A 72089-nucleotide genomic window follows, 5' to 3' on the forward strand; every position below is an offset into this window, starting at 1 on the left:
AAAACTCCAAAAGAAGATCAGCCACGCGTCCAAGCCTCAGCGCTGCTGCGATCCAACGTCACCTGCACGCAACGGTCGTGCATAAGCTTATAGAAAGCTTAGAGGGTGGTGAAAGTGTATGCTCAAGGTGATAATGTAGTCATGTATCAGAGTAATGCGGAACATGCTGATGAATGCTAAGAATCCCATTAGCCGTACCAAGGCCATGCGGTGCAAGGAATGATGTCGGCCATACCAAGGCCATGCAATGCAAAATGCAAGTCAAGCATACAAATCCTCATCTAAGTCCACATGTCAATACGGCTCAAATCTGGAATATCACCGGGGTCTAGTACACTCCAAGCCAGATTGCCGCCCCATCGCGCGCAATAAGGTGAGTGGAAAAGACCTCACTATCCGCCTGCCAATATCGGGCTCGGCTCGTCAATAGCGGACCCACTCCTCGAGCTGGTCAGACTCAAGCATTGCCCCTACTCTCGGGCGGGTAAGGCCGCACCCCTGCCAACCGACCACGACACAGTGGAAAGCGCAACCGTCTGGTAATCGGCACCCAGCGCTCATGCACCCACTCGGTCTAGACGTTGGAGCAACCTCCTGGTACCATAAGGGTTTAGGGACTTTCACTCAGGGATATCTATCGCACCCCATGTAGAACAGTATTTCCGGTATCCAATCCTGCCAACCACGTTAAGTCTGTGGGGCCACGGCCCGATGTCGCTAGGGCGTACAAGAACTATACCACACAATGCGAATGCATGAATCACACTATTCGGTCATGCAGAATCTCGCGCATATCGTGCGCTCATGTAGGGCAACACCCCCTGCACGAGCTCCTAAACAATCGCCCGAAGGCCATGCTATGATCATCATTTCTCATATCAAGCATACGTATGATGCATATGATCATGAATCATGGAATTAAATATGTTATATGGGGTGGATGATGTTCATAATGAAGATGGGCCTAGACGGCCTACACACTACACATATGGGAAGATGGGCCTAGACGGCCTATACACTACACATATGGGCCTAACAGTGGACCCAAGGGAAAGTCATAATGCGGACATTTAACCACACTACACTTACAATGTGGACGTCAAACCAACATTGCTCCCAAGGCACGACCGTCGAAAAATATCCTTTCATAAGCTATTTTGGGATCACACATTGCAATGGACCTTAGGTACATCCATTGGGCCCTTAAATACATCAAATTAGCCAAGTCATATGGGCCTTATATTCATTAAGTGAGCCACACCAATGGGCCTTATGTACATTGCAATGGGCTATAACCCGGGGGCTTCAGAACCTATCAAATAGGCCTAAGCTTATGGGCCTTACACGTGTCAAATGGGCCTCGACAGTTGGGCTCCATATGTACATCAAATGGGTCTACTCACCTGGGCCTTATATGTATCAAATGGGCCTCACCAATTGGGCCCCATGTGCACATCAAATGGGCCTCAACTCATTGGCCCCATTACATCAAATGGGCCTCGACCCATGGGCCCCTAATACATTGAATGGGCCTCGACCCATGGGCCTTTTATATACATCAAAGTGGGCCTCAACCATGGGTCACAAGTACTGAGGTGGGCCTCAATCACGGGCCTCAACATTAGTAAAAAAAATATATACATATAATGTAGTATATAATATGTATATAGTATATAATATATATACATAATACATGTATATAATATTATATGAAATATAATATTATATATATATATATATATATATATATATCTATATATATATACACACACACGCACACATCACAGTGGGCCCACACACTCATCACAGTGGGCCCACACACATCACAGTGGCTGTGGCTCCACGTCCACCGTCCAGGCGGACGGTGGGAGTGAAACACATACATCAATGTGGGCTCCATGTGGGGCCCACCATAGTGTTTATATCCCATCCGGACCGTTGATAAGGTCCAGCAGACCTAGATGAAGGGTGAAAATAATTTTCACCCTGATCCAAAACTTCTGTGGGCCCCAAAAGGATTTCAAAGGTAGGGGTTAAATCCCGCTGTTTCATACGGTGTGGGCCACCTGAGCCTTGGATCGAGCTGATTTTTGGGGTGGGCCCACGTCAGGTAGGGGCCCACCATATGAACGGTTTAGATAGCCTATAAACATCAAGGTGGGGCCCAGCTGGCCCGTCTTGGTGGTCAGCGCGCACCCGCCCTGCATGCGCAGGCGCCTTTCTTGACGCCAGAAAGCGGCTCGTGTTCTTTTGTTTTTTTTTTTTTTGATTTTTGTTTTTCCATGGATTTTGCAGGTGGGGTCCACCTCTTGCAGATCTGCTCCGTCCAAAGACTCCCCATGCTTCGCGACAGTCAAAACAAGCCCAATATTGGGCCTGTTTCAGCGTATAGAAGTGTTAGGAAAGGTTTCAATGGTGCAAACCCCCTTTTGCCACGGTATGGCCCGCCTGGAAGTCTGATCGGTCCTATCTTAGGCCTCAACGCCTAAAAAGAGCTTGGGAAGGGAATGGATGGTGTGGATCTAATACATACATCAAGGTGGGGCCTACACAAGTGGACCACCCCAAGGCTTGGGACAAAAGATGATATTTGTGTTTTCCCATTTAAACATCCAGCGTCCAGGGACGCTGGACGGTCTTGCAATTTGAGGTGGGCCTGTTCAGGTGGGCCACCACTGATGAATGGTGTGGGTAGTACACATATAAGGTGGGCCCCACTTAAATAAAATACCTACTACATGGTGGGGTCCATTCGAGCGGGCCACACAACCTTACCATCATACAATAAAATAAAATAAATAAAAAGACATAAAATAAAAAGGGAGAGATAGAGAGTGAGACCGTGTGATGGAGGGACCCCGACACTATGGGCCCTCCCTTGCACTAAATCATACATCAAGCGGGTCCCATTACATGTGGATCCATAGAATTGAAATCCTACGGTGGAGATCCTTTCTCCACTAAAATAAATGGTCTAGATGACCCTAAATGTGCAAGAAAGTAAACATCATGATGGGGTCCATGGAGAATGGCCCCATCATGGAACGATCATGATGATCAAAGTGGGCCATCGGCCACATCTTAGGATCCAAAGTGAGATCCAAACCATTGATCGGTTGGCCTCACTTGGTCCATCTTAAAAACATCAAAAACTATCCTATCCAAACACCCACCGCTTGATCTTCTTGCTCCCTTGGCTTCCTTAGCTCCTTGTACTACCCTTTGATGGAGGAAGATGGGAAATGGATGGTTGAGATGAGAGATGAAGGGGTGGGAAAGGTGGACCTCACAAAGGAAGTTTTCTCACCATGGGAGACTCATGGTGCTCTCTCTTGGATTTGGATTTTTTTTTGAAAAAAAAGAATAAGAGAGATAGTTGTAAAGGGAGGGAGAGAGAGAGAAAGAGATGGGTGATGGAGTGATGGGGGATGGTTTGGGTTGAAAATTGTGAAAAGGTGTATGGTTGTTGTTGAAATTTGGAAAAGAGGAGTGGTGAGGTGGAAAGAATGGTGGACTTTTGAAAAAGGTGGGGATGGGTTGATGTACTTAGGGTATGGGATGCTTTAATGGTTGATTGATGGGACTAATAGTAGAGATTCCCTCGAAATCCGCAACGCGCGGTGTTTCTTCGGAATAAACGCTGATCGGCATCTTCTAGCCTGGGTATCGGTTCGGTGCGCAAGTCACGGCGTTGGAACCGCGGCGACGACGCGGTCGCTATGATATAACTTTCAGACCAAGCCGACGTCGGTGCGCAGGACCTGGCTTATGATCGTGCGCAAACACCGAATACGGTGCGAAGGTTGCCGGAATTTGACCGGAAGGACCGCGGAAGCTAATGAAATGGTACGGATTCGTTGACTTGGGTGGGCCACACCACATACAACAGTTGGGAGGGGTTACCCTCCCATTAAAACATTCATAATCATTTATTGGGCCCACCGAGATGTGGTTCGCAAATCCAGCCCATCTATTGTTTGTGTCCCACTTAGATGAGGGGTTAGACCAAGTTTTAGGCTCATCCAAGACTTAGGTGGACCCTGCTAAGTGATTTTATATCTTTTAGGCATGCCTTCACATGGTTTTGATGGTATGACCCACCTGAGTTCCATATACGGCTAAAATTTGGCATATCCCATAACTTAAAGGGGACCCATTGCACGATGTTGATGTTCGACACACATCACAGTGGGGCCCACACAGCTCGACTGCATGGGAAGTTCTCATGAAGTCAACTTTACATTATCATTTTCCATGTGTGTGTGTGTGGTGATAGATATATAACTAGAATTTATTCGGATTTCTAATGTGACAGGATTCGAATACCTGATAAGTCATATAGCATACGTCTTTCGTAAACCCAGATTATAGCATGTGAAGGCCTATATCCAAAGTTTATCCAGATCCAATAAAACCCATAACTAGGACTTTCATACTCGAACCTTGCGAAGAGGTTGAAAAGAGAGGTTAATGATTTTAGGTACTTGATTGATATGGGCAATAGCGTCTGAAGGCCCAGATTCGAAGTCTATCCAAATCCAGTAAAACTCATAACTAAGACCTCCACACTCGAATCTCATGGAGAGGTTTAAAAGAAAAGCTAATAATTATGTTTTTACCATTCATAACCCTTCATGCAACATACTCGTATCCTCGGACACTAAGCCCTAGGGGGTATATACTTGGTTTGCAATAACCAGGTATGGTTTTGGGTTGTATACTAACTTTCACAAGATTGATAAAATGGTTCGATTGAGCACTATTTTATATTCATCACTAGTTAAAATAAAGGCTCCATAATTCATGTTAGGCTAGAATCCATAGAATTGCCTTGAGATTGAAAAAATTGAAGAATTCTTAACTCGACTAACTCCTGACTTGATTTATACTATGAATTCTGTGTAAGAGCGTCGGTTACAAAAAAGGAAGAGGTTAGACACCTTTTTAACACCCGTGTGAAACGTGGTATTTAAGGAATTTTCAGTAAAATACTAAGATTTAAATATCCAAACTATAAAAGATAAACTAAAAATGAAATTGGAATGGTAGAAAATTGGTTTTCTGATAAAAGTACGGAAAAGAAAAAAAAACATAGTTTTCGATTACTCCTTTATGTTAAGTATTCTAATACACAAGATCCTTAAGAGAGGCAACTGTAGAGTATACTTTATGTGAAGTCAAATAGAGTCTATTACCTTAGGTGTTCAAAGAAGTGAAGTTAGAATATACAGACTGGAAACGGATATATCGAGAATACAACGTTGGCTTTGAAGTTAAAATATAATATAAGAGATTGAAAGACTAAAAGCAATCGAGAGAACATGGAGTTAGAGTTTCTGTCTCCATTTAAAAATCACAGACAAGCACCCCCTCTGTCCTCTTGGCTCTCTTTGTCCTCAAGTTGTGAGGGTGAAACCCTCTTTTATAGGCATTTGAGATGAGGACATGTAAGGCTGAATGGATAAGATCGAGCAAGCTCGAGACTTCAGCATCAATGTTAGACTCGAGCAAACTGAACCACTGCTGTAGAGATATGAGCAAGCAAGCCTTAGATGGAGCCTGTGCGAACCTACTGAAGAGATAAGAACAATCGAGCTTGAGACGGAGTGCCCATCACATGAAATAGTGTTCAAATCCACAAAAAGCCCATAGCCGGCGCTGACAGCACTGGTTTTATGCAAAAATCTAGCACTCAACAAAGCCGACACCCATCCTCATGTGTTGGGCCAATTCTGTCTCAATTGGTACCGTTGGTTGCCTTCTTATGGCAATTTTAGCCATGTGTACCCTCTTAGATCGAGGACCACCAAAATTAGAAAGTCATGTAGTTGTGTTTTGATTAGTGGGGTGTCTACAGATGCCCTTCCTCAGTAGAGGTTGGGATACAATTGAATGTTAAAGCAAGCGGACACCCCATCTGACATAGATGAAGAGGCATTGGTTCCTCTACTTTCCAGTGTTGTGATCGAGGAGCTTTCCTAGTTAAAAGCTTAACTCAAACAATTTATAAGGGTGGAAAAAATGTTGCAATATCTGATTGCAACCCTTTCACATCATTGATCGGTGTGTGCATCAAAGAAATCTAATGGGTTGGATGTTTGAGTGGTTAAAGTGTCTGCTCGTGTGGCCTAACGAGGATAACACACACTGGATTCGGAAATAGTAGTTTTTTACGCTGCACGATCCCCTAGGATCGCTTACAAACATATTATTTATAATGTGTAGTTGCTTGGGCGTTTTGTAGTTTTACGGATCTCCTATATTACAATGCAATAATTTTGCATATGTTTTGGACCAGAGTTGTCTGGATTATATTTTTAGCAACTTGAGTTTTATATTTTATCACTATGGTTTGTAAAAGATTCTTTTCACAGGTTAGAGTGTGATTACGCTAACCCAGGTATCAAAACAAAGTATTCTGGATTTATCAATTTCTTGTGATGATCGGCCTGATGTTGTGAGGTCAGGTAGATCATCTTTTTTTTTTTTTTAATTATTATTTTAGAATTTTTTGTTGAGCAAGCATGCCTGCCTTCTAGTGTTCACATGGATGTTGCGCTTCCAAGGTTTCGTCTTGTGGTATGGATTGGGATAGATTTGATCCATCATACGACATTCAATAGGTTTCGATCAGAACTTTGGGCGGTTAAGATATGAGGTGATCGATATGTGTTGATCTGATCCGTCATACTGCGTCTAATGGCCTCGATTAGACTATTAGACGGTCTAGATAAAAAATATGATAAAATGGAATGAACTTGATTTATCACTCTGCATCAAAAAGTTCTTTTAAAAAAAAAATTATACAGTAGGAATCCGAGCTCGATCAATGTGGATGATGCATACCCAATATGTCATACAACTTTCAATGACCTCGATTAAAGCTCTAAATGGTTGAGATTAGATAATGTGTATGCAATGGAGTGGGGCCGATTTGCCAACCGATGTACAAAGGGTTTTCGATTGGAGTTTTGGACATTAGAATCAGGGTTCCTCTTAATTAATTGTGCAAATTAAAATGGAATAGATGCAAATAGAATGCAATGGAATGTATCTAATTCATAATCCAACGTTCAAAGGGCTCCAAGTGGATGCATGACGGTCAAGACCAAGAATCCATCAGGAAATGGAAAAATGGATGAAATGAAATGCATGATATGTGTGAATGCATGATGTGTAATTGATATGCAAATCCGATAAGTCGCATAACATCATAATGCCTCGGTTAAAGCATTTGAGGGTCAATATCATAAGTTTTGTTGATCGATGTGTGGATTAGATCCGTCATACAATGTCAAAATGCCTCGATCAAAGTATTTGACGGCCAAAATTGGATATTTTTGTTGATCGATGTGCAGATTCAATCCATTATATAGTGTTAGAATGCCTCGATTAGAGCATTTGACGATCAAGATCAAATATGTGTTATTTCGTCTATGTGAATGGAAACAAAATGTGGTTATTAGTGCGTAAGTTCATGTACAAGTGTGCTGTGCGGTAGACTCGTAAGTATTTTTTTCACAGCAGTTACAAAACAATTTACGCTCTATGAGATTGGTTTATTGCATGCTCTCTTCTTGTGTTTTTCTATTTTTGATTTTTTTAAAAATATATATATAATTACAACAAAGCGAAGTGTAATATGTACAACTAGAAATGTAAATGAGACTAATATATACTGAAACGAAGGATGCTCGTAAGAAAGTAAAGAGACCGGTTTACACTAGAATGCAGGATGTAATCAAGAAAGTAAAAGTATTAGTATTCACTAGAGAGCTGGAAAGTAAATGGACCAGTATGGAACTGAAATGTTGGATGATTGCTAGAAAGTAAATGGACCAGTATAGAACTGGAGTGCAATAATGTTAGTAAATACTGGAAGTTAAAAGAATCTCCTAAAAGTTTACAGCCTAGTGTTTTTAAGTCGGGACATGGCTAATAGTCTGGTCCTCGGCAAAGTCGTCATTATGTGAAAACCCCCCCAGGTTGCCCACTAGGTGTCTGGGTTGAACCGTCTGATGGCTGCATGAGTCAAACAATGAATATAATATATGTGTGTGTCTGTGTGTGCAGTGATAGATATGAGACTATAATTTATTCATATTTCTAATGTGTTAGGATCCAGATACCCGGCAAGTCACAGAGCATACGTATTTCATAAACTTAAAATGTTGTATGCTCAGTTGATACGACCAATAGCATGTGAAGGCCCTGATTCGAAGTCTATCCAAATCTAATGAAACTCATAGCTAAGACCTCCATACCCGAATCTTGCGGTGGGGTTAAGAAGAGATGTTCATGATTTTAGGTGCATGGTTGATATGGGCAGTAGCATATGAAGGACCAAATTCGAAGTCTATCCAAATCCAGTAAAACACATAGCTAAGACCTTGATACCTGAACCTCGTGAAGGGGTTAAGAAGAGCACCAGATCCGCCTTTCCTGTCTTTTAATCCAAGTTATGATTAGAGTCCATCTTGAGACCATCAGCCAGTGATACTCCACCTTCCCCATCTTTCAATCCAAGTTACAATCAAAGTATATCTAAGGACTACTAGTTCCTTAGTTTTGTCAATGACATGAGATAGGGTGTCTTGAGTCAGTTGAGCCTCCATAGGAAAACATTAAAGATCGAATACTCCAAGACTTAAACTATCATGGCCAAAGACAATAGATAAAGTATGAGATGCCTTAGTAAACATATCCTTAGACCACTTTAAGAACCAAAACAACTCACCTCTAAATGAATCATCATATAAGTAAACATTTGACTCATTTAAACCAAGCATTAGACACTTAATGAACATGATAAGTTAGGCTTCTAAGAGGTGTAGAGCTGCTGTAAAATAGATTGTCCAAACAATAATCTTTTAGTGAATCTCAATTCCATCGACAAGCTGTCGATGTGATGGGCTTCGAGCGGACATCGATTGATTGAGGACGACACAAAACGTCCAACAACAACCATCTAAAAAGTTGGAGTTTATTGATCATATCGAAGGACCTTCAATCCCATCCGAGAGTCATTTGATCGATTGAAGGCATCATTTAATTGTCGAATGTGCTATTTTTCTGCAAGCTTTTTGACAGTTATAACTTGTTTCCTTTATATAGGACACTCAGACCTTGGGCATTTGGATGCATTTTTTGTGTAATTAGAGTTTAGGTAACTCCCCACTCATATCCCTTATCCCATGACTCTATACCTATGAGATCTAAGTAATCTCCATTGACACTATCACTCTAATGAGGATTGTAACCTCCATTATAAAGATGCATTTGATCTCCACCATTTTCTAAATATTAGACATAAATTAATGGGTATATTCTTATCTATATCCTATAAAACACCTATGTAAGTGAATTCTCTTTATAAATAAATTATCTATTAGTTGTAGGACATTTCATCATCCTCCCATCACTTTGGTTACCTCATCGGAGCATCAAATACACAATGATTGATTGTAGGAGCTGAAACATTTGCATTAATGATCGGGGAAAAATTAAGAACCTGATTCAAGCACGAGAGAGTAATGAAAAAGTATATCAAGCAAGATGCTATAACGGGGCTCAATTTAACAATTACGGTAATTATTTAAAGTCCACAAACTCTTTTTTTGTGTATAATTGAGTGTAGAGTTTGTGACCCAAACTCAAATAAATTATTGTGTAGGACTTATGCTCTTGTATATGGCCGAATTCACCAAACACGGGTGTATACGTGTAAGTCTCCATGGGGAGCCTCCAGCAGGAGTGTACGTGGGCCTTAGATTAGGACCACATTTACTGGACATGGGTGCATATGTGTTAGTCTTCATGGGCAGCCTCCGATGGAATTTTCTATGTAGGGTCTTGGATTAGGACTGTTAGTGGTTGTTGGTTAGCCAGTATAAAACTAAGTCTCTTGCATGAGCCATCGATACCAGTGGAAACAAGTGCATCCGACACATGAGTTTACGTGCATTAAGTCATTATGTAAGCCTCCAGCGGGAGTGCACACTTGTAAAGTTTAAAGGTAAATATGATTTAAAACTTCCAATAGCAAAATTTCAGTACACTCAAGGCATGTTTGGTCCTTGGAATTGAATAGTTTTAAATTATATTATATGAGATTAACATCATTATTACACAATAATTGCATGTTTGGAAATACCATAGTATTGTAGCTATCCAATCTCATGTTTGGGATAAAAAATTTGCTACAGAAAAACACTGGATTAAGTAAAAAATCATGTTTGGTGGACCATGGAATTGTAATCAAAATGTCACAACGGACTAAATTTACAATAGATGTCGTTCACTTGTACATATATATAACCAAAATGTCACGTGTAAACAGTGTATATGGATGGATGACATGGATAAATGCATGCATTAATGTGGGGCCTACATGTGCAGTGGATTTTAAAACCCATTGAAATCATGCATAGGACCAAATACAGTTCCATGGGACTAAATGCAATTCCATCCCACTTAATCCCAACCTTTTTCATACTCTCCAAATGTTGGATGGAATTGCACGGGACCAAATGCAATTTTATTCCATCTAATCCCATCTAATACCTTGCGACAAACGCCCCCTCAAGGATAGTGCACCCATGACGAGTGGAGTAGGCAAATAGTTGAACCACTATACATGCTTATATTTTGTTTGTTATTTATGCACATTTTCATTTATATTTGTAAGCTTGATTCATTGAATTATATGAATGCATAATTAAATGTATGCTAGATGTTGAATAGCTAACACATCTTACACACAAGATCACTATCTTATAAACTAGTTGCTTATCGTTACATCTTTTGTAATCTATGTTGTTGGACCCACTTTGGCTTGGAAGCTTAAGTGTTAATTGTCTTATTAATTCAAGTTAGTAAATTGATTTAATTAGATAATTAGTTTTTAATTGGTAAAATTTTAAGTGGTCCTATTCACCCCTCCCCTCTAGGACTTAGCTATAATTTTAAGTTCCACCGAGCTTCCGCGTGTGCCATGGTAGACAATCTTTGCAATTTCAATTAGTATCAGAGCGAGTTATTCTTCAAGGATTTAATTGTCCAAAATAAGATTTGGAAAAGCTTTAGAATTATATTTACTCATGATGAAAGTAAGTCTTTAAGGGATATGAGAGACATTAAACTTAATAGGAATAATATTGTTACAATCTCTATCCTCTTAGTAATCCAAAAGAACTCGTTTGCTTCATGAAGTAGATCGAGTGTCTCTCTTGTGTGCTATGTTTGTGCAGATGTTAGACACCTAAAATTTGAATGTTTGATCTAAAAAAGGGCCCAATCCGCATCACTCATAAACCGAAATGGCAAATATGTAATGACTAAGAAATGACACACTAATGGAGAAGCATCCTTAGAGGATTATTGAAAAATGAGTATCCAACCCCTCCTAAAATGACAAATCCCATAAGGGAGTTATTAAAATTAGTTGTCATTCTAAATGGAAAAAAAAAAACTAGTAAAATACTTAGTTAGGGGGACAACAACCAAGATAGGAACAGCATATGAAAATCTTTTACTGAACATAAATTTCCAAATAAGATCTCACATAAGAGAGATACGTTCAAGTAAGAAACACTCTCTATCAATCATAGTCCAAGTCGTAGGAAATTCACACCCAAGTGGGTTGTGAAAAGGGATACGTGACCTTTGAAGGTCTATGTGGGCTTATAGCTAAATTTAAGAATTTTACCCTCATTAGTAAACTTCACAGGAAAATCTAATGATTCGGCCTAATTTATAAGCCTTATAGGTAAATCTAAGGATTTAAGCCTTATTTTGTACTTAATAGTTAAATATAATAACTAAGCCTATTTTTTTTATTGATAGTTTAGTTTTAAAGTTGCTTTGTTTTGTATTTTAGGTTATCGTTAGATTATCATTGGTCATTATTGCTTGATATGTAAATCTTTCAAATAATCATTTATGCATGTTTTATGTTTTTCATGTTTATATGTAACATACATTCCTTTGTCAGTATGCACTTATTCGTAAATATATGACTCATACAACTTTTGACATTATAAATTATTAGTATATCTATGGAATTAACTTTTTATGAATTTTGACAAAATAAAGGAGAAAGATCAAGTTCAACCAAAACAAGTTGAATTATGTTTTCTGAGTTATGTTTATTTAACATGGTTTTCCTCCTCGGTTCAGAGGAGAAGTAGTGCAGCTTATTGTAAAATGGATGTCTTAAATATTGTTTCATCGTGCTGCTTGACTCAAAGTCTAGCAAACTATATTTTTTGGTGTCGACCAGTCGAGGGTCAGGCTTGACCAGTCAAAGGGGTCCTTCGACCAGTCGAGGACCTGGCTCGACTAATCGAGGGTTACGCAGATTTTGCCGGACTGCGTTAATTTGAGGCAGTTTTGTAGAGGTGCAGAAGGGGAGTTTCCTAAACTATAAATAGGGGTCCTTAGGGATATTTTAAAAAGGCTAAGGCTTCATTAAGGCGTTTTCACTTCAAAGAGGAAGAGAGGGAGAGAGAAAAGAGAGAGAAGAAGCTTATGAAAGGGAGGATTCTGCTTATAGAGATGATCTACTGCGCAATCGACGTATTAGCACTTTTATGTCCTCGTGATCGGTGAGATCTCTCCGTTTTCATTATTCTCTTATTGTTCATTCACTCATACATGAGTGAAGGAGGTTTGATCCAAGCGATGTATGCTTGTGATTAGTTGTTAGGTTCTACTTCATAGTGAATTGTTGTTCTAGACTAAGTCCCGTGGTTATTACCTCTTCAAGGGTTTTCCACGTAAAATCTCTTATGTCGTGCAGTTTGTGCTTTAATTTATTGCTTTATTATATCTCATAATTCTAGTGTTTTGGGAGGCGAGATCCTAAAGTTTTTGTGCAACGCTCCTAATAAAGTGGTATCAAAGCGTTCAGGTTGGTTGAACGGAGTGGTATTAGTTCTGAATTATGGAAGGTGGCTTATCAAGGATGATCAGTCTCAATGGTTCTAACTAGATCATATGGAAGGCCAAGATCGAGGACTTGCTTTATTGCAAGGACTTATATGATCCAATTTTAGGCGTATCAGCAAGGACGAAGGATATGTCAAATAATGATTGGAAGAAGTTGGATCGGAAGGCGGTCGGATTTATTAGACAATGGTTGGATGATTTCGTATTCCACCACGTGTCTAGGGAGACCTCAGCCACTAGCCTATGACTGAAATTGCAAGGGTTGTACGAGAGGAAGACAGCCGACAAATAAGATTTTTTTGATAAGACGACTTGTGAATCTCAAGTTCAAATATGGTGGTTCTATATCTGATCACATGAATGAGGTCAGCAATATATTGAACCAACTCTCTGCTATAAAGATAGTCTTGAATGATGAACTATAGGCTTCGCTATTGCATAGCTCATTACCTGACAGTTGGGAGACATTGGTGATGTCTCTGAGTAACTCCGCGCCAGATGGAAAAGTGTCCATGAAACAGGTAACTAGTTGTCTCTTCAATAAGAAGACAATGGGGAAGTCTAAAAGGTCTACTTAATAAGAGGCTATTGTAACACAAGTTCGGGAGAGAGGAAAGAATAGAAAGGGTAAGAAGGCCCGAGATAAATCAAGAGGTAAGTTGGGTGTTAGGAAGGATGTTGAATGCTGGAATTGTGCTAAGAATGGTCACTGCAAGCATGAATGTCATAAGAAGAATAATGATAAGAAAGGAAAAATAAATGAGAAGGAAGATGAATCTGATTCCACTGCGGTTGCTTCAGATTGCGACGTTGTAGTTATTCTTTCGGTAAATCATGATGTTTGTCCCACGGCTACGAGTCAGGACACTGACTGAGTGATAGACTCGGGAGCCTTGTTTCATGTGACTCCACGCAGGGATTTCTTCACAAGTTACAAGTCAGGTGACTTTGGGACCGTGAAGATGAGAAATTTTGGCGTATTGAAGATCGTAGGGGTCGGTGATATTTGTGTGAAGACCGATGTGGGCTACACATTGGTTCTCAAGGATGTGAGACACATTTTAGACCTTTGCCTCAACTTGATATCAACGAGAAGGTTGGATGATGATGTCTATGAAAGCCGATTTGTTGGTGGGCGCTGGAAGCTCTTCAGAGGTTCGTTGATCGCTGCTAGGGGGAAGAAGTGTGCACCCTTTACAAGGCAAGTGTTAGTGTGTATAAGGGTGAGTTGAACGCAGCAGAAGATTCAACTGCTGACATGTGGCATAGGCGTCTATGCCACATGAGTGAAAAAGGATTTCAGCTACTAGCGAAGAAGCAGCTCCTTCCAGAAATGACAAGTATACCTCTCAAAATCTGTATTGACTGTTTATCAGGAAAGCAACATAGAATTTCATTCGTTAAATCTGTTTTCCATGTTAATAAAATACATACATTAAATTTAGTTTATTCTGATGTTTGTAGTCCTGTGAGGACAAAAACTTTGAGTGGGGCATTGTATTTTGTCACTTTTATAGATGATGCATCAAGGATGAAGTCTTTGATGTGTGATACGGCATGAACAGACGGTTCCCAAGGCCCTTAAGCATAATGGTGTGGTTGAGCGAATGAAGCGCACCATTGTAGAGAGAATCAGATGCATGTTATCTCATGCAAAGTTACCCAAGATGTTTTAGGGAGAGCAATGCACATGACAGTATATTTGATAAACAGATCTCCATTAGCCCTGTTGAATGCAAAAGTACCTAAGAAGGTATGGACTGGATAAGATCCATCATACAGTCATCTCAAGGTGTTTGGACGCGGGGCATCCATTCACATACTAAAGGACGAGAGGTCCAAGCTCGATACAAAGATCAGGCAATGTATGTTATTGGGATACGGTGATGAAAAGTTCAGCTACAAATTATGGGATCCGACCGAGAAGAAGCTCGTCAGGAGCAGAAATGTTGTCTTCTTTGAAGATCAATGTATAGAAGACATTTGTAAGTCAAAGAAGACCCAACCTAATTCCCACTTGATCTACCTGTTGAGCCACAAGTGAGGAGGACATTTAGAGATAGACACTCATCCAATAAGTACTCGCCGCATAAGTACATTATGTTCACTGATGGGGGAGAGCCAGAAAATTATTCTGGCCCTGGCCGACGAGCATAAGAGACAGTGGTTGAAAGCTGTGCAAGAGGAGATGGTCCTTGCATAAGAACCACGTCTATGATATAGTGAAATTGCCTAAGGCCAAGAAATTTTTGAGCAATAAGTGAGTGTTCAGAAAGAAGATTGAGCAGAAAAATTCACAAACGAGATTCAAGGGCAGACTTGTGGTGAAGGGGTTTGGTCAGAGGGAAGGTATAGACTTTGAAGAGATATTCTCACCAGTGGTGAAGATGACATCCATACGGGTGTTGCTTGGGTTGACATTTAGCATGGATCTGAAGATAGATCAGTTAGATGTTAAAACTGTCTTTCTCCATGGTGACCTGCAATAATAGATCTACATGCACTAACCAGAGGGATTTGAAGTCAAGGGCGAAGAGTATATGATATGTAGGCTTAGGAAGAGCTTATATGGGTTAAAATAAGCTCTAAGGCAATGGTACAAAAAGTTCGACTCGTTCATATTAAAGCATGAATATGACAGAACGGAGTTAGACCACTGTATCTTCACGCGCAAGTTCTCAAATAGTGATTTCTTAGATCTGTTGTTATACGTTGATGGCATGTTTATCATAGGTAAAGATATCAAGAAAATTAACAAGCTAAAATAAAATTTGGGTAAGTCGTTTGCGATGAAAGACTTGGGCCCGGCTAAACGGATCCTGAGAATGGAGATAACCCATGAAAGAAGCAGCTGAAAGCTTTAGTTATCATAAAAGCCGTATATTGAGAAAGTCCTAGAGCGGTATATTGAATGCAGTAAATCTGGTTAGTACTCCACTGGATGGTCACTTCAAATTGAGCGACAAACAGTGTCCAAAGACGAAGGCAGAGGTGGATGAGATGAGAAAGATACCCTACGCGTCAGCGATAGGAAGTTTGATGTATGTTATGGTGTGTTCGTGTCCAAACATAGCATATGCGGTTGGTGTTGTCAGCCGGTATCTTGCCAATCCTGACAATGAACATTGGACATCGGTGAAATGGATACTGCGGTATCTAAAAGGCTCATTCAGGTTGAACTTATGCTATGGTGACAGAAAACCTGTGTTAGAAGTTACACAGATGCGGATATGACATGTGACATAGACTTCAGGAAGTCTACATTGGGGTTCATGTTCGTGTTTGTAGGAGGAGCGGTCTCTTGACAGAGCAAGTTACAGAAGGTCGTGGCATTGTTGACGATAGAGGCCAAGTACATTACAGGCACAAAGGCATGTAAAGAGATGTTTTGGATGAAGAGGTTCTTACAGGAACTTAGCCTGAAGCAGGAGCAGCATGTGATCTATTGTGATAGTTAAAGTGCTATACACTTGAGCAAGAATCCAAGTCAGCACTCCAAGTCGAAGCACATAGAGATTCAGTATCACTGGATCAGGGATACTTTAGAACAGAAGGTGTTACAGCTTGAGAAGGTCCACACAGTCAATAATGGGTCAGACATGATGACCAAGACATTACTCAAGGACAAGTTTGAGGTTTGTAGAATCCTGGCTGACTTGAAGAATGCGAATTCCTCCTGAGTCGAAAATGAGGAGATTTGATGGAGTTTTTCTCATTAGTTCAAAGGAGAGGTAGTGCAGCCTGTTGTAAAACGGATGTCTTAAATCTTGTTTCATCGCGTTGTTCGACTGGTCGAGTGGACCGCTCGACTAAAAGTCTAGCAAGTTGTATTTTTTAGTGTCGACCAGTTGAGGGTCAGGCTCAACCGGTTGAAGGGGTCCTTCGACCAGTCGAGGACCTAGCTCGACTAGTTGAGGATTACATAGATTCTGCGCGGATTTTGTGCGAATTGCATAAATTTGAGGCGGTTTCACAGAGGCGTGGAAGGAGATTTTCCTAAACTATAAATATGGGTCCCTAGGGCTATTCTAGAGAGGCTAAAGCTTCCTAAAGTGATTCTATTAAGGCATTTTCATGTCAAAGACGAAGAGAGGGAGAGAAAAGAGGAAGAGAGGGTTCTGCTCATAGAGGTGATCTACTGTACAGTCGATGTCTCAGCACTTCTACGTCCTCGTGATTGATGAGATCTTCCTATTTTCATTATTATCTTATTGTTCATCCACTCCTACGTGAGTGAAGAAGGTTTGATCCAAGCGGCGTGTGCTTGTGATTGGTTGTAACGTTCTACTTCATAGTGAAATATTGATCTAGACTAGGTCCCATAGTTTTTACCTCTTCGAGGGTTTTCCACGTAAAATCTCTTGTAGCGTGTGGTTTGTACTTTGATTTATTGTTTTATTATATCTTATAATTATAGTGTTTTGTATTCACACCCCAATTATAGGGTTGTGATGTAGTAATAATCTCAATAAGACTAAGGTCGAATTCACAAGGACTGAACCTTGTATGTAATCTGAACATAACTCGAATTAGAGCTAGACTAAGATGTAATTTAAATCAGGGATAGTTGAGGGGATAATAGTAATTTTATTTATCTAAAACTTGAGAAATAAAAAAGATAGGAAACTAGGGTGCCAAGGATCCACTTGTAGAGATCAGGGAGATTTACGCTTGATTCATGAACTTAACTGGGCTTCGAGTCCCATCTTCATATGGTTGGAAGATATATAACTAAAACTCAATATGAATTTGCTTTGATATAGTTTTCAAAGAGATGAGAGGTATGCGATTTAGAGTTGATTCTATCATAAAACCATGCCCATGAGACAAAGTAAACAATAAAATTAAACCAATCCACAACCAATCAGAAAGATATATAAATGTTAAGAAGGATTCCATCATCCAAACATATCCAAAGGGCAATAGTGAACAACAGGGCTTTCTAACTTCACAATCAAAATAATGAAAAGAAAATACTCAAAGTCATCGCAGATCTATTGTAATTTCAGCCACAAAAAATCATTAAAAACTAAAAGTATACCTTCATAATTAAACTAGAATCCAAAAGAGTTCAACAAAATATGAATCAAAACCAAGCAAACATCCCAATCACGTTACAAGCTTCACCTTTTAGCCCTAAGAAGTTTAACCAACTATGATTATGATTAACTAAAAACTCTTTAAAAAAATAGCATAAATACAACAATGGAAGAAGAGAACTCCTTGAACCAGTCGTGCTCTCTCTTGATTTTGCTCCCATGCTCCTATATGCCTCCACGGCTGCCCATTACCTCGCTCTCTTGCCAGACGTCAAAGGATTGAATACCGGATCTCTCTCTTTCTCCTCCTTTTATAGCCAGCAAAAAGGGTCGGCTGGGCTTGCATCGGTGTGAAGAAATCACGCAGCAACGTGCATAAAAGGTGCGTATCTTTGTCCTGAGCAAATACCCGCAACACAGCTGCGTTTGGGGTGGCTTTGGGAGGCCGTTTTTCCACACCTCTTGAATATGATTTCTTGGACAGGGTTATGGACACTTTTTGCAGCATGTGGACGGTCCAGATCATCAAAACGATCAAAGAAAGTGGCCCACAACTCCCCCAAATTTTTGGATTTCTTGGACGCAGGGGCTGCTTAAACAGAGTACGCCATGATGCTCGGTGGGCCTCTGATCAGCTCTTAAAGAAAAATACATTCCGTTAATTGAATTCCTGGCGAAAAATCAGTTAGGATGGAGTGGTTTTTATCGAGTTTTGGTGCGGTCCACTATATCAAACCAACTCACCGTTAATCTTGCGTTTTTCGACGATCCACATGCATACACGTGTATGGGGCAAAAATTTCACCTAGGCGAGGGTTATTTCTCTCTTTTGGACGCAATGGATGGTCCAGATCATCACTCCGGATGATGAGTAGGGTTCACTGGCAAAAACGGCCAGCCAGCGTTCGTCCGCTGGACGCTGGCGCGGGAAGAAGACGGGTCAACCGTCTATTGACCGAATCAATCGTCTGGTGTGACGTGAGCGCGTGTACCCCATGTACACGCACTGTACATGTGGGATCCAATTTGATGTACATGTGGAATCTGTTCCATCCATCCGTTTTGTCACCTCATTTAAGGGGTTGAGACAAAATTTGAAGTACATATAGATATTAGGTGGGCCCCAAATTAGGATTTTAGAGGTGGATCTTTCCGGTGGGCCACTTCCACAATGATCTAATGTCTGAAATTGACTTGTACGGTTAATTTATAGTCCTTAGGCCATATATGAAGTTTTGAGCTAAACGGATGATGAGAACCCTGTGATCTTGCGTTGTGGACGATTTTCGGGCCCATTTTACGTGAGTGGCCTGATTTTTCGGACCTCTGGCGTGTAATTTCTTGATCTCGGCCCCCTGGGGTTCGTCCTTTGCCTTGATAATTTTAGAGCGTTAAATCCATGCTTTTAAAACACTTTTTAGTCCAAACTCTTTAAATTCACCTTGCAACAAAAATATGATTAAAATATGACATTAAACAATATTATATTCATAAAAACAGGTAATAACTGGGGTCTAATATGTAATATTCGACCCTCAACATTTTGGGAGGCGAGATCCTAAGGTTTTGTGTAACGCTTCCAACACTATTTGTTATGGGGAATTGATGGAGATAGGAGGAGCATTTGTGGGAGAGCAATGCAAGAATTTGCATGCTTTTATGTATTCGAGTTGTAAATCATTTATATTTGACATGTAATATATTTTATTGTTTTGAATTGTCATTGGCATGAGCCATGACAGGGTATAGGTAGTTTTTGTCATGTAATTAACAAGTGAGGAGATTGTTAGTGCCTCAATCTTATCAATGACGTGAGGTAGGATGTCTCGAGTTGGTTGAGCCTCAATAGAAAGATATTGAAGATCGAAGACTTGAAGCATTATGGTCAAAAACAATAAATAAAACATGACGTGCCTTGGTAAACCTGGCTCTAAACCACCTTAAGAACCAAAACAACTCACTGTTAAATGAGTCATCGAATCAGTAAATATTTGATTCATCTAAACTAGCTTTAGACACCTAATGAATATGATAAGATCAACTTTTTAGAGTTGCAAATATGCTATAAAACACATTGCTCCAAACAATAATATTCGAATGAATGTCGATTTCGTCGACTGGAGTGGAGCTTCGATCAATCAAAGTTTAGTGCTCGATCGATTAAGCATTGATAAAAATATCCATCAACAACTATCTAAAAACTAGAGTTTATCGATTATATCAAAGTGTTTTACAATCCTCACTTGAAACCTAGCCCTTTCTTTTGGCCAGGGTTGTGAACGAGTGGGGCCCACGGTCAGTGTTCTAGATGTTTCATTTGGCACAATCTGATTCATCCGTGAGACAGACATACTCCCATTGCAAATGGAAGACTGTTGGCTACATAATTTTTTTTTACTAGGACAAGGTTTGGGTACTACCCCCACCTGTCTTTAGCAAGTCCGAGTGGCTACCGTGATGGATTGATTTCATCCACATCATCCATCCATTTTCCATACAATTCTAGGTTATAAGGACAAAACAATGAGGCAGATCCAAATCTCAAATAGACTGCATGGCATTGAATTGTATTAGATGAGATTAACACCATTATTGCACAATGATTGCATGTATGAAAATACCATGGTACTGTAGTTATCCAATCTTATGTTCGGAATAAAAATTGTACTATGAAAAATATTGAATTAAGCGAAATCATGACTGGTGGACCATGAAATTACAATTAAAAGACTAAATTTACAATGGATGTCCTTCACTTGTGTGTGTGTGTGTGTGTGTGTGTGTGTGTGTGTGTGTATCTATCTAAAGCCAAGATGTCATGTGTAAACAATATATGTGAATGGACAACATAGATAAACACATGCATCAATATAAAGCCCATGTGTGTAGTGGATTTCAAAATCCATCGGAAATCGGGGGTATTTAGCACATGGCATTAGGAGGGATAAGGTGGGATGGGATTCAAAAAACAATAATGATGTCTTTGTCAGAAAATTGTCTTATAATTCAATGGGTTTTGTAATTTCATGGGATCTTGTGCCATGCTGTTTGGATGGCATGGGATGCTTCTAAGAAGCCCTGCAAACTAAGAAAGGATTTGCCAATTCCATTGGCCAGGCGCTACTTCCAAGAAATATTATAAACCTACTTCTTTCAGTAGTTCCAAACAGTCGCAACCTAAAATTCACATGGATTTTACAGGACTAGATGTAATTCCATGGGATTAAATGCAATTCCATCCCACTTAATCTCAACCTTTCCCATCCTGTCCAAATGCCTAAGGGCCCATTTGGCCAAGTGGATTGGAAGGGATTGAATGGTATTAGGGTGGATGGCATGAGTTTTAAGGTAATGTTGGTGTTGTCAGTAGATTGTCTTAAGATCCATGGGATTGCTATATCCCGGGATTACTATATCAAGTTTGTTTGGCACGCCCTGCCAATCTAGGGATTAAACCTTCCCATCCCTTCCAATCCCTCGAACCGAACACATCTCAGGCAAATTTTAACGGGTTAGGGTGGATTGGATGGGATTTAAAGGAAACGATGGTGTTGTTAGTGGATTGTCTTCAGATCCATGTGATTGCTATATCCTGGGATCAAATCACCCAGTCTGTTTAGCACGCTGGGCCAATCCTGGGATTTAACTTCCAATACTTTCCAATACTATCCAATCCCTTCCAATCCGCCAGCCAAACGGGCCCTAAAGAAATTGGACGGAAACAAATGCAATTCTATCCCACATAATCCCTTCTAATAGCCTGCGCCAAACGGTCCCACCCGATGGGTAATAATATGATATTGCAGCACATTACAGAGTCCAAGTGAACATGCCCTGTCCAGTAACTCAGGTGATAGTTCAAAAAACGCTACGGATGATTCAACCGCGCATCCCGAGTCGGTAATTCCCTCAGCGAGCCCCACCCGATGAATGGCGTAGATATCAAAAGTGCTGCTAATTCGACACGTGTACTACGCCGTCCATTTTCCACCTCCCTCACGCGAGTTCCATACGCACGTGACACTGAAGCTATAAAAACCCTTAACTGTCAAAGTGGCGGGAATCCCCCTCGTTTATTCCCTCCTCTTTTCTCCTATCCATCTACAGATCACAAGCTCTCATCCCATTCCCGCCAAGAAAAATGCAGAACGGCAGCAGCAGCAAGAGGCGAGCTCCTCCGCCTCCTTCGGCCCCGAACGCCTCGAAGCGATTCCAGCCCCAGCAGCAACAGCAGCGTCCGCAGTCGACGGTGACGATGGCGGAAGATGAGGAGATGATGGACGAAGACGTCTACTTGGAAGAAACCCTACTCCAAGACGAAGAATTCCTCCACGATGAAGAAGCCTTACGAGCCCTCTCATCCCGACTCTCCAAATGGAAGCGTCCTCCCCTCCCCCCTTCCTATGTCTCCCAATCCCAAAGCATAAGTAATCTCTCTCCTTCAATTTCTAGGGTTCCTCTTCATCCCTCCGTTTTCTTTTTCATGTTTCGCTTTGAAAACCTCTAATTATTATTATTCTTATTCTTCCTGGATTGTAGTTTTCCAGCAATTGGAGATAGATTACGTTATTGGCGATAGCCATAAAGTATTGCTCCCTAATTCGTCGGGCCCTGCTGCCATCCTTAGAATGTTTGGTGTTACAAAGGAAGGTTTGTGTGGTTTTCTTTTCTTTTTGACCCTTCATTTTATTTTATTTTTTCTTTTTGGATCTTGAGAAAAAGTTTTCTGTTTTTCCGGGACTTGTTTAGGCCACAGCGTCTGCTGCCATGTTCATGGGTTCGAGCCGTATTTCTACATTAGCTGCCTGCCCGGGATGGACCCCGATGATATCTCCCGTTTCCACCAAATCCTTGAGGTACTAGCCTTTTTCTTATTCGCCTTTTCCTCTTTCTTTCTCTCAGTCTGCATTTGGATGCATGTGTGACTGAATTTCAAACACGTATCCAATCAAGAAAATGGCAAATTTTAATGATGTTTCCTAGCATTCATGCCAACAGAAGTAGCCCCCAAATTTCAAGTACGTTTCTTTAACGTGCAAATTGATAGTAATATAATCTTAGTTTGGAGTCTAGATGCTCGTTATGAATGCTATTAACAGGAAGCACAGTTAGGTTACTTCCACTTCATTAAGCTAATAATTATTGTTCAGTTGGGTAGTGCATCCAAACACACTCTAATATTTCTGTTTGGACTGTATTGGCTATATTGTGGTGGGTTTTCAGGGTAGAATGAGGGAAGCAAACAGGAACAGCAAGGCTCCCAAATTCATCTTAAGAATTCAGATGGTCCAGAAGAGAAGCATTATGCATTACCAGCAACAGCAATCTCAGCCTTTCCTTAAGATTGTTGTTGCCCTGCCAACAATGGTTGCCAGCTGTCGAGGTGAGCGAATGCGATTTGCATTTGTTGTTGCACTCTGTAGCAATAGACATTTGGATATTTAGAATGATCCCTTGTCTAAACAGTTAAATGTTTTCTTGGACCAATCTATTTAAGAAATAAGATATATTCTGTTACATTTAAGAGCAATTACAGACTTGATGCTTTATGATTAAATGTGTTTCATTGCCTTCAATTATTCATAAAGACAGGGAGATTGATGAGTTTATTTTCAATAGAATTAGAGTTGGTTGGAGGAAGTGGATATGTGCCTCTAGGTTGTTGCGAACCCTGCATTGCTGCATCTTTTGATATGTAAGAGAAAATTTATAATGCAACTATATGTATGGCTTTGCTATATGGAGCAGAGTGTTGGCAGTCAGAACGCAACATGATCAGAGGTTTGAGTGTTGTACAGGTGATGATATTGAGAATCTGAGATAGATGTGTGGGAAGTCTAGGAACAGTAGAATTAAGAATGAGGTCATTTGAAGCAGCTTGGGGGTAGTCCCAATAGTAGATAAAATGATGAAGAGCGGATTGAGATGATTCTTTTATGCGCAATGAAGATTGGAACAACTCCTGTAAGGAGGGTATGTTGATTAGGGTGGAAGGCTTGAAAATAGGATGAGAGGAAGGCCTACAAGGACTATGAGTTGGTGAGTAGGGATATGAAAGCCTGTCTACTTTTTTTTTTTTGTTTTTTTCTTTTGAAAGATGAGATTATATTAACAGAAGAAACAAACAAAATATGACAACAAAACAAGAAACAAAACAGCAAAGAGAAAAGAAAAGCAAAACAACACTCTTACAAAACAGTTCCCTGAACTCTAAACCCCACCCAAAAATGGCTCATAGAGCCCACTCGTTAATACAATGAGTCACTTTACATAGGATTCCACCCAGGCAGGGAGACTTAATACTCAAAACAATGGCTATTCCTTTCAAGCCAGAGGGACCAACACCCAGCCAGGAAAGCTAATTTCCATCTCTTCTTTCCAAGGTTTCCACCACCTCCCACTTCTCAAGATCGAAAATGGTCTTGAATGCGACACGGCAAAACCCAAGCAACTCCGGCCTGCTGAAGGATACCATTCCTGATACACTTGAAGAAGGGACAATGAATCAGGATATGGTCGACAGGCTCTGCATCAGCCAAACATAGCAGGCAAACATTCCGAAGACAAAGGCCTCTTTTCTGAAGGCTCGTCCACTTACCAAGGATGGGGCCTTAAGATAGGATTGATTGGTGAAACAAGATTCAGAAAGCTGATCCCAAACAACTGGCATATTGGTATGATGATGATGATGATGATTCCTTCACACGCTAAATCCATAAAAAATCCTACACATGCTAAGAGAACGATTTGTCATTATCGATGCCCTTAATTTTGTCACTAATATTGTAGAAACTGCAATTTTTAATATTTTATTTGCAATTTTTTATTTCCCTTACATTTCTAACATTGTTTAATTAGTATTATAATTGAAAATTTGTTTATAATTTTTTCCTCTTAATTCTCAATTGCATTTGCAGGCATTCTAGAGAGGGGCATACAAATTGACGGTCTTGGAACAAAGAGTTTCGTGACATATGAAAGCAATGTTCTTTTTGCCCTTCGTTTCATGATTGATTGTAACATCGTTGGTGGCAATTGGATTGAAGTGCCTGCTAGGAAATATATGAAGGCAACAAAGAGTATATCTTATTGCCAACTAGAATTTGATTGTCTGTATCCTAATGCATTTTAAGATTTTATATTTCCTAAAGAGGAGAAGACATTGTATATAGTTTGGTTGAAATTTTATTCTCTTCAAGCAATTTCTTTCCTTAAAAAACTGTTCTTAGGTACTCTGAATTAGTCAGCCATGCTCCAGAAGGAGAGTTCTCTAAAATGGCCCCTTTTCGGATTTTGAGTTTCGACATTGAGTGCGCTGGTCGCAAAGGACTTTTTCCTGAGCCAAGCCATGATCCTGTTATTCAGGTTGAGTTCTTATTGAATGAGTTAGTATTTACTCTCTCTCTCTCTCTCTCTCTCTGTTTTTTATTTTTATTTTTTAAGTGAGAACTGGGCTTGTTACTCTTGTTATGATATGCACCATCCTACACTTCATTTTCACGATGAGTTTCATTCTTTTGTTACCAGGTGGCCAATTTAGTTACTCTACAGGGAGAGGACCACCCCTTTGTACGCAATGTAATGACTCTTAAGTCATGCTCTCCAATAGTTGGTGTCGATGTGATGTCATTTAATACTGAAAGAGATGTCTTGCTAGCTTGGAGGGTAATATTTCTCACCATTGTTTGGGAATATTCTCTTGTGTGTTTTGGATAATATAATTTTTAGTGTCTGTTTAGGTATGGGATCCTACTAAATCGGGATTAAGCCTAGTCCTAATTTTGGTAGGCCCCACACCCTCCACATCAGGCTGCTGCTTTCCTCGGCATATTTGTAATTACCGAATTTTTGGAAAAAACCTGAAGTGCCGCTAATTGCATTTATGTGAAATAGTGTGGCACTTTAGCACTGGGAAGCATACGTGGGGGGCATTGGGCCCACTAAAATTGGGATTATACGGGATCCCCTAACCAAATGGATCCATATACTTCTCTCCTCGTAATTCTAGAGATCACTATTTTCTTGTGTTTATATTGGGGCATGGTTGTTAGAATTTTCCTGCCTTCTAAAAAAGAGGCTGACAATATGTTTCATCTCATGCATTGTACTTGGAGAGAAAAAAAAGTACTTAGAGAGAAATTTGTACTAGTGCTTGTTGAAGCATTAAATTCTGTGGCTTCATCGTTTCATCTTCTTTTTGGTAGTGGAAGATTATAATTTAATAAAAAGAGGATGAATTCTAGAAAGAAATGTGGAGACATGGGTTTCTTCCTTCTGATGGAACGGTATGAGGAAGTGAAATGGAAGGCTACCCTATGTCTAAGAAGAAGTATGTTAGTAAGAAAATAAACTGTTCTCTCTCTCTCTCTCTCTCTCTCTCTCTCTCTCTCCCTTTACTAGTGGTCCATGGGAAAAGATCCTGATCTGTTAATGTTAATGAAAGCTCTAGGAAGTTAGAGCGACGCAATGTGGTTTAGAGCATCACGCATGTCAATAGATAAAGGGATTGGAGAATGTTATAGTGACAATTTATTTCTTGGTTGCTATATGGAGCATGACCAACTGTTCTAATCTCATGTGGTGAACTTTTATTTCTTCCATATGGAATTTTGAGAATTAGTTACCATTGTTAACATAATGACTTTGCAGGATTTTATCCGTGAAATAGATCCTGATATCATAATCGGATACAATATCTGCAAGTTTGATCTGCCATATCTTATTGAGGTATTTTCACTCCCCTTGTTCATGTTTTGTTCCTTGAGAGTTGATGCTTTTGGTTTATATGGCTGTCACAGGAATGTGAAGGCCTTTGGCACCTGCACTTGTGTGCATGTAGACACAGACACATATGCATACATACATATGTATATAATCCGAGTCTTGTTTGGATCGTCTGCAGAGAGCTGAAGCCTTGAAAATAGCTGAATTTCCAATTCTGGGACGCATCAGAAACAGTAGGGTTCGGATCAAGGATACAACTTTTTCATCAAGGTTAGTTTTTGTGTCGCATGTCTGAGAATTGCTTGTTTGATAGGACGTAAGCAGTTTTCTTTTTTCTCCTGCCACGGAGGTCCCAGATTCATACTTGATGTCTCTTTGCACAAGAAGATCCAGTGCACATCTGTTCTGGCTTGATCTCATTTGCTCCGTTAACTGATATACCTCAAAGTAGTTTTAATGTCCTTGGCCTTTCATTCAAACTTGGAGTTGATGGTATATTTGATGAAGCCAATCATTTCCTTGGCGCTACCGATAATCATCCTTCTCCTGATGCTGATAATCATTATGATTGTTTCTACATAAATGAGGATGGTCATCATACTATACTCTTCTTTCTTTATGTGCAAGGGAGACTTTACAAAGCTCTGCTTATCCCTAACTTCGCATAATCTTTTACCACCTTAAAGAACCCTATAACTCCCTTTTCTTAGCAAGTGCTTGTGTGACCCATAAATGCACGTTTACTAGGATTCCATGAAGAAACACATTTCCCACACATTGATCTGACTGAATATTATGTCTCTAGAGATAAGGTGTTGGTAGTCTTCCTGTGGTGATGTGTCTTAGTCATATTCAAGATAACATGGTCCCCTCCCCACCCCCCACTGAAAGACTTTTGAAGGACAATATAAGAGCACATCATGGAAACCTTAATGCGAAACATGTATTTCTGGCCACTACTATTTGTTTGGCATCAGCTTGCTGTGAACTCTCACCTTTTACTTTCTAGAGCTCTCCCATTTCAATTTCTGGTGGCGAGCTGAATTTATTGTCATACTTTACTTCCTCAGTGTTTGGTGGGGTCCAGGGAAATAGGACAATCTTGATTCTTTAGTTGACAAGGGGTGGTGTCTGTTTGTTTCAACTTTCTTTTTCTTTACTTAATAAACTCTTTGAGCCCTAGATGTGTCCGATGATTGTGATGTAATATAACTACATGTTCATCTCATTCTCTAAAACTCATTGCATCCTTTTAGCACACATTTGGATGCATGTGAACATTAGTTTTTCATGGGATTTTGAAGAATTCAGATTTTAGCAAGTTCTATTTCTATGTAATCCCATTTCGGGGTGGCCCAAAATTAAAGATAGTTGTATCCCGTAAGTGGGCCACACATGTACGAGAGAAATGGTGCTTAGTAAAAATTTGATCAACAATCGATATTCAACACATGCACTGTTTATTTAACAGACAAACAACCTAATTTTTGTGCAAGGCCATCATCCAAACTTCAATGTGGATATCTAAATGATTAAAAGCAGATTTCGCATGACTTGGACTATTGAATATGATATTTCAATTAAAAATGGAATTTTCAGAAATTTAGGTTTCAAAATCCTGGCATCAAAAGTAGGCCTTAGAGATGATGCTTACATTTTACACATTAGAAATGGCACATATTTGAAGCCATAGTTGAGAAACTTGAAAACCCAACTTGTCTTGCTGTTCAATTGGACTGAGTTGACCAGAAGATTCGGTTAAGTTCTCATAAAGTCTTGAGCACCAACTAAAATGCTATTTAAAAATTTACTAAACAATTTGTAATATAAGAAAACTAATAAAATGGAAAGGGAGGGTAAGCATCGGAAAATAGTTGGATCAATGAGAGCAAGGCCAATAATTTCAGACTAATATATATCATCATCTTAACCTTCTCTCAAAAGCTTAGGTTTGGCTTTTAAAATGTAGTGTGGCAAAAATTTTGTGATTGGTTGCCCACTAGAGTCATCAACCCTTCACTTTCACTAAGCTCTTGGAGACATGGTTTGTGAATCGTTCACCACTGTTACAGGGTTGTATCGCCCCCGCATCGTGCTCTTTCGGTTGATATGGGTCGATATAGCTGTAGTGTTCATGATACTGGTACGTATCGATTGATATGTCAAACATTGCTTGGAAACTGGCAAGTGGTAATGGTTGAGTTTGAAGTATATGTATTGCTACAAGTTTCGCTGGCTAGAGATATGGAAACAATATCGATATCGCCGATAATATTGCTAATAACCGGAAATGTGGGGAAACATGGGGAAAACGGTGGAATTTTCAATGAAATTTCAGGAGATGTTAAAATGTACATATTTGCATCTTTAGAAATTTAAAAAAATTGCAAAAAGAATGCATACATAACAAGTTTCCATTTAATGGGGTCTTAAAAGTATTTGTTGTTAGAAATCAGTCCAACCATCCTATCTAGCCTATTTAACCATCCAACCTTCCATCTAAACATTCATCGATATTGCAAAATATCAACAACACATGATATTTCACCAAGAAATCATCAATAATTGGAAAGGAAACGAGAGATTGTGGTCTCAATATCACGCGTGTTGCGATATCAATAATATCAAGATATTATTAATATTATCAATGACAAATTAAACACTACATTCAACCATGTGCCCATGAAAAAAAATTTGAAATAATATTTTTTTTCCTAATAAACAAAATTTTGATGATATCCATACGTTGGTGATATTATTGAAATATCATTGATACACTTATGATACAAGCATTACCTAGAATTTATGTAGTAAAAAATATTGGTAATATTGATGCATTGGCAATGCAAGCGACACCTAGAATTTACATAGTTGAAAATATTGACGATTACATTAGCGACATTGATACGTTGGGGATACTTAGCGATGCATTGCTAATACCTGAAAATTTTGATACTACCAACGTTATCAATATTGGTACCAGTGTTATTGGTATCACTGAGCTGGAGATAAAGATAATATCGGAGATAATTCAAACACACTAACAATACTTGCATGCTAATATGACCCATAGACTCCTTTTAGCATTCTTCCGGTATCTATATCATTTATCTCTATGAGTGAATTTCGGGCTGCTAATATTGATACACATGATGGTATACACAGACAGCTTGGAGTGCGGGAAAGTAAAGAGGTTACAATCGAAGGGCGAGTTCAGTTTGATCTGTTTCAGGTTTTGTCAGAGAATCTGTTTTGCTTTCTATGATGTTACTCTCAGTACTTTGGGTGAAGAAAAGTAATTGTATTTCTTTTAATAAATCTCACTTATCCTTCAAAGAGAAAAAGGTACTTGCATCTAGTTAAACCATTACTAGCTTGTTTGACTATATCCCTCTTTGCTTGCAGGTTATGCAACGAGACTATAAGCTGAGTTCATATTCTTTGAATTCTGTTTCTGCACACTTTCTCGCAGAGCAGGTGAGGGCTATCCTTTTGTTCTGTTCTTCTACGTAGAGATATATTATCCTGTTATTAAATGCTATTTATCATGAATTATTCGCTACAAGTTCTTACAGATTCAACCATATTTTAAACTAGAAGTGTTTTTATTCTACTTATCATTCTTTGAGTTTTTAAGTTTAGGATCAGAGTTTGCCGTTCCACTTAGTTACAATTTTTGGGTAGCTGAGTGATAGTGAAGCTCCAGGTCTGACAATAAGTAACGACAATTATGTGAAAGTCCTTTGCATATGTTACTCTTTGCACCAAATATTATATATTCCTGAGTATTTTGTATTTGATATATGACTTGCTTTACTTCTCAGTAAACTTAGATTATAATTTCGTCTTGTAAGCAAAAGAACTATAATCTGCAGTGCCTTGGTTGAAATCCTAGGCTTTTGGGGAAGTTCACTTGTTCGTTTTTTGTTTTTCTGCTTATAGTCACTCCAGTAGACAACCTTTCGTTTTTTTTTTTTTGCCAATCAACAATTTCAAACCTAACCCCAAATTGCTGGGAGAAAGGCTAAGACGGACACGGTGGCGGTGATGGATATCTTAGTGAAAGCACTATCACCTTGAGTTGGCTATGTAGTAGGGCTGTGGCTTTGGGTTCCTGTGTTTTTTTTTTTTGGATGCTTAAAAGGCTTGGTACATCCAAATGCCCAGTTGTTTACCCAAAAATTGGGTTAGGCAAACACCGGGTTTCTTTCAGCTTTATTGTTAATTTTGCACGATACCAGTGAATACACAAATGATAAATACCACATGTTCATGAAACTAGGATAAGGTACACAAGACTCATAAATTGAAGTTGATGGATCTCAAGCAACCAATTGAAAATCTTACAAGCAATACTCGAATTACTGATGCGGACATCAGTGGTGCACCCTTTAGAGTGTACCAAAGGAGGAGGCGTCGCCGATAGAGTACCGGAGCGGATGAGTTGACGTGGATGGACGTTGGGTCCGATATTTTCTGACACGTTACGAGTGTAGGAGCGGCATGACCGCACCCTGACCATAGATCCATGGGTCGGATTTCGCACTCTACCATACGGGTGTTTTAGTTTTAGGCATTTTGTTCTTTTTTCTTGTTTCAGGGGCTTTATTGCACTTTTACTTTTTCCATAGCTTACATATATGTTGTAAGAAACCCTATTTTCATTATTATTAAATGAATAGAAATTTGTATTTTTCTTCATTTTTATTCAAGATATTAGGGTTTCAGAATTGGCCTTTGGGTGTTGAGGATTCCACCCCAATTTTAGGTTTCCTTCTTTTTAGATCTTCGAAGTACATGAAAAGGTAAGAATCATCCTTCTTTTCTTTTCACGACAAAAGGATCTGTACTTTCTTCATCTCGAACCCTTCATTCTTCACCCATTTTGTTCCTTCCTGGATATACCCTTTCTAATTTGAACGGAAAATAGGGATGATTAGTTAGTAGAATCAGATCCGAGCTTGACCGTGGATAAATAGTAAGAATAAACGTTTAAAAAAACAGCAAAAAATGTAGAAAAAAAAAAGAGAGCATTTTTTTTTTCAAGTAAAAGCATGTTCAATAGGAAAATAGTGCACAAACACCTGGACCCCTCCCCGAACATTGAGGCCCTCGTGATGGTTCAGTGGGTTTCATGCACACCATACACACACCATGGTAGGCCCCTTAAAAAATTTGCACAACAGCCTTTAGCCTACAACATTGCGTAGCAACTGGCCTCCTAAAATGAAAAATATTGAAAAAATTCCAAAAAGAAACCAATTTCTCATCCGAAGTGTAAAAGAACTCATTAACAAATATTAAGGGGCAAGAACATGCCTCTATCAAGCTCAAGAAGAAATTCAATCATTCAAGAAATTGAATATTTGAGCTTTGCAGCCGTACGGATGTGGAAAAAGGGGAAATCTGATTTTCACTCCATTTCAGCTCCAATGCTCTTGAAAATACAGCAAATGGACCTTCTTGCCGGGTCGATTGATTGGCCAAAATCTCCTCTTCAACGGCTTTGTGTATTGAGAGAATTGAAAAATCAGATTTGGGGGCCGGAGGGGTGCTTGCATCAAGTCTTAGGGTTTAGAAAGATGGTTTTCGAAAGCCCTCTTTTGAAAAGCTTTAGGGGTCATTTGACACCATGGATTTGGGAGGATTTGAGGGGATTTCAAATCCCCTCAAAGAGGGGGTTTGAAATCCAAGATAGAAGCTTGGATTACATCTAAAATCCTTCCAAGAGTTGCATGTGTGTCAATTGGCTACTAATTTATTGGGCACATGGCCCACTGATGATATCCCAAAACAATCAGATTATCAACCGCATCACTATAATTACTTTCATAGGATAATCTGCGCTGTCCAAACATTGTCCATGTAAATCAACAATTAAAAATTGTTGGTTAGTCACTCGGATGTGATCCTATGCTTGTGGCCCATTTGAGACTTGGAATTTCATCATTTTCGGGCAAAGTATATATTTCAACGGGCTTATTACAACCATTGTGTCAAACATTACATACGTACGCTAATTAGAGATATTAAAGTTGATTTAGTAATTAAATTCAAATCCCTGTAAATATACTATGCATAGCTACTTTTGGATTAAAGGGGATTATGAATCTAGGGTGCCAAACACAGTGGGATGATTCCAAATCTAGGGGGTTCTGAATCCACGCTCCCAAACATGCCCTTAGTTTGAAGACATGTCTTTAAACGTGAGTTCTACAACATTTACAATATGTCATAAGTCCTCAGCCGTACACATGGGATGCCCATTTATAGATAGTTAAGATTGTCTGATATGGGCACAAGTATATAGATTCTCCATCTACAATAGGACCCACTATTCGGATTTTTTGGATAGCTCTACATCATTGCCACGTGTGAGAAGGATGGGTTACCGCAAATTTACATCATCAGTTGAACTTACTGTCAAATAACCATTTACTCTAAAAGCGGGACACTCACACCATAAATAGGCCGGGCTTGATTTCCCAGTCCCTGGGCCGGACTTGATTTTCCTGACCCCCGGTGGGAGAATAATATATTAGCGAGGCATATTTGTTGCTCTCGAGATTCGAACATAGGACCTTCTGCTCTGATACCATGTCAAATAACCATTTACTTTAAAAGCTTAAGCTGTCAGAGTGTGGTGTATCAATGTATATCAAGGGACTTTATCATTCCAACACTCACAACATTTAAAATCTAATTTTTTAAAGCAAAGAATGGTGTAGCGTACGCTACACGCTTTGCAGCTTGTAGCATACGCTATGACCCCCATAGTGTACGCTGTAGGGGAAATATGCCTTTTTCACTACAAGCTATGGTAAAATGCTATTGAAAATGCTGATTATACACGTCCCCTTATCTTGATGACCTGCATTCCTGTGGGTTTTTCTGTTATTTTTGTTTTCTTTTTCTATGTTTATGCAATAATACCAAGTTGTCTTGTGTTCCTTCAACCTGCATGTTTTCTTTAAGCCGTAAATTTATTCCTGACATCATTTATCTCAAGTGCAGAAGGAGGATGTTCATCATTCAATAATATCTGATCTTCAAAATGGTAACCCAGAAACTAGGAGGCGTCTTGCTGTCTATTGCTTGAAGGTGTATTAACACTTGCAATACCATGTAAATTGTGACTATATTTATTTTTAATGGTCGGATTTTTTGAGATAATCTTTTATATTTGTAAGATGTCATGAGTTTATCACCTTTACTGGCTTAGGTAAACACTATCTGAAGAGAAATGATACATTCTGAACTGACTTAAAGCTCGGAATTCTCTTAATTATGCTAACCATAAGCCCATACTGCAACATTTCAAACAGCGCAGTGTACTGTGTATGGCATGTATTCCCACACTATTGCATGGTGTGCCATAAAATATGCTATGCCCATGATTTAAAATTGGTGTCATAATCTAATAACAACCGACTGTTATCTAATGTAACGGCCATTACGAAACAGAAAAAATGGGAAAAATCGAAACTGTTATGCCCAGTGAAATTAATGGCACTTTTTGATGAAAAAAAATCATGTCATTACCATAACACAGTGTTGTTATATATGGGAATGGTCCTGTGTGAATAATGGCTGTTATTCCACTTATAGTCTGTTAGTGAGAAAATAAAACCCATTATTTAACACTTTTTTTTTTCTACTTCACATCACTCACCATTCCCATTCTAATGGCTGTTATAATGGGCATTATAACAGTTTTTAAAACCTTGATAGTGCCCTTTCATCCAGAGAATAAAATAGAAAAGGTGTTAACTCTGTGTTACCAATAGAAATTTTTTGTGGCTTGGCCAGGATGTTGGTGTGTGTCATTGATGCCATGCATCATTTACCAGGTGGTGATATTGTCATCTTCTTCTTCTTCTTCTTCTTCTTCTTGTTTTTTATTTTTTTTAAACCAACCTTTTTCTTTTCTTTTCTTTAAAAAGAAAAAAAATCTTATATTTTAACTCAGAGAAATTGCAACACGGAGCTCTTTCATATCATGGGGCCTACAGCATGCCTCATGAATTGCCATATGGTGCTGTTTACGGTGCATGGTAGGCATTGTGGTGTGCTTAGCTTTTGCAAGCTTAATCACTTAGCACTTAAAAATATATCTTTGATGTTATCCTTCAAAAAAGGAAAAAAAAACTCTGATGTAACTGTGTTATAAACATTGTATATGCATGCAATTGTAAGGATTTGAGTCTATGATAATTAACCATGCCCATACTTGAAAATCATTTATTTTTACTACATTTCATTGGGTGTGCTAAAACCCTTAAGAGCATGGATTTGTATGATGACTGGCAAGCACTGCGCAAGATGTGAATCTCGTGGTCAATGTTCATAGCTCATCCCTTATCTTGGGTGTTACTGGACTTGACAAGTTGATTCAGTTCAGCAAATGCAGAACTCATAAACTTGAATATGTCAATGAAAATTATACAAAGAAAGCTTACTCCATTTCTTTAAACAATCTTTTCAAAATAAGCCTAGAGGTCAAGAAAAATAAAACAAAAACATTAACACCCGTTTCTTATTCAGAAAGAAAATCTGATTGGTGGTATCTATTAGAGAAACTCAGTATATAGCTGGTCGTGGTATACCTGTTGTTTACCTAAATCCTAAATGTTCTTTAAAAAAAAGCTTTTACTTTTTTACTCTAGTTAGACAAAATTAATGAACAAAAACATCTTGAACTGTACATTTAATCACCTTTAGGTGGATGCCTTGTCTCCAGGATGGGCAATATGTCTATATCTTTTAGGCTGTAAAAACATCGATTATAGTATACATAAAATATTATACAGTCCATTTCATAGCATCAAAAAACATAATATGTCCCATTGTATAGTTATAAACTAGGAATTGAATAATTTAGATAATCTAAAAATAGAGGGTATTTTATTTAATAAGAGTCTGAAACCTCGTTTATTTTCTTCCAGCTAGTGACCTCTTCAGGTAACTGTCCCATCAAACTCAAGGACACTTGATCAGTCTCTTGCAACTCCACTTGTGTCCTCATGAAGTTACAGCATTGCTTCAACAAAAAGTTGAACTCGTGCTCAACAAGAAAGTAAGAAGTGGCAGGGAACATACAACAATATGAATGGTTTAGACAGGACAGTAATCAGATAACTAATGACATTTCTTTCACATTCGTTCCACCCTTGTATAAAATATGCCATCTGTATTCATATCACTTGACTCTTAGTTCCATGCAGGTTCTATTACAATCAGAAAAAGGAACAGTTACTGACTCGTGTGGTTTATAGGGAATCTTTCTGATTGAAGAAATACCTAAAGCATCCATAAATTTGTCTCTTTTTTCTGTATTTTCACATTAATTCCTGGAAATGGACCAAAGATGCCTGTCTCATGAAAAGGACTCTTACCCAGGAAAAAATTGACCGTGTTTTCTTAAATGCACTAATCTTTTATTTGAAAATTTGCATTGTTACATCGTTGTGCATGTTACATATGCTGAAAGGTAAAATTTCCTTTGTTGTGAGATGAAATCTCTGACAATTAGACTTGGTTTCTCATTTGGGTTGCAGGATGCTTATCTTCCACAACGGCTTTTGGACAAATTGATGTTCATTTACAACTATGTGGAGATGGCTCGAGTCACAGGTGTTCCTATATCTTTTCTGCTTGCAAGAGGCCAAAGCATTAAGGTGATCATATTTGAGACCATTGATGATGATTTGGCTAATAAATGTGCTGACATACTGCATTTTGTTGGAAATTAACTGTTCTTCCAGGTTCTTTCACAACTTCTTAGGAAGTCCAAGCAGAAGAACCTTGTTATTCCAAATGTTAAAGGGCAAGGAAGTGGACACGAAACATTTGAGGGTGCAACTGTAAGTTTGTGATGACTTCAGCTTTTAATTTTTATTCTTTTACAATTTCTTTATTTTGAAGCACCATTGCTAAGCACATACAAAGCTGCAAGCGGGACTATGTGCTTTTGGGGGGGGGGGGGGGGGGGGGGGGGTGGGATTTCAAAAAGGAATAAATATTTATCAAAAAAACTAAACAAATCTCTATTTCTCCTGGTTCAAAAGATTACACACAACTTTTCTATATATTTCCAATCTGCGCATCACTCTTTCAAAGAAACATGAAGCACTAGCTACCTTCGACTAGTATTCAAATATAAGATGTTGACATTACAAAATATTGAAATACAAGACTGAATACTAAGGATTAAAAAAAGGAAGAAAAAAAAAACAAGATATAAAACTAAAGTGATTTATGTGCTGCTTTTCATCCTATCTGTGTAAAGAATAGCAGGAAACAACATACAATAAGTTCTGTTATTTCTGTTTGTTGCTGAAATTGACACTCTTGGGGAAACTTCCAACTCTGTTTCAACTAGGCTGACTTTATACATATAATTTGCTAGGAATCCTCCTGATAAACACCAGAGGCACCGCTTTGACATTTGGAATTCTTAATTGTGTAGGTTTTGGAGGCCAGAGCTGGATTTTATGAAAAGCCAATTGCTACATTGGATTTTGCATCTTTGTATCCGTCCATCATGATGGCATATAATCTATGTTACTGCACTCTGGTAATTGCTTTTGCCACAGTTGAATTATTGTCTCAAACTGGAGTTCATTCCTTGCATACTTGGAATAAATTCTATCTAAGCTTGAATTTAGGTTTCAAGTTTTCTAAGCTCTAAAGAAATGTTGCTTACCTGTGATCTATGTGAAGGTAACACCTGAGGATGTTCGTAAGTTCAACTTGCCCCCAGAATGTGTCAATAAAACTCCATCTGGTGAAACTTTTGTTAAACCAAATTTACAGAAGGTTGTCTGTTACTAATCTGTCACTTAATGTTTCAATTCGTTCTCTGAAGCCATGGCCAGCTGTTAGATGAAGGCTTTTACATTTTCTGCAGAGCCATGGACATGTAAATACATATGCTCTCAGATAATGACATAGAGGTCATTTCTCTTTCAGGGCATACTTCCAGAAATTCTCGAAGAATTATTGGCTGCTCGTAAAAGGGCTAAAGCAGATCTTAAGGTGTTTTAATTTATTTTATTATGATGAATGTATTTTACTTTTCTAGCTGTTATTGAGCACCGTACAATTTACTTTTATACGCACACGCCTTTATTTCATCTTCTCTTGCATGCTTATTGTTGATGATCGATGATTAAACCCTTTCTGGTTGTTTTAATCTTGCATTCTTTAGATGGTTAATTACAAGTTATATTATGTTTCAGGAAGCAAAGGATCCATTTGAGAAGGCTGTACTGGATGGTCGTCAGCTGGCTCTGAAAGTAAAACTCACCACCATCCTTTTGTTTTCTATTCAACCATTCTTTTCATGTGAATCTAACCGTGGAATATTCTGATGCTCTGTTCCTTCTGGAATGTGTGTTGATTTTTCAGATAAGTGCGAACTCAGTGTATGGATTTACTGGAGCTACAGTGGGACAACTACCTTGTTTGGAGATATCTTCCAGTGTGACAAGCTATGGTAATTAGAAGTTCTTTCCACATTACCATCTTCCTCATCATACTTATTTTTTAGTGTTTTTTTTTATTTTTTTTATTTTTTATAAATTTAGTTGAGGAGTTTTCAAAGAAATTCCTTTCTTTCCATGACCTTTTAACTGACTTAAACATCCCAGGTCGACAGATGATTGAGCAGACGAAGAAGCTTGTAGAAGACAAATTCACAACGCTTGGTGGCTATGATCACAACGCCGAGGCATGACTCTCTCTCTCTCTCTCTCTCTCTCTCTCAATTTTTTGTTTGTTACACAAGTGAGTCAATAACTATCTAGTGCTTTAAAAATTAAAATTTTAATAACTAGATGCTACTTTTAAGCAGAACATATGGGGTATCAGCTGGCTACACTTGGCTGGACAAGTCCATGTGTATTTCTCGTGGCTGGGTAATACAGGCAGTTTAACTGGAACACTCATAAATCAACAGCAGTCCACAACTGGACTTTTTACTTGCCAAAAAATTATGCAAACGTTGGTAGTCTATAACCAGATGAGGCTAATACATACATGTTAGCATGCAGTATCCGACCATTGCTCAACCTAGTAAATGTTGTTCTCAGCATTTGATTGGCAGTGGTACCATGGTGTATCTGAATAGCGGTCTTAACAGTTCATTCATCAACATTGGTATTGTATCAGGTTGTTTATGGGGATACAGATTCTGTTATGGTTCAATTTGGTGTGTCAACTGTAGATGCAGCAATGAGCCTGGGGAGGGAAGCAGCTCAGTACATCAGCGGCACTTTCACAAAGGTATGATTATAGAGTTCAAAGGTTCTTGTTTGGCGTTGACCCTGCTTGGTTATTTAGTTCTTGGTCTCGTTTGGCTCAGCTTCCTTTCGGTTCAATTGGGAAGTTCCAGAAATAAATCATTCTGAACTACTGAAGTGTTCTGCAAATAAATCTAGTAGGTCAAGAAATTTGATCATGGCGGACTTCTCCAATAACTGTTTTTGTACACTTATTGTGTCAGGCTTGAGAGCAGATTTGCAATTGGTGATGTGTTTCAAATTTATCCCCTCTGAGTCTTAAAATAATAACAAAGACTTGGACCAGTATCAATTTTTTTTTTTTGGGAAGCAGCAGGGGACAGGGTGACGATGATCAAACCATTCTTTGCACTGATGCTGCTACTTGTTATTCACAAGCAACCATTCCCTGATATTTGTCAAAATGTTGACCTATTGAGAATGGCTAACATGTCATTGTTGCTTCTGTGTCACCAGACTCACCACGTTGCAGCTCTAAGATTAACTCTAAAATAGAAAACATATATAAGAAACTTTGTTTCCGAGTGGTTCATCTTCATTTATGGTTTATCTTTGTTTAATTGACTGTAGAAGAGTTTCTTGTCTGTGCATTGTGAAGCCCATCAAACTAGAGTTTGAGAAGGTTTATTATCCATACCTTTTAATCAGCAAGAAGAGATATGCTGGACTTTTGTGGACAAATCCAGAAAAGTTTGACAAAATGGACACCAAAGGTGACTCACAGATCTTCTGGACCATTCGAAATTGTTCTGTTTTTTTTTTAAAAAAAAAAAAAAAATTAAAATGCTAAACAAGCCTTTTAATTCCTTTTGTTTTGATGTGCAGGCATTGAGACAGTTAGAAGGGACAACTGTCTTCTGGTAAAGAATTTGGTAACTGAATGCCTTCATAAGATTCTAATTGATCAAGATGTTCCTGGTGCAGTCCAGTATGTCAAGAACACCATTTCAGATCTTCTGATGAACCGCATGGATTTGTCGCTTCTGGTTATCACTAAGGTGACAGAATAATACATTTGTCCAAATAGTGCTGCAGCTGCTGTCCAGTAGACTTCTTTATGATCCTATGGTTCTTGTGTAATATTTGAATTGCTGCTTGATGAGAGCAGGGTCTCACAAAAACAGGGGATGATTATGCAGTAAAGACGGCACATGTTGAACTTGCTGAACGCATGCGCAAGGTAAAAAAATTTTAACATTTTATTTTTCACGTACATAATTCATATTTTGCATGCTTACACTAGCTATATTCAGGAAATTTATTCAGCAAAAAAGAAGAAGAAAGCAACAAAAACAGGGGTAAAAAAGATGGCTGCACAGAATAAGAGAATCACAGATAAGCAGCAAGATGTTACTGCTGTTGACAATGAGCTGGCTAATCCAAATCACCCCATCTTTAGCTAATGGTCTGATCCGGCATTAGTCTCTCAAGGAACACAAGAAAGGGAAACAGCATGACTGTAACATTCATATCGAGCTTGTTCAATCATATCTGCCAGTCTCCAAGGGCAGGGGAAACTGCCACACTAGCAAGCTATTTAAAGGACATGGACATTCATGTTACTGTCTTGCTTCCATGGTTGGTGTCCAATATGATCATCTTATAAAGATTAATATTGTTACATGACTGTGCAGATATCCTGTAACTGTTGAAGTATTATATGCTATAAATATATGCCTGCAAAATGTGTAACTGTGACATGTCCATAGAGACATCATAATTTACAATAAGGTGCTGCTTGGGCAGAGTGGGGATATTGCAATATTTTCTCTCTCTCTCTCTCTCTCTCTCACACACACACACACATGTGTGTGTGTGTGTGTGCATGTGCGTGTGTGCGTTGTAGTTTTAGCTTGCTTTTTGGTGAAGAACGCAATGATTACCTTTTAGGTGTTTTCTTTTTCTGCAGCAAGTGCACTCTCAAGAAAAGAAGTACCATGGCATACCATAGCATTCACTCGAAACTAAACAGCCCCTAAAGTTTTTCTTATTTATATAATATGAATGGCGCGTTTCCTAATATTTTCTTGTTTACTCCAAACCTTTGCTTAGCTGTTCCATGTAATGGCTCAATAGGCCCCAATGTTGAGGGTTTGAGGAGTTGGTGCTAACACCATGAAAACTTATTTAATATGAATACAATCAACTAAAAACTCTGTAAAATTGTCATGCGATTCTTGCATAAAACATATCTAGATTCTAGACATGCAGGCCCATTTCTAGAAACCCTCTTTATGAGCAGTTTGGATCCTTGAAATTGGAAACTAAAGATTTGAGTATAAATAAGTTTTAGTAAAATATTTCACTTTATAATTTACCAAAATCCACAATCTTGAAGGGCTAGTGGTTTGATGCTTCGACATAAAATAAGAAACCAATCTGTTCATGGTTCATGATATATGACTTGTGAGAGAAAATAGGAATAAATGGAATAAACCTGTAGTGGAAGACATGATCCATGTGACAATTGGAAGCTGAGGCAATTATTACACCATATCTTGATCAGCATGCCTGTAGATGTGTGGCACAGCCATTTCCTGAACTCAATCCATGTCAGGTAACTTCTTACATGTATCTGACAAAACTTAAACATTCCTCTAACCCCAAAACAAGCATAAAACCAACTCCACTTTCTAATTTAGGAGATGCATGGATGAGAGGATCTCTGCCCTATGCTTCCCATCTTAGTACTTCATGCTCATCTTCTTGTTCTTTTTTTAATATTGAAATCTGGTCTCTGATAAAGTACAGCTAATTGTTCTCATGATTTCGAATCAGTATTTATTTAAACAAATTGGATGTCATTCCTATCTTTGTTCTTACAGCAAGATGCATTTTTGTTTTATTTTATTGCATGCTCTTATTTTCTGCTTGTGTGGTTGTCATGAAAAGCGGGATGCTGCCACTGCTCCAAATGTTGGGGATCGTGTTCCGTATGTTATTATTAAAGCTGCAAAAGGTGCCAAGGTAGTTGGTTATGTGATGCTTGTTCTTTGTGAATTGTTTTTTTCTATGTTCATTGGTAACACTTTCAAATCCACTGGTTCATAATGAAACAGGCTTATGAAAGGTCGGAGGATCCTATCTTCGTGCTAGAGAATAACATTCCAATAGATCCCCATTACTACCTTGAAAATCAAATTAGCAAGGTGTTATTTGGTATTTCCTTCAAGATTTACTTCACTACTTTCTTTGATTGACCTGGTTATTGAGTATTTTCCATGTTACAGCCGCTTTTGAGAATATTTGATCCCATTCTGAAGAATGCGGAAAAGGAACTTCTCCATGGCAGCCACACAAGATCAGTTTCCATTTCAACTCCTTCAAACAGCGGTATCATGAAGTTTGCAAAGAAACAACTTTGTTGCATTGGCTGCAAAGCTCTAATCAGGTAAGTTTCCTACATTTGCTAAGTTTTGGTCCTAGTGCATAATTGTCAATGTATCGTGTGTATGACATTCACCCCCTCCAATAGGTTGGTCCGGCCATGAAGATCACCTAGCACATAAATCGGGTCTATCCACTCATCAGATGTGCCACACATGTACTTTGGATCGGCTGAGCGGTTGTCCATTGTTTTTTGTGGTTTGGCCTACTTGATTATTTGATCAACCTGAAATTTGCATCAGGTGTTTTCATGGAGGTGCCAACCTTTTTGATTGGTTGGATGTTAGACACGCTTGAAACATTGAATCTTATGTGCTGGTTGGTCAATAACCAATAGTCCAACTAGTTGCACATGAGACCTCGTGTGTATCATCATCATCATCATAGCCTTCCCTCAGGTATTTTGGGTCAGCTTTGTGAATCTCGTTTCACCAATCAATCCTAAGGCTCTATGCTATGCAACTGAACAAGCCTTCATATACTTCCTCACCACCTTGATCCAAGACCTTTTTAGGTCTTCCTGTCATATTCTTTTTGAGGCCTTTCAACTCCTATCATTGTTTCTTGCTGGAGCTCTCTAGTCTTTGTTGCACATGACCGATCACCTCAACCTGCTTTTGATCATTTAATTTCTTATTGGAATTATTCTTATGCTGTTCCAATGATCTCATTTTTAATTCTATCCTTTTGTCCCAAGCATTGCCAGTCAAGTAGCTGTCTTATGAAAATTTCCTAGTTTCGTTGACATAGGAGCTGATCAATTTCCTTGTTTCATAGACATTCCCATGATGAAGGGCTTGATCTAAAATGACCCCCCAAACGGACACTCCCTCTCTCTGTCTCTGTGTGTGCGCACGTGTTTTATCTGTTGTTTCTCCCTCCCTCCCTCCCTCTGCGCGCGCGTGCGTGCTTGCATTCTATCCGTTGTTTGAACACAAGTAGGTTGTTGATATGCTTTAAGTTAAAAATTTACTGGATGGAACACTTTTTTTTTTCCTGGTGCCAGTAATGCAGATCAAACACTCTGTTCACACTGCAAGGGAAGAGAGGCTGAACTATATTGCAAAACCGTAGCTAGTGGTATGCACCTCCATTTTTTAGTTTTTACCCTTGTCAATTCGAGTATGCAAGGTGCAGGCAATTCTTGACAAGTTCCCATGGGACACATGGCTGATGCCTAAGCTCTTGATTTGAGAAAGAAATGACCACAACCCATTTTCAGGCCACATTCCGATCAAGCAGTTAAGTTTGTTGGAAGGCCTGATTTTTGGATATGGTGGCTCTTGTACACCATGTGTTCCGATGGGAACTAATGTCTGAAAAAACTTTTGCAATAAGCATTCTTATATTATTTTTAGCAGGAAAGCTACAGTGTAAGGATTTAAAACCTTGGGTTTGTTCTGTCAAGTAATAAACCCCACACCATAGTACCGAATTGCATTGTAATGTATTCCTGTGCATTATTGAGTGGATTGGCACATGGGTTAAGGCATGCATGAAACTCTAACAGCTTTCACGGACTTTGCAGTGTCTGATTTAGAAAAGCTTTTTGGGAGGCTGTGGACGCAGTGCCAGGAGTGCCAAGGCTCTCTTCACCAAGACGTCCTCTGTACAAGGTTCCGCTTTCTTCTATCCTTGCGTATTACATTTTTCATATCTCGAGTTAATATTGTTGACCTAGTGTTTGCTATCTATGTTATTGTTCACAGTCGGGATTGCCCAATATTTTATCGGAGGAAGAAGGCACAGAAGGACATGGCTGAAGCTAAGTTGCAACTGGATCGGTGGAAATTCTGATTGATGGAGTTTGAGGTGTGTGACTTCCACCTGTAGTCCTATATAAGGACTTCCTGCACTACCTGTATGTTTACCGTTGTTTGGGGAAGGCATCTCATGGTCAATCTTCATACTCAAGATGTTAGGATTTCAGGTGTTCTAACATTGGGTTCTTGGCTCTGACTGCAGCCTATAGAAAGAGTATGAAAGAAGGGTCAACCTAAAGCCCTTTGGCCACTTTGATGTGTCATTTATTTTCGTTGGGTGCGATGTATGTCACTGGGAGGCACTGTCAGTTGGGCTGTTTTGGACCTCAAATTGTGTCTCATCTTTTTCCATGTATAAATGTCATTAACAGTGTCCATGGAAGGATAGGACTTCCAGGACCCAATTAGAGGAATGGATTTAAAGCATCTTCGGCATGAGAGCTACCGTTCCACCTTGTGGTGTTTTTTCATGGAGGATTTAGAGTAGGGTACATGCCCTGGATGAAGAGAGAGTGTTATTAGTCTTCTTCTTTAGAGTCTTGGGGCACAATACTCGAACCTGGGTCATACCCAGGGAGAGCAAGGTACCCTAACCAGCTGGGTATGCCAAGCCATGTATTTGGCCTTTCCTAGTTTGTACTGTGGGACCTATCATCCATTATGTATTATAGTCAAAATCGATGGAATGATAGCTTTTGTGAATTAGTGGCAGCTTGATAACTGATGCAGATTGAAAAACGTAGTGATGTATATCATCCTTTGCCGCGTTTGATGACCTAACTGTTTTGAGTAATTCCAGGTGTAGAAGACATGTTCTGAATTTTCCAATTTGAGTTATTACTGATACTGTGGAACACCAAATGAAGCCATTGTTAGCCGTGGAATGTACTGGTTCCCAATACAGTGCTGCTTGTATGAGTGAAGCTCGTTGTTAGGATTTAGCTGAGAGTTTTATGATCGAACTGGGCAGTAAAAGGGTTCAAGCCATTGTTTGCTACAATACTGATACTGTAATGACATGAAATGGTACAGAATTGTGTTGTCGCATGGCAGTTTATACAGCCTTTTTGCTACATATCTGATTGTGGATTAAAAAAAATAAAATGGCGGTGACTGCGGGAGGTTGCAAAATGGTGGACAAGCTGGACGTGCTTGCTAGTGCTCCATGGGGTTATGCTGCCAATTGGCCATGCTTGGTCAGAGTAGCTTGGGTTCAACTTTTTCAATTGAGATCTGGCCCGAAACCGATCAGACCCATTATATAGCTGTCTTGTCTGGGTTGTCTGTATTTTGGGCGGAGCTTTTCCATTGAGAGGCTGGTTCCTCTACTAACTGTTGTAGATGAGAATTTCGTGCAACTAACTGTGCATGGGGCCCGACCAAGTTGTGTACATGGGAAACCCAAAAACTCATATGGGGTGTCCCAAGTACAACCCACGTTGTGGTCATTTTCATGCAACCTGTCATTGGATACCGACGTTGTGGTCATTTTCATGGGACACCCCCCAAAAACTAAGGTGGGCTAACCATAAAAAAATAAATGGACAACCACCCAAAAACGTCCAAATTTATTATTGTGCTGGCTTAACAATAAGCCAGACCTTAGAATTTTGTAGTACAATGATATGCATTGATTGGGCCAACATCACCGTGCAGTCGTGACTTTGGCTATTAAAGCATGATGGTAGTAAGTATATTAAGTACTATCAGAGATTATGATAATAGGAGAATTTTCATAACACGGTTTTGTTGTGCTACATTTCTCAACGTGTGAGATCTGATTGTTATGGGATAGGTCTTCCAATGAAATTACCTACCCATGTCTGGACTCTGGAGGGCTTGATTTTTGCACCCTTGCTTGGGCCTGGGCTTGCGATTGATGGCGCACTAAAATTGGTCTGAGCTTACGCAGTAATTTTTTTTTATATAAAAAAGGCCTTCTTGCGTGCTTACAAAAGGAGAGCTAGTCACGTACCGGCAAGATACCACAATTTGTGATATCGTGCCATCTTTTTGGCCAACGTGCTACTGATGTGGAAATCAGTACCGTTGAAAATGGTGGGCTTCAAGATGAAGATCACCTTGGACAAAAGCCAGGCTGTTCTTCTCATCAGGTAGGCTACTATTTGTGGAACAAATGGGTGATTAAAAGTTTTTCTTAACTGTCCAAATTTATCCAACAATGTGACAGTGGACCAGCCTGATTTTAAGGCCAGATAGTTTAAATGTACAGACCCACTTGATGGATGGTTTAGATCTTGCTCCCAGGTGAGGTTGCCTCAACCACGATAGCTTTGCACACCTGAAGAGAGGTTTGTTCGAAGGTGCATCGGGACTCTAGCTGTTGGATTTGAGTTTTTCAATGACCCAAACCGTTTATTTGATAGGGCCTCCCTTGGATGAGGGATGGCCCAAAAAGCTCTCGGTCTGAATATTTTGACACGTCAATACAAAGGGTATGTTGACCATTCACGTTAAGAGCAAAAAAGCCAAATTATCAAAGGGTTGAAACAATCTATTTGAGAGTTTCTATCTGCTGATTTTCTTTACTATGTAAGGTGAGACCCATCGTATAAACGGTTTGGATCGTCGGAAGATGACCCATATTCAATGGCTAAAGTCCAGATGTACCATATAGCGATGCGTCGGGATGTATACGAGCAAGCGTCACCTGATGAAACATTTTGTATTTTATGAAACATGAGATATGCTGTGATACTATAACATATGGCCCACCCTTGGGAATGGGCCTTGTCATTTACAGTCACTTTAGGCCCGACCCAACAAAAACCAGGCCCATTTTTTTATATGATTTATTTATTTATTTATGGTGCGAAGGCGTTAGACTTCTGTGATAGTCTGCCGCCATTTTAAAATGATGGTGACACGTTGATGCATGGATATCCAGACTATTAAAAATGTGGGGCACATTTTGGGTGGACCGTATCTCAAAAAAAAAAAATCACACTAACAAGGCAATCCTAACCATACAATTGATGGTTATCAAATGGATGGTGAAATAAAAACAAGCGAGTGGCCCAAATTCTAAGGAAAAAAAATCAGATGGTTAACATAATTACTCAAGTACGATTCTTAGGGTAATGCCACATCGGCAACTCGATGATCAATCTGGCGGTCTGGATTTAGGCATGAACCATAAAAAAAGTGTCAGATAGAAGAGAGAGCAGGAGAGAAAAAATAGTGGGGAGGAGGAAAGAGAGGAAAAGAGAGGAAGGGGACAAATAGAGGGAAGGGAAGAGAAGAGAGAGGGTTAAAGCTGTCCTATGAAGGAATAATATCTATCTAAGAGGAGAGACCATCAATCCACGTGAAGGTGTCTGTCTTTTATGTATTTTGGACAAGGGTACTTAGAAGGAAAGATGGTGGGATTGGATATCAATGTCCGGCAACATCCGTTTCCCAACCCTCTTCCATCTATTGTCTTCTTGGCTGATTTTTGTCACCTTAGGGAAGCGCGGAAGGTGAGCCCTCAAGATCTGACGGTCTGCACGAGTTTTGGGACCCTCATAAAATAGAAGAACGGTGCTCCAACGGCCTGCCTATCTACTACTGGAGCAGATGGAACTATTCACACCTCTGATCCTATGGTATATAGGGGTCCCGGATTGCGATCTATGGATCAGATCGTCCCAAGGACAAGCTAAGATGGACAGACTATAGCGCACATAGTATCTCTCTGCATACTCTCGGTTTTTCGTATATATATCTCAATGCGAGAGAGAGTGCATGCCTTTTTATAGGAAATGAGGGAGAGATCAGATGAGATAGGATGGAACCATATTATCCGGTCAAATCCCTATCTCTTATCATATTTCAAATTCAAAGTTGAATTTGAAATCTCAACCGAATGGAAAAAGCTGGAGAAAGCCTAAACATGTGGGACCCAGCCACTAGTGATTGCTCACCAGTGGGCCCCACTGGCCTACATCCAACATTTTCTACTCAATCACACTGTGGGATAGGTACAAAAATTTCTCCATTTAACTCGCCTAATAACAATCAAAGATCAAAAATCGCGATCAAAAGAATCAGAAGCGTGAGACCAGCTGGATCACCGTAATCTTCTCATAGGTGCTTAAGTAATAAGTGACCACTTAACTAGTACTCAATAACCCCAGCTTTGCAATGCCTGTCCTAGTCCGCATGATCACACCGGATGGAGTAGACTCCCGACCTGGAGTACTCGGCCAACATACGCACTTATCCAACTTATCGAGTTATTATGAAAACTTGATTTTTCACAAACTTTGACTAAAACCAATTCAAAGCAATACTTATATATATATATATATATATATATATATATATATATGCTTTTTAAGAAAAATACTGTTTGCAAAAGTCTAATAAAAACAACTTGATACTGCCGGCGGATAAGTCTTCATGTGCGTATTTATAGTTCTAGAAACTTGGTATAGCTGTCACGGGATCTTCCCCACGCAGATGTGTAATTTGGAATTAATCAAGCTGCTTTCCTAGCGTAACTGAGTCTGGCCAATCAAGGACCTTTCGTCATAGTACACTAAAGTAGCATCACTTAATCTCATCTTTATATACACAAGAGGAGGGTAGCTAAGGACACAAAGAGTCACCTACGGGACTGGCTACTCGCATGTTGCAATGATTAGATCGAATCAAAGCAATCTGTAGGTAATAGGTCCCAGCACGTGGCTACAATCTACGTCGTAAAGTAGACAATACTAGGTGAATGTCGGGTCTACAATACGCAGGTCATTCTACATAAGGTACGACTCATCTCATAACCTCATAACCTGACTTTAATTTCAGGCCATAACATTGATCGCATGTAACAGAATGGTGCGATTTATGTTATTCGACTTTATCAATCTCATTTTCAATCTTTATAAGATTGTAGGCGGATACGACTCACTCATATCCTCATCCCTTATTATTCATAATAAAGAGAAGTTCATACCTCAATGTATAAACATAGCCTCAAATGTACCTCTCTTGTACATTCAAGGTTGGTTAACTCGTGCGAGTGGGTGACCGGCTTGCCGACAAAAAATAGAAATCCTATATGATTTCAAGGTAAATGCTAATGATCTTCATACCTAGTTAGATTAGTGTTCAATATTGAATGAAAAGGAATATAATATTCATTAATGAAAGATCAAATGTATTATAAAACAAGTACATCAGTCAAACTTTCCTCAATCCCATCTGCCTGACGTGAACCTGAAATAGATCTCTAGCTATAGGTTTCGTCATGGGATCAGCCATCATCTCCTTAGTAGGAATGTAGCTGAGGGCGACCTTCTTATCTCTCACTAGATCACGGACGTAATGGTACTTGATCTCAATGTGCTTAGATTTCTGGTGGTGTTTAGGTTCCTTTGCTAAGTCAATGGCAGAAGTATTGTCTATCTTCAGCGATATACGCTGACTAACACTCGGTACAACACCCAGACTCAATAGAAATCTGCGAACCCATACATACTCCTGAACTGCAGCACAACATGCAATGTACTCGGCATCCATAGATGAAAGAGCTGTGGATGTTTGTTTCTTACTCGACCATGAGATAGCTCCTCCTCCGAGTAAGAATACATATCCTGAAGTATACTTTCCCTCGTTAGCGTCATTACCCCAAGCAGCATCTGAATATCTTTTGAGCTCGAGGCTTATGCCTTCATGACACAACATTAGGTTTTTTGTTCCTCTAAGATAGCGGAATATACGTTTGACGGCTTACCAATGAGACTGTCCCGGGTTACTCCGATAACGGCTAATTATGCCAACTGCATAGCTAATATCCGGTATGATGCAAAGCATAGCATACATTAATCTCCCTACTGCACTCGCATAAGGTATTGAGGACATAGCCAATTTCTCGGCTTCAGTCTGGGGACACGATTTCCCGTCAAGCTTGGTAGCTTTATCCATAGGGGTTTGAACAGCTTTTGAATTTTTCATCCTGAACCGCTTTAAGATCTTTTGTATATAGGTTGCTTGAGACAAGCCTAAAAATTTCTTAGGGCGATCCCTGATGATTTTTACCTCAAGAATAAAGTTCGCTTCACCGAGATCTTTCATCTCAAAGTTCGAGAATAGTCAATCTTTAGTCGATATCAACAATTGCATGTCATTACCAGCTAACAGGATATCGTCTACATATAGAGATAGTATCAGAAAAGATCTTCCAGACCGTTTCATGTATACACAATGATCTTCTTCACTCATCGTGAATCCAAAAGTGGTGATGGCCAAGTGGACCCTCATGTACCATTGTCTTGAAGATTGCTTCAGCCCAGAGATAGATTTCAACGACTTGCAGACTTTCTTTGGATGCTTTTTGTCCACATAACCCATGAGCTGTTACATGTATATCTCTTCATCCAAGTCACAATTTAAGAATACAGTCTTTACATCCATCTGATATAACTGTAAGTTTAAACTTGTGACAATGGACAAGATCATGCGGATTGAGGAGAACTTTGCAACAGGTGAAAAGGTCTCTTCGTAATCAATGCTTTCTTGTTGTGTAAAACCTTTAGCAACTAATCGTGCTTTATACTTATCCATTGTACCATCTGCCTTTCTTTTGATCTTAAGTACCCATTTATTACCTATCGCTTTGTGATTGGAAGATAGATCAACAAGATCCCAGACTTTATTCTTCTCTATAGAAGCGATCTTTTCATCCATAACATTTACCCAATCGGCTGAGTTAGAAGATAATAATGCATCCTGATACGAATCAGGTTCATCATCATCAACTGCAACGCAAAAGAATGTTTGCCCCTCAATATCGAAGTATCTTCGGGAAATCAATCCTCTTTCGCTACGACATAACTCAGGAGCCTGCTGAGATGTCCTCCCACTGTCCTGGTGAACTATATGAGCATCTTCATCTTGAGGAGCAGAACTCCCACTTTCCTGAGATACATCGGGTATTTCAAAAAGTTCTATTAGAACCTTTTGCTTCATTCGGATATAGAATGTCCATTTTAGCTTGTCCATGGGACGATCTGACGGTCTACACGAGTCTTGTCCTTGCTTCATTTTAGCTTTGGTACCACTGTAGGGAAACGCGGAAAGTGAGCCCTCAAAATCTGATGGTCTACACGAGTTTTAGGACTCTCATAAAGCAGAAGAACGATGCTCCAATGGCCCGCCTATTTACTATTGGAATAGATGGAACTATTCACACCTCTGATCCTACGGTATATAGTGGCCCTAGATTGCGATCTATGGATCAGATCGTCCCAAGGACAAGCTAAGATGGGCAGACTATAGCGCACATAGTATCTCTCTGTATACTCTCGTTTTTTCGTATATATATCTCAATGCGAGAGAGAGCGCATGCCTTTTTATAGGAAATGAGGGAGAGATCGGATGAGATAGGATGAAACCATATTATTCGGTCAAATCCCTATCTCTTATCATATTTCAAATTTAAAGTTGAATTTGAAATCTCAACCGAATGGAAAAGGCTGGAGAAAGCCTAAACATGTGGGACCCACCCACTAGTGATTGCTCACCAGTGGGCCCCACTGGCCTACGTCCAACAAGGCCCACCTCTTCTCGATCCTAAATTGCTCATTGGTCCATCTTTTTCTCTCTAGACTTTTCCAATCACCACACAACACCCATCTCTCTACTCTCTATTACCTCCCAATTCCCATTTTTTGATCCACATAAAACCCACTTGTGGTGTGGCCCACCAACTTCAACCATGAGCCCAAGAAAAGGTTGTACCCTTGTGGGCCCCCCCCTCTCTCTCTTTTTTAATGGCCTATCTTTATCAAGAAAGCGTTACACCCCCACTAAAGTAATTTTGCATGAAAGCGATCTATCGGGACGCGGTTTGGCTGATGACCTGAACACCAACCAGCTGGCTGATGTCAAAATTTCGTGGGCCCCACCATGATGTATTTGTCTTATCCATGCTGTCCATCCACTTTTCTAGATAATTTTAGTATATGAACCTAAAAATAAGATAGATCCAAAACTTAATAGGACCACACCACATGAAATAGTAGGAGAATGATGTCCACCGTTGAAACCTTCCGAAGTTCGGCAGTGATGTTTATTTGACCTGGATGAAGGTAAAACACAAATATCAGCTCAGTCCAAAACTTTTGTGGGCCCTAAGAAGATTTCAACGGTAATCATTCAATCCCTACTGTTTCTTGGTTGTGGTCCACTTTAGTTTTTAATCTGACTCATTTTTCGGCTTATTTCCTAAACTTATCTGGAAAAATGTATGGACGGCGTCGATAAAACAAATACGTCATGGTGGGCCCACAGAGCTTTGACAGCAGCTAGCTCGCTGGTGTTCGGGTCACCAGCCAAACCGCGTCCCGATATATTGTGGCAAATTAACACGATGATCGTAGATATTATAAATTTATAATAGTGTTAAGATGATCTTATCTAGTTCGTCGCGGAAAATGACTCCACTACCCTTCCTCCAGGAGAGAAGAACCGGAATACAGTAGAGACATCTTTCTACCGTACACGTGGCATGGTGATGCATTAATCGGGTCGGTCCAACCATGCTTGGTCTATCTTTTTTAAAATCACCCCCACCAGCAGATAACCAATGGCACTTATATTAACTAGTTCTGTTTTAAGCCGTTGGTTTGAAGCGTGTTCATCAGACGGATAGAATCATGTGATATGTGTCTATCGTTAATTATCTGACATCCATAGTGGTCGACTGGATGAGAGGTTCTGATTGATTCATCAACCTTCCTTGTTTTTAGCCCACCGTACTCGGGTTCTTACGGCTCTACCTTCTCATCCCTCGAGAGGAAGAGATCTGAAACTAGGATACAATCAAACACTAGGTCGGTGATGGATGGGCCCCACACGTAACAACCGTTCGATCGAGATTGGATCGCTTTTGATAATCGATTACGTCGAAAATTAGGTGCACGTGATTGCTCCAGATCACTCTCCTACCGTATATTCGGGAAAGGCGACTGTTTTGTCGGAGATGTGGATACTGTGGATTTGTGAATGTGGGTAGAGCTTTACACGAACCGAGTCAACTCAATTAACTGGTTCCACTGGTTTAATAAAGTTCAACTTGATTGGCCTTGTACTTGGCTTCCGACTCAGTTGAGCTAATATTTTAGAACGTCTAAAATTTTGAGTTCAGTCCAAGCTCGACTCGGCTTGGTGCATGGCTCGAACCTGACTCGGTTTGATTCAAATCGAGCTCAACTCGTTCAATTCGGTATAAATATCTGACTTGAGCTACTGAGCAAACTGTGCCTAGTTGGATAGTTAGGTTCGAGGACCATGCTGAGCCGAGTTCGAGCTAGGGTTAGCTACTAGCCAAGTTGAGCCAAGCTATACCACGGTTAACTCAGTTCGACTTGTGTACAATTCTAACTGTGGGGCCTCCGTGTTATGTCTTTTATATCCATGCTGTCCATTCATTTTGCTAGCTCAAAAAAAGAAGCAGATCCAAATATCAGGTGAACCACACATACCATAAGAAACAATGGTGGTTGAACACCTGCTTTTGAAAACTTATTGGGCCACAAAAGTTTTGAATCAAGCTGACGTATGTGTCTTCCCTTTGTTTAGGTTTGTGCAACCTTATCAATAGGTTGGATTGTTGGATGACCAACAAACATTAGTTTTTTAACTGTGGGCGTTCAATCACCACTATTTTATGTGATGTGGTCCACCTAAGTTTGGTTTTGCTTCATTGTTCAGGTCATGTCTTAAAAAGAGATGGGAAAATGGATTCATGGTGTGGATATAAAATACATACATCACAATGGTCTTGAAGTCATAAATTTGCAGTCTCATTTAAAACATATCCCATTAAGGTGGATCCCATAGTCTCATGCCCGTTGAACTTAGTGATCCCAGATCCATTGAATTTGCAGTCCCATGGAAAGCATGTTGGAAAGTTGGGATGCAAATTGCAGAGTGACCCAAGCATCATGGAGTTAAGTGGTGGGATTTGCTTAGGTCACGTGTTAGAGATGGGGCTACATAAATCACGGTTGAAAGTTGTTAGATCTAGTACCATGTCATCTTTAGCGGTAGCACATGCATGACTCAATCAAATCCCACCGTGTATGTTAGAATACTGTTAGGTTTAATACCATGCCATATCTAGCAGCAGCACATGACTCAATCAAATCTAGTCGCTTCCTAGTACAACCTAGCTATGTTGGTGTCACCATGCAATCCAAATTTTAAAAGTTGTTAGTTTGAATATGCATTCAACTGGGTACATACTTGACAATGACATGCGACCCAATCAAATCCTGCCATGGCCTAATACTTCTGAGGCCACATGGTATTGGGGTCACCATGCAATCCCATATGCATATTCAGCTATATGGGTCCACATGGATGGCACAAGAACTGGTTCCCTTGGCAAGCAATGCATCGTTCAACCATGCAGACAAGATTGCGATTGATTTGCCTTTAAAATAAATTTCTATATAATTGCTTTTGGTTATGTTCAGACACATCTATTACATATTAGCATACAACAAAAGATGGTGTATATTCAGTATACTACTGTTGAATCATTGTCCTATGATGCTGATGAACCCCACCACTTGTTAGTGGAGTGTGGGGCAACAACAGAAGCATATGCACCACACACAAAGGAATATACGTTATAGACCCATCGCTACAACATAATTAGATCCAAGCCATTCATAGGTAGGGTACACCCTTAATATACTTTGTGTTGGGGTCCCTCCTTATGTGGAGGTGGGACCCATGTGTGGGTTTAATAGTTTCTTTTACACGTGTGTGTGTGGGGGTGTATGTGCGTGGGTTGGACTAATATTAACAACATTTTAATAATTTTCTATTTTGGAGATGAAGAGGAGAAAGAAGAAAAAAGTAGTTTTATAAAAGAAGACCAAAAACCTTCTGCCACCAAAATCTTCCTATCCGAGTTCGTGAGGCTCAATCTATAATATTGGTTTCTTCAATTGTCTTCTTTAAGAGTTATGCTGGAGGTTTTATACAATTTCTAGTTAGCGAGAGAGCTCATTTCCTTCATTATTTCTTATAATTTATATTTAGACTACATATTTGGATATTCAATAAAGGTTAGTCTTTTGATGATTTACTTTCATCATCTCTAGCATAGTGATACCTGGCTAGGACCCATGAATTTTCCATTCGCATAAAAATTTGTCTTTCTTGCTCTTAACTTACATGATTTACCAGTTTGTGTTAAAAGTAATTATTATCCATTAAATCTTATATATTATTAATTCCATTGATTTATATATATATATAGAGAGGAAAGGTGTATGGTTTCCCAACGAATGCTATTACTTGATTCATGTCAAACTTTAATGTTAATCAATTCATCTAGTAATTTCTTTTTCAAACCGCCTATTTTCTGCTATGAAAGTTTGACCTGCCCAAATGGTTGACCAACAATATGTTTTTATCCATGGTATGCAAGGTATAGCTTACAGGACAAATAGCTTAGTTTTTTACACATACATGGTCCGCATAGATCTTATTTATTTGAAGCGTGGTTATTTTCTTTAGAAAATAGGACTAAAGGACTATTTATGTAACTTTGGAGGAATGGCATTTTGTGGTCCCATGGGAGCCCTCAGTAGCTATCTTTATGATGTATACATTGTACACTATCTATCCATTCGGTGAGATCATTTTAGACGGAAGCCCAAAAATTGAAGTAGATCCAAAGCTCAAGTAAAGCCATTACGTGAAATAGTAAGGACAATGACACCCACTATTGAAAACTTCCTAGGGCCCACCGTACTCATTATTTGAGATCCAACCTATTCATAAGTTCACATGGATATGGACAAAGGGAAAACACAAAATTAGCTTCATCGAAAACTTCTATGGCCCCAAGACATTTTTAATGTTATGCATTCAATCCCTACTATTTTTTGTGGTGGGGTCTACTTAAGCTTTGGATCAACCTTATTCTTTGGCTCACACCCTAAAATGATCTCTTTAAATGGATGGATGGTGTGGATATAAAACATATATCATGGTGGGGCCCACAAAACATGATGAGATCACTTAAATAGTGTGATAGCTACCGAAGCTGTGGTAGCTGGTCCAAGTCCGTCTCCATGCCATTTCTACACATGTGGCCGACATGGAATAAATTAAAGACCATTTTGTTTCCAATGGTGAGTGGGCCCTGATCCAAACTAGAGTGTTGGGATGATCCTAGCCCTTTAATTGGTAGGCATGCAAATAGACACTAAAGGGCCATTTGAATCATAAGCTACTTAAGATAAGCAACTTATGTCCTAAGTAGCTTATTTTGATTTATACTAATTAATCAAATAAGTATATTTGGTAATTAAACAACACACTTATTACTTCCATCTCTACAATTTATGAAAAGTAGAAAAGTTAAAAAAAAGTTGAAGTGATTAATTAACTTTAAGTTAAAAATTACTTATAACTAATAATAAATTAAACTTATTTATCTGAAATAAATTACTTATCTACTCTTATAAGTAGAAAAAAGTAACTTATTTAGTGGTGTCATAGGTTGATTAAGATAAATTACTTTTGCCACAAGTAGCTTATTGCAGTTTCCACTCATTAAGAAGTAAAATATATATGATAAACAACATATTTCTCAACTTCTCCTCTTTTTATTTCTTTTATGTCTTTCTTTGGCAACTTATGAAAAAAAAAAGAACCTAGAAGAGTTGGTTGAAGTGATTATATACTTTTTAGTAAGAAACTTATAACTAATTATAAACCAAACCTGCTTGTGTGAAATAAGTTACTTATGTGGTGGCATCTAAGCTGGACTAAAAGACGAATAGGCTCAGAGAAGGTTTTGTTTACTATAAGAAGGTTAGTCCAATCAGAACAAGTTTTGCTCAGTAGCCAATCAACAGCGGGTGTGATTTGGCATCTTCATACACATCTGCCACGTGTATGGTACACACATACAGCACGGAAATGCCAGATCGTATCTTCAAAAAATAGTTTTCTTTTCCTCTGGCAACTCAGCTTCAATGGTCTGTCGGTGCCTCTGGGGCCCACATGCTGAGCGTTCCAACAATCCGAACCGTGCATGTTTTGGACTCTGTGCTACATGGGTACTGTAGGAAACATGGGCTGAATAGCTGATTCTCATCATCACTACCTTTGATGATTTCTTAATGGTTCTCATTCAACTCTAAAAATCAAAGCCCGTGGTTATCGATAAAACATGATCATGAGAAAATAACTTATTTATAGTAGCAAAGAGAATATTGACGGTTCAAATATTGGACCATTTCAGCACACGGGATTCATGGGTGGCGACACACGCTGGATCTTAGTCGCGATGGAGGCAAACCAAACTCTTTAAAAAGGGAGCGGATTAGGTGTTTCCCCGGTAACACCTTAGTTGGTGTTACCCTTACCATGGGGCCCACCTTGATGATTTATTGTATATCCACGCCCTCCATCCGTTTTTACGTCCCATTTTAGGACCTGGTCCCAAAAGTTAAGTAGATCTAAATCTCAGTTGGACCACACCACAGGAAAAAGTGGTGACTAAACGCCAACCATTAAAAAACTTAGGCCCACCGTAACAAAATATGTAGTTTCTATGTGCCATCCAAGCCGTTGATAAGGTCAATAAGTCCTGGATGAAGGGAAAATATAAAATATCATCTTGATCCAAAACCTTTGTGGCCTACAAGAAGTTTTTGATAGTCCTTCACCAAAACTTTCAAGCGGTGTGGTCCATAAGAGATTTGGATCTTCTTAATTTTAGGGATTACGTCTTTAAATGGTATGAAAAAACGGATGGAGGGCTTGGATATACAATACATTCATCAAGGTGGGCCCCACACGGTAAGGGTAACACCTAATCCACTCCCCTTTAAAAAATTATGGTTCATAAATTTTTTTTCTTGCCAACATATTGGAATTATTTTGTATGGCCTTAATAAAAATGTTATTTTACTTCCATTTGTGGATAATGCACAGTTCAGCGGGTCACAAGATGGGAGTATTTGTTTTCTTTTTTTTTCTTTTTGTTACCATTATTTTTGGGAAGCCAAAATAAGGTTGGAAACCGAGATCTAACTCATTTTAGGCAGCTTTTCCTTTCCAAGCTGATAAATGAGAGAGAGAGATAGATTAGCATTGAAGTTTGGGTATTTTCGTAAAGAAGTCTGTAAAAAGGCCCAAAGAGATCTCTTATATTACATGGGAGTTTGGGTGTTTTTGTAGTTATGTCTCAAAAGGGTCCAAAATAAATAAAAATAAATAAAGAAGTCAGTTTGGAATAGACCACTCACATCCATCCAAAAGGGCGTTTAGATGATTGTGGTAAATCTACCTTATGTTATTTGGATCCCCTGGAAATGGACTTGGATTGCCTGTGTGCTGCTGGAAATGTTCTGTGGCTCACTATGATGTGCTTGTTTTTTCCATGCCGTCTATCCATTTTGCCAGCTCATTTTATGGCATGATCTAAAAAATGAGGCATATACAAATATCAGGTGGACCACACCATAAGAAATAGTGATGATTTAATGCTCACCATTAAAAACTTCTTTAGGGATACAAACGTTTTGGATCAAGCTGATACTTGAATTTTTTCCTTCATCCAGGTCTGTGTGACCTGATCAAAAGGTCGGATGGCAAGTAAACATTACAGTTGGCCCTATGAAGTTTTTAATAGTGGGCGTTCAGCTACCATTGTTTCCTGTGGGTCTTCCCCATTTTCTGGCTCATGCCCTAAAATGAGCTGTGTTAAAATGGAAGGTTGGTGTGGATAAAACACAAACATCATGATGGGACCACAGAGCTTTTACCGCAGCACATAACACCAAGGTGGGGGCTGTGTGCTACACTACGCAATCCGAGTCCCTTGGAAACATGCATTTTCATCTGAAATAGGACAACCTCGTCAGAAACAGGAAAAAAAAAAAAAGAAAAAAAAAAAGAAGGTAGAAAATATCCAGTGTTGTCTGTTGCACGGGTGATTATTGGTCCTGGTAAAATGACCAAAGCGGTTAAAGGGCGTCCCTCGTCTCTGTTGTTGGCAGCTTAACAAGATTCCAACACTTCCTTCGACTTCACCAATGGACGGCTCTTGGCCTATCTCCTCTCATTCCCTCCACCCCTTTTTTACTCTCCCCCTATCTACATTCCAAAGGTCCAAATGCGTATATTCTATTTATATCTTGTGTCTATGCTCCGATCCACGTTTTTTTTTACCATTTGTGGTGACTCGCACATTACCCACGTTGCAAACATATATGCAAATCCCAATCCCGACCGTCTAAATTATGGGTCCAATTGTGGATGGGGTATCTTTCAAAAATCGTACTCATCAGACGATCACAACCATCCAATTATCGCCAGTGAAATGTACGTTCGAGGAAAAAAAAGAGTCCAACAGCCTACTGAATTCAACAGCCCATGTCAGATGTTGAAGATGGTCTAATCAATATGATATTTAGGGATATTTTTCCATCCACAAAAAAAGGTTGGACTGAATTTCCACTGTTGGGATTGACTTACATGTATGCAACGTGTGAAATGGATGAGTCACCACCATCTAAAAGATGTGGTAGGACAGATTTATAGTAGTCTGTCCCACTGCGTCTTTTGTTGGCTTGTTAGTCCTTTGGATTTTGATTTCTACAAATACCTCATCTTACTCCTCAGCTTTTTGAAATGTGTCTCACCCCATGGACTCGAGTGCCACCACCCTCCTCTCTTCTCCTCCCTTAGAACTTCAAAACCACAATGACCACACTTCCATGGTTTTCGACCCTTCTTTCATTGAAAAGCAGCCCAACATACCTGGAGAGTTCATCTGGCCACAGGGAGATCGTGTCCACACATTAGAAGAACTTAATGAACCAGTGGTAGACCTCCAAGATTTCCTCAGAGGCGACAAGGCCGCGACATCTCGTGCCATAAGCCTTGTTAGCGAAGCATGCCAACGGCATGGATTCTTCCAAGTCACCAATCACGGTGTGGATGCATCACTCATTCGGGAGGCACGTGACCACATAGGTTCCTTCTTCAAGCTGCCACTTACCCACAAACTCCGAGCCCGGAGAAAGCCCGGTAGCATGTGGGGGTATGCAGGCGCGCACGCGGATCGGTTCACATCCAAACTGCCTTGGAAAGAAACTCTCTCTTTTGGGTATCATGAAAACGGGCCTCATGACATCGTGGCTGACTACTTCACGTCTGTATTGGGAGAAGAATCTGAGCAAACAGGGTAAGTTTCACACTTGAATTGTATTACACTAACTTGCATTGATTCAAAAATCTAATGAAGGATATCTATTGGGTCCTTACTCTTGCTCGGGGGGTACCCGGTCAAGGGTTCGAGTACCCATAGGTGGTGAAATTCCACTAGCGTGAGTGTGTGGGGTGTGTGTGCGCTTGTATTTAAAATAAAAAAAAATAAAAATAAATGAAGGATATCTAACATAACTAGGACTTGTTTATGTAGGTTGATTTACCAAAGATACTGTGAAGCAATGAAGGAACTTTCCCTAGTGATTATGGAACTACTTGCTATAAGCTTGGGAGTGGATCGCTTGCACTTCAAGAGATTCTTTCAAGATAGTAGCTCCATCATGAGATGCAATTACTACCCTCCTTGCCAGGAGCCATCGCTCACGCTTGGAACTGGGCCCCACTGCGATCCAACTTCGCTTACCATTCTTCATCAGGATGAAGTGGGGGGCCTACAAGTATTCTCCAATAATAAATGGCACTCCATTCGACCGAGGCCGGAAGCTCTAGTCATCAACATCGGTGACACATTCATGGTAAATTCATCTTCTTCTTCTTTAGCAACAAGATTAGCTACTGAAATGACTAATACTCTATTTAAGCTACTGAAATTACTAATACGCTATTTGGGTAGTTGATTATCAATGAGACATGACATTATCATCGTTAGACGACATGATCTAGTGTTTCGGTGCACTTTATTACTGTGATTAAGAGACAATATTCATATAATTGCTAATGAGGGTTTTAATCCATGTATGAAAAGATACATTAGGAAGGGAAGGATGAAAGTGAGCCAGCATTCTCACTAGGCCCCTGTCTAACAGTCAAAGACAAATTACTGTAATCATGTCTGCCGAAGCACAAATCTGCAAATTGGGTAATTAAGTATCATGGAGATGAGATGATTTGATGGAGAGACGGTGCAATCAAATGTTGGGGTGTGCTTAACTAGCTGCAATTTAAGAGAGGATAATCATATTGGTAATGTGGGTTTTGATCAAAGTAGAAAAAGACACAAGGAAATGAAGGATACATGTATGGTAGTGGTTTGAGTGGGCCATCTTCTATCATTTATATATTAATGGTATGTTGTTTGGTTGTTGTAGGCGTTGTCAAATGGGACCTACAAGAGCTGCCTGCATAGGGCAGTGGTGAACAGACACAAGGAGAGGATATCCCTAGCTTTCTTCCTGTGCCCAAAAGAAGACAAGGTGGTGAGCCCACCACAGGATCTTGTGGGCAGAGATGGTCCAAGGAAGTACCCGGATTTCACATGGTCCGCTTTGCTAGAGTTCACACAAAAGCACTACAGAGCGGACATAAGAACACTTCAAAGCTTCACCAAATGGCTTCTCTCCCCAACAACCTAACGAGCTCTTTTGGACGGTTGTGATCATTGGTCCCTAGTCTTGTATTATTTTTCTGTGTATAATAGGCTCAAGTTGTGTGAATTTGGTGGATTTGAGTCACGAGGGTGCACTTGCCATGCCATTTTTCACTCTTTTAATTTTTATCATGGTAAGATCTTTTAATCCAATGTAATACGCAATCATTTGCTATGCTCAGCCACTATTTACACCCATCCTTTTCTTCTTTTTATTTTTTTCTTTTATCTTCTGAGAATTGACTGGTATTCTTTTGCACCATTCCAATTCCATAAACAAACAAGGTGGGGTCAGTAGATCAGTTGGAGTATGTGAAGATATCAGTTCCCTTTCAATGTGGTGTACAACAAGCGCATGTGTGCGCATGTCCCACGTGTATACAGGCCATATCAGGTTTGACACTGTTATATTAGTGAGGAAAATTATATTCTTGTTAATAAGAATAAACGATAAAGAAACATAAGAATTAGGAGTAGGATTGGATAGTGCATATGATAGATCAATATAAAAAATGAGGCCCATACTTTTGTGTGTTTTAAAATTGTATTCGGCTAGAACAATTTCTAACAATGGTTTGTTATCCAATCAAATTCTACCATGACGTGTTTATGCTGGTGGAGACAATGCTCAATCCAAGTGGTAAGAAATCTAGCAGTACTTGAATATTGACCGACTGATAACTTGATAGCTTCCTTCCACTGTACCTTAACATCTAGCAAAAGAAAACACCCTGATACATAGCTCAAGTGGTAGACTGATTTCAACGCTGAGGTCTTGGTATCGATTTCTTAGTAGGAGTGGCTAATGGTCGAGTATGTACTGACAGTGGGTGTGTACTAACAAGCTAACCAAAAAAAAAAAAAAAAAACAACCATCAAGCAAAAGAAAGCAGATTGTAGGGTGATCCAGACAACTAGTAGCTATTGTAGGAGATGATTAGGCCAAGTGCTACTGTAGGAGATGGGTCCTGGACCTAATAACTTTCAAACATATTTTCCATGGGCCCCATTTGTCACAACCACAGATAGCCAATAAAATCCCACAATATCGCCCTAGGGTGTCGGCACGTGGAGGTATTTACTTGAGCAGAGTGCTTGGTGTATGATATGGGCATTCAAAGCATGCTGGGAAGTTGTTATGTTGAGTCGGGTCATATGTAACATGGGCCATTCAAAGCATGTTGGGAAGTAGTTATGTTGAGTCGGGATCATATGTAATAGTAGCATGTGACCAAATCAAATCCTGTGTCATTCTAACACCACCAAACAAAATGGTGTTGGGGCCACCACACCCAATCTGCATCCTGAGTAAATGTGTAGGTTATTTGAACTGTGCATGATGTGGGTCCTACAAAAGAAATTAAGCGGTGAAAAAAATCTGGTTAGTCCACTCATCAACCGGACGCACATGTAGGTTTGGATGGTACCACTACAGTTGTAAAGCTGTTTTAAACTGTCCATAGCTTTTATACGGTGGTGACCCGTCTAATGTGTGGACAAGCCCGACCGTTGTGCCAGATCATATGAACAGATGGGTCCATCTTCATCACAGCTCGGATGTCCACAAATGTTCCAGGTTGGCACGAGAACTTGTTGTAATGGCGTACTGAACATTTGTAATTGGGGGCAGTGCGAGCGATCATCGACACTCATGCACACACCCTCTTTGTACGTAGCACGTATGAACTTCAAATTAAACATTTCTAACCGTGGGGCCCACTATAGATGAACATATCCCAAAAAACAGATCGATGGGATGATCCTGACCCTCAATTAGCAGAAATTTGTTTACTAAATTTCAACGGTTGAAATTTTTGTGATTCCAGTTTGATGTTATTAGAAGTATTATATCAGTTTAATTTCTGAATTACGTTCCATCTATAGTAGGAACCCCTGATTTGAATGATTTGGACTTTCGTACATGAATGACACGTGTACAGTGGCACCGTGTATGTGTGTGGATAGTGATACTCTGCCGCGTACCAAAAAACTCCTCTTGCAGCATACAAATTCATTAAATGAAAATTAAAGAAATAAAATAAAACACGACAGTATTGCACGGCAGAATCCATAGAACAGGACATGATATACTTCAACAATCACCCAACTATGTACTATCATGATAGGTGGGCCGTACTATGTTTTGAGTTTGCCACTGCTAATTGGACGGTGATGAGCCGCCATCGTAGAAGTTGGCATATATTATATGTCAATCCAGACCATTGAACTAGTGGATCCCACCGTCGATGGAGTATTCTTAGGCAACCACACTGAGTAACCGGTTCATGGCCTCCAAATGGATGGTTCGAAAGGTTAAAAAGAGGAAGACTTTTTCTCCTATGGAGCCCACACTCTTGGGTTGTCTGAGAGGATTAACGTACAGTGGATGGGTTGTTGTAATTTAATAATCGGTGGTAAACTCTCAAAATTGCCCGCGCCTGATAATGGTAACATTTTAGGGGACTAGTCTTTCTAACGTTTGCCCCACCTTCAACGTGCTAATCTGGCATATCTGGGGACATCTGAGCCGTTCGTAATGTGGGAGGTACGACATTACTGATGATCTGGAACAAAATCCTGAGGATTTTCTCTTGAGGTGAGCCATCCTTGCTTCAAAACAATGGACGGTTAGAAACTTGCAGTAGCCCACTTCATCGTATGGATGTGGCGTGCTGGATGAGTCTACCAGCCTCCTTTTTGCGCCTTGTCATCTAAACGGTGAGTTCCACCTTATGCAAAGGTCAGTTGTCCCCGCATGTATTGCGGGCGCGTGGGAATGGGATATATGGAGGTTTACTGTATTACGTGGACGTATTGTCGTTAGATCTGTTTTTAAATAGCCGTTTGATCTTGGCCCTTTCGGTTTTCTAATTACAGCAATAGTGCTAAGTGAACGAGCCATCATTATTACTTAAAAGTTGTTTGTTTAATTAAGAATCACCGCTCATAAACCAAAAATCAAATAAAAAAAAATATATTTATCATATTTTTATATTATTAAGCTATGATTCCTGGATTTCTAAGTAAAATTGCCAAACACCTCATAAATTGGATTTGAAATACCCTAAATTAGAAATATACAAGATTTGAAATACCTTATATTTGAAATCTTCGGGTCATGTTTGCCACCTTTTATTTGAATCCCTTGCAATCCAAAAGTAGTTATGCATACTATATTTAAGGGGTTTGAATTTAATTACTTAATCAACAGTAATATCCTTAATTAGAATAAGTATGTAATGTTTGACACAATACATTATAAGCTCGTTGAAATATTTACTTTAGCCGAAAATGGTGAAATTACAAATCTCATATGGATCACAAGCATAGAATGTAATCCAAGCTACTAACCAGCAAATTTTAACCATTGATTTACATAGACAATGTTTGGACATTAGCATCCTTTCATTTAAAACTGTATTCTCTTCGTAATTCCACCACATGATTAGAAATGTTAACATTGACCCATCTAAGGATCTTAGAAAGCAGGTTTATCAAAGGCATGAAACAAAGACCAATGGATTGGATTACATAAATTACAAAATTGTCAAAATGTTTTCTTCTTTTTCAAAAAAAAAGCTCGTTTCCACCACCGTCTCCACAATGGTTGGATGCTCGAAAAATCAGTCCGATCCAACCATGATATCCACAGCAGAGCCATTCATCTAACCCGTGAATTACGTGAGCTGTGATGACCCAAAAAATTAAATTAATCCAAATGTCAATATCTACCACGTGAAATTAAGTTTTTGGATGGTTTTCTATGGTTGGGCGGTACGATATTGTCTGTATTCCATCCAACCCGTCAATTACCTGATCCAGCAATGATGATGTGAGGGCTCAAAAGTCATTCCTATAGAATCATTAGATGGAAAAACAAAGAAAATCAATGGACGAACATCCAATGACTTCCAAATTCGTGAAGAAAATAGATGGACGAACATCCAATGACTTCCAAATTCGTGTAGAAAATAAATGGACGAACATCCAATGACTTCCAAATTCGTGTGGCGGCCTAACGTTGAATCGGTCTAATTTCTGGGGCGTCCTAATTATATGACCCGGCGACTCTTGTGGACGGTTTAGATTGGCCCTCACGCAACACTTATAGAATAAGCTAATTCTAGACTTTTGTAGTCCTCCTGTTTATGTCTGTCGTCTGGTCCTTTGTGACAGAGGGTGATACCACTCAGGATGATCCTAGCCATTCAATACTTGGACTTCTACCGTTGAGAGTGGAATGTGGCTGTATTTCTTTTTAATCTTCCTTTTCTTAGCCAACCATCAAAGAAGGAATAGGACCTTCAAGTGTGGGAATGGGCCATTCTCATAGTCAGACGGGTTGTATCAGATCAATGGCCTGAGTCTCCCATCCGTACGGACTTCGGTGCCTTAACAAATGGTACACATCCGGACACGTAAGACCTCTCCCACGTGCATCCCACGTGCGAAACCTCTCCACTTGCGGGATGTAGTAAGCAAGCAGAACCACCTCCTTTTTCACTTTTTTGGGACATACGGAGTTACGATTTAGCAAACCATGGTTAGTATGCTGACGCACAAAGTCCGTACATTCGGGTCCATTATTTTGTGATCCAGACCGTTGATCTTAGAGAAGTCACCGTAGATAGTTTGTAGACCAAAAGATTCAATCTTAGAGCTTTCTTTTATTTTGAAATTTTCTCCTAGTCATCTTTTTGTAGGCCACTGATGAAAGGGCCAGGAATAACCGATAAGGGAACCGTTGATATCAGGGAAAGGAAAATGAAAATGAAAAGGACAGGAGGTTTAGAGGGGATTGTCGCTACTCGAGAGTGCAGCTTTCAATCTCTGAAATAAAACAAAACTTCTCCTTTTCTCAAAAAAATTGCACATTCATGCCAAAACAACGTGCCCTTCAATTTCACTCTTCCACATGACCTCCTCCTCTTTTGTTACTGTCCCACTCACGGACTGTGCTAGTCAGACGTATGGTGTGCCTACAACGATAATCAATCACAAGTTGGGCAGAATATCGTGCATCAGATCCACTCCGTCCATCAGGTGTGCCACCACATTTTCACCATGGATCCAGAAAAGTAAGTCCGATCTAAGGCTTATCTGGGTCACATCATAGGGAGTGGTGTAAAATCATGCCTAAAAACTATAAAGTTACGTGGTGTGGTCCACATGAGTCATGTAATTTTCTGTTATCAGCTAATGCATTCATCCTAGTGTGGCACGTCAAATGAGTGGATTAGATGGCATGTGAGTACTATATTGGACAGTTTTAATAGTCTAACTTTCCATTGCAAATATTCCTGATGGGCCTATGCGCCCTGATTTTTGGGCCACGTGTATGGTGAATCTTGGGTAGATCAGGTTTTTTCACATGTTACATTCTTCAGAGATTTTGATTTGTATTTAGATTGGTATTATATTTAATTGAAGTCACCACCTGGCAATAACCACATCTTCACACAGTTGAATAGATCCTATGCAAATATTATGAGAGGAGATGATCCGGAGATTTTTAGTTATAAAATGACTCCTTGATATATGACTAGAGATTCGGGACAAGAGATTATGGTTACAGAGAGGGAAGGAGTTAGGCATTTATTCTACCTGTAAAAAGCATATGGTCTCTACTTCACAGGATTAGACATGCTCTTGAGGATGTGGATGGCTCTTGTGCACAGATGATAGAATAGTGTGTGGTGTGTGTAATGCTGTGTCGAGTGTAACACTTATAATAAGCTTTGGTTTGGACTGAATAAATCCGCCCTAACTTCTTCACTTGCTGAAGTGATAAACCAATCAATCAAAATTTCTATTAGGCATGATCCGATTATGTCGAACAAGCCACAAATAATACATTTGTATTGATTGGGTGTTGAGTGCTACGTATATGATGCTAGGTATGTAATGCTGCATGTGTAATGCGGTGTCGAATGCATATGACAAGCTTTGGTTTAGGATAGATAAATCTGCCATGACTTCTCCACTTGTCAAAGTGTAAGCTAATCAACTAGAATTTCTAATGGGTAGGATTTGATTATATCGGCAAATTACAAAGCATACGCTCGAGTGATTAGATGGCGATGCTATGTGATGCAATGCGATAGGATAAGTAGGAGGGTTGAGAAGGGAATAAGTTTTGCACAATGCTAATGCGGGAATAGATGAAGCTGGTTGAAAGTTAGACGGCTGTATGGATGGTTGTGTCGCACGAATTGGGTTGAGTGGCTAGGATTAAGGTCTTGGTGGCTTAGAAGTAGAGTTGGGCATCGAACCAAGTCGGATCGGATTGAGTCCAACTCGACTCGGTTTGGATTCTACCTTGTTTGACCTGAACTCGATCCTATCTGAGACCAAATTTAGGTCACTTGACTTGATTCGATCTAATGCACTGCTAGCCTGACCTGAATCGAGTTTGACTCGGTCAGGAAAACTGAATCGGATCAGGTTGGGTATCGTTCGGATCGGAAGAGAGAAGTGGGTGACACAGGAGGGAAGAGAGAGGCTGAGGAGCTGAAAAGGGCGAAAAGCTGAGTTTTTATTGGATTTGCTGTGTATAAAGGTGAAAACACAAACACGTGTCCAACATTTATTGTGACCAGGACTGTTGATGTGGTGGACCATGTTGCGGATAAGTTGTAAACAATTGAAACACGTAAAATAGAATGTGATAGATACATGCAATCGTACTACCACTCGTGCTACCGTACAATTTTTCCCCCCAAAGTGAAGCTTGTGTATGAAAACTGTACCATAAAATCCGTGGGGACCACCATGATGGTCATGGAAGAAAAAATCAAACGGATCATATTATCAGATTGGATACAAGTTTCGAATCAACGGATCACCAACATTCTGAATCAACATTATTTATGGCCCATATATTGATCTAATAATTCCCATTTTTTAGAATTATGATCATTATGGTGGGGCTTAAAGTTTTCATGGTATGGATTTATTTATAAAAATGGAATGTTGGTGGAAATGATGGTACAACACTGCAAGTGTGGTGCCGTTGACTGTTGGTGAACAATTCTCAGACCAAAATACCTTTCTCAAAATGAACGTTCCACGCTATGTACCAAGCATGGTGAATTGACATCAACAAGTTCTTTGGATCAAACTATGAGGTATGTGTTATATCCAAACCGTCCATCCATTTGGAGAGCTTGTCTTAAGAGTTAAGCCAAAAAAAAAAAGAAAAAAAGACAGATCTAAAGATCAGTTGGATCACACTACAAAAAACAGTGGGGGATTGATTGTTTAACATTGAACCCTTTTTCAAATCACAGAAGTTTCGGATCAATATGAAATTTGTTTTTCCACTTCATCCATGTATTTTTAACATTATTAACAGATTAGATGGAAAATAAATGTTATGGCCCATGTAACTTTGATCTCATTTGAGCCGTTCATACAACTCGGAGCTAAGGCGCCTACGCGCTTGTCTTTGCACGACATGTATCTACAACAGCTAGCTAGCCGAGCACGGATTAAGTACTTCCTCGCCCGTGCAGAGCTCGGGACGGGCTATACATGTACCCCATTAATTGGTGGTGGAGAGCGGTTACGTCAGAAGGCAGAGTACACGTAAGCAAACGGAGGCGTTAGCCCCGATGTCTCCTCTTTTTCGGTTTTTTTACCTTTTTTTCCCACATAGATTTCTTGTGAAAGCCTTTCGCCTGGGAACTCAGGTGGGACCCACTGTCATGATGTTTGTGAGAAATCTTTCTTGTCCATCAGTTTTGTGATTTCATTTTAGGATATGATGCCAAAAATGAACCGAATCCAATGCTCAAGTGGACCGAAAACGTGATAATTGAATATACACAATTGAAATATTATGGGGCCACGGAAGTTTTGAATCATGCTAATATTTTTGTTTTCGGTTCATCCAGTTGTAATTACATTATTAACGGTATAGATGGCATAAAAACATCACTGTCAAACGCAGGGAGGTTTCAAGAGTAGGAATTTCCCTAACCATCTTTTCCTTTATTACGGCCCACATGAGGATTGGATACGGTTCATTTTTTACATCATGCTCTAAAATGAAATAAAAAAATGGATGGACAGGGATGATTTCTCAAAAACATCATAATGGGCCCCACCTAGGTTCCCAGCGCAGGAACTTCATGTGAAAGGCTTTTAGAGGAAGGGAGTGGATTAGGTACTTCCAGACCATCCAAATTATTGAGCTGAACGGTGTTAGACTTTTTCAATTGTTTAACCCCATTTAAATCTAAACCGTCTAAATTGTTGAGCTAACTTTTGATAGAGTATAATTTTAAAGAAAAAGTACATTGAGATGATAATAATACCCATGTTATGTTTACTGTCCAATTTTTAACCGCTCAGTATTTTGCTTTTAACCATCTATTTTCTACCAACTAAATTGATGGCCAGAATTGCTTCATCATTATAAATCTAGAAATATGCTCCATCCATAATCGGACGCAACTTAAGCTGTCGGATTATCACCCTTTTAACATTGGTCCCACAGCTTGAACAATTTTTTTTTCTTTGAGAAATCGTAACCACTGTGCACAATTTTGTGAGTGAATCGTACCTATCTAATTACTTGTATTTGGATTTTGTGGAATGCACATTATCTATTAAGTGCGCGAATTGGGTAGATGAAGTGACGTAACCCAGTTCTATGGGCCCCACCATGATATATGTTTTGTATCCACACAGTCCATCAATTTGGAGACATCATATTAGGGCATGATCTAAACAATGAGTTAGATCCAAATCTCAAGTGGACCCCATCATAGAAAACAGTGGGGAGAGTGACGCCCACCATTAAAAAGTTCTAATGGCGACAAAAGTTTTCCATCAAGTTGATATTTGTGTTTTCCCTTCTTTCATGTTTGAGTTAATACATGAACAGGTTGAATCTCAAATAAACATCATGGTAGACCTTCGGAAGGTTTCAACGATGGGCGTCACTCTCCCCACTGTTTTCTGTGGTGGGGTCCACTCTAGACTTGGATTTGCCTTATTCTTTGGATCATGCCCTAAAATGATCCCTCCAAATGTATGGACGATGTGGATTCAACACATACATCATGGTGGGGCCCACAGAACTTAGCGACGTCACTTTAGTGGTGAGTCTCGCTACGCAACCTGTCATTATCCAATCCACGTCCGGGAAAAAAGGATGCCAATTTCTTGCCAAAGCCTTTCACAGGAAGTTCCTGCACTAGGAACCCAGGTAGGGCCCACTATGATGTTTTTGAGAAATCATCCTCATCCTTCCGTTTTTTATTTCATTTTAGGACATGATGTAAAAAATGAACTGCATCCAATGCTCAAGTGAGCCGTAATAAAGGAAAAGATGGTTAGGGAAATTCCTACCCTTGAAACCTCCCTGCGTTTGACAGTGATGTTTATATGCCATATATGCCGTTAATAATGTAATTACAACTAGATGAACTGAAAACAAAAATATTAATATGATTCAAAACTTTCGTGGCCCCATGAATATTTCAACTGTGTACATTCAATTATCACATTTTCTGTACACTTGGGCATTGGATAGGGTTCATTTTTGGCATCATGTCCTAAAATGAAATCACAAAACTAATGGACGGGAAGGATTTCTGACAAACATCACAGTGGGTCCCACCTGGGTTCCTAGGCGAAAGGCTTTTATAAGAAATTCGTGTCGAAAAAAAGGTAAAAAAAGGGAAAAAGAGGAGACGTATGGGCTAACACCTCCGTTTGCTTACATGTCCTCCGCCTTCTGACGTAACTGCTCTCCACCAATTAATGGGGTACATGTATAGCCTGTCCCAAGCTCTGCACGGCCAGGGAAGTACCTAATCCGCGCCCTAGCTAGCCTAGCTTGCGTGGTAGTGTGGGACGCAGATCAGCTACTCACAGGTTGAATAGCTAGACTCCCTACTGAAGTGATGTGGCCAAGTTCTGTGGGACCCACCATGATATATGTGTTGTATCCGCACCGTCCATTCATTTGGAGACATCAATGTAGGGTAGGAACCAAAGAATGAGTCAGATCCAAAGCTCAAATGAACCCCACCACAGAAAACAGTGGAGAGAGTGACGCCCACCATTAAAATTTCTAAGGCCCACAAAAGTTTTCGATCAAACTGAAATTTGTGTTTTCCCTTCTTTCATGTTAGGAGTCACTCTTCCCACTGTTTTCTATGGTGGGGTCCACTCCAAATCTAGATCTGACTTATTCTTTGTCTCATGGCCTAAAATGATCTCTACAAATTGATGGACGGTGTGGATATAACACATACATCATGTTTGGTCTCATAGA

The 72089-nt window shown here is 39.5% G+C and overlaps 2 protein-coding genes across 6 annotated transcripts; both read left to right on the forward strand.

Moving 5' to 3' along the window:
• Positions 1-22028: 22028 nt before the first annotated feature.
• LOC131236564 (DNA polymerase delta catalytic subunit) lies at positions 22029-44956 on the forward strand. 5 transcript variants are annotated; one of them, XM_058233830.1, is made up of 31 exons: positions 22039-22414; positions 22527-22637; positions 22737-22843; positions 23211-23370; positions 24905-25100; positions 25217-25352; positions 25515-25652; positions 26637-26714; positions 26890-26981; positions 29877-29943; positions 30117-30188; positions 33726-33812; positions 36269-36388; positions 36476-36574; positions 37180-37287; positions 37434-37529; positions 37683-37748; positions 37952-38008; positions 38121-38208; positions 38363-38442; positions 38883-38996; positions 39612-39726; positions 39839-40011; positions 40122-40193; positions 41906-41980; positions 42073-42162; positions 42244-42404; positions 43407-43480; positions 43929-44016; positions 44110-44212; positions 44366-44956. In XM_058233830.1, the coding sequence occupies exons 1-30, from the start codon at positions 22129-22131 to the stop codon at positions 44195-44197; spliced, it is 3294 nt and encodes a 1097-aa protein (XP_058089813.1). In that variant the 5' UTR covers positions 22039-22128; the 3' UTR covers positions 44198-44212; positions 44366-44956. The 5 variants fall into 5 exon arrangements, 4 of the variants coding, with proteins under 4 accessions (XP_058089815.1, XP_058089813.1, XP_058089814.1 ...); XM_058233831.1 differs by having other exon boundaries at positions 44535-44956; XM_058233829.1 differs by having other exon boundaries at positions 22040-22414; positions 44110-44956.
• Positions 44957-59540: 14584 nt separating this feature from the next.
• LOC131236565 (gibberellin 20 oxidase 1-D-like) lies at positions 59541-61999 on the forward strand. Its single transcript, XM_058233833.1, has 3 exons — positions 59541-60391; positions 60629-60950; positions 61524-61999. Exons 1-3 carry the CDS (start codon positions 59850-59852, stop codon positions 61785-61787), a joined length of 1128 nt encoding a protein of 375 aa, XP_058089816.1. The 5' UTR covers positions 59541-59849; the 3' UTR covers positions 61788-61999.
• The last annotated feature ends 10090 nt before the right edge of the window (positions 62000-72089 follow it).

The sequence above is a fragment of the Magnolia sinica genome, chromosome 2, assembly GCF_029962835.1.
Source record: "Magnolia sinica isolate HGM2019 chromosome 2, MsV1, whole genome shotgun sequence".
NCBI lineage: Eukaryota > Viridiplantae > Streptophyta > Magnoliopsida > Magnoliales > Magnoliaceae > Magnolia > Magnolia sinica.

Bases quoted from the DNA above. Each gene is read 5' to 3' on its own strand.
- LOC131236564 (XM_058233830.1), top strand. From the start codon at position 22,129: ATGCAGAACGGCAGCAGCAGCAAGAGGCGAGCTCCTCCGCCTCCTTCG. The intron at 40,012-40,121 runs GTGACAGAATAA...TGATGAGAGCAG, and splicing joins CGCTTCTGGTTATCACTAAG to GGTCTCACAAAAACAGGGGA. The intron at 40,194-41,905 runs GTAAAAAAATTT...TGTCATGAAAAG, and splicing joins TTGCTGAACGCATGCGCAAG to CGGGATGCTGCCACTGCTCC.
- LOC131236565 (XM_058233833.1), top strand. From the start codon at position 59,850: ATGGACTCGAGTGCCACCACCCTCCTCTCTTCTCCTCCCTTAGAACTT. The intron at 60,392-60,628 runs GTAAGTTTCACA...TTGTTTATGTAG, and splicing joins GAAGAATCTGAGCAAACAGG to GTTGATTTACCAAAGATACT. The intron at 60,951-61,523 runs GTAAATTCATCT...TGGTTGTTGTAG, and splicing joins ACATCGGTGACACATTCATG to GCGTTGTCAAATGGGACCTA.